This window comes from Phragmites australis, chromosome 2, assembly GCF_958298935.1.
Source record: "Phragmites australis chromosome 2, lpPhrAust1.1, whole genome shotgun sequence".
Classification (NCBI taxonomy): Eukaryota; Viridiplantae; Streptophyta; class Magnoliopsida; order Poales; family Poaceae; genus Phragmites; species Phragmites australis.
The window spans coordinates 44,424,771-44,484,370 of record NC_084922.1 but is presented as its reverse complement, the minus strand read 5'-3'; the positions used below and the strand labels follow the sequence as shown (position 1 = coordinate 44,484,370).

The following is a 59,600-nucleotide window of genomic DNA, read 5'->3' as shown; positions in this document are numbered from 1 at the left end:
CATGAATCAGTGTCGGATCCAAGATTTTTGGACTGGGTCCATATAAGATTAGAGGGAACAAACTAGTGAAAAGCAATTAAACTGATGAGTAACTAGGTATGTATGTATGGGTTATAAGATCAATGTGAGCATGTGGAAATGACGATATGCCGACAGTGAATATCTAATAGAATGCTAATGTCATAAGTTTTAAATTAAATTAACTGTATACTATATATATCTAATATATATTGCATAATCTATTTTTTCTTAAAAATTAGGTATGCAACTGCGCACCTATGCACCAAGGTCTGTCCGCCAATGTCATGAATCACGTCGAATCGATATCAGTCATGTGGAACCTTGAACTCTAAACACCAAGTTACCTGTGTTTAGTGGTGTATTACTGATAGGATTATTAGTTTATTCAATTTATTGTGCGTAACAAAGGGCATATTTGGATCGCTGCATCAGCTCGTGCATGCATCCGCCGGTCCTTGCATCCACGTATACGATGAAGCAGATGGACGTTTAGATCGCTGCATGCCTGGGTGATGTTTGCATCTGCTAGTGCAATTGCACAAGCGGAAGCAGGATCGAAGCAACGAGGGAATCGGCCGTATGTCTCGTCCTGGCTCGTCGGATGCAGTACTGTGGAGCTAGGCTCACTCGTCAGCGACAGCGAGTTTTCTTATACAGTCTCAGATTCAGTCTACTAAACACAAACTCAAATTCAACTTGCATCCACTCATCCAACCAACTAATGACTCTCTTTTTTCTTAAATACAGCTCCCCATCCTGTTTCCCCATCCTGAATATACGATACAGCTATACGAGATATCATATAGGCAACCAAACACATCCAAAGTTTACAATTGCAACTAAAGTGTTTCTCTTTCGTATTTGATCATGTTACTTCTCCAATAAGAAACCAAGTTGCTGAATTTTGCAGCTCTTTTGCTCACCATTGGTATCGTGGAAAGCTTCAATAAGGTAGTATTGAATTAAAAAAGTAAGATGGGATAAGATGATTTTATTTATATATTTAAAGATGAGGTAGTTCTATTTATATATAGATGTTGTTTGGTATATTAGATACAACGAGTATATTTTATTATCTCAAATCTATCGTTAATATTACGTTCAAAGTATGATTGTTATGTTTCACCATTTATAGAACGGCTTCGTTTCAAATTTTAAAAATATTCTCTAACTCTAAACCATTTCATCCTATTATTTTTTTATTCAGATAATTAAAAATAAAATAGATCTAAAAACCCGTCATTTCCTTTGCTTCCTTTTCCGGGTACATGCCTCTCGGAAGCAAGGCTTTGTTCCGTCCCCAGCTTTAGTGCTTTACTTTTCTCTGCATATATTTACCTCGGGAACCAGCATAGCATGGGCACAGGCAGCCACACAAGTGACACAACACAAGCCTTTGCCTGGTGCAATCCGCTGGCCGATTCTCGTTAAGCATATGCTGCTTCTACTCTAAGATATGGCTGATCTGATCCCCCTATGGATTCGGAACGCTTTTTAAAATGCTTGCTTGGTTTGGTTTGTCTGATACTCATACTTATCTCGGCCAATCCAGCAACCTATCGGAGCAGCGGCAGCTGCTCCCACCACTGTCTGGCACTGGCACATCACCTGCTTTTGTCTCGGAAATGACATGTTCATACTGTTTTGCATAGAATAATTGCTCTCCTCCTCGGAAATGACACGGAGAGCAGTGCGAGTAGGCATCGAACGGGATTGGTCATGGGACGCGGCACCATCGATCGCTTTCCCATCAGGCCATCGCGCACACCCTTCCATTACAGCGTAGCTGCTAGTGCTGGCCCAATGGGCGGCCCGCCCGGCCCGACACGGTAACGGAGCAGCACGGCCCGGTAACCAAGCAGACCGTGCTGTGTCAGCACACGTGCTGAGCATTCGGGCTAGATACAGCCCATGTAAGGCCGGGCCAGGCTGAGTAGGTCTGATAGGCCTTTTTCTATCAAGCCCATTAGCCCGTTAGCATCAGAAACAATTGGGAAAAAAATAAATGAGTGAAGGCTGCTTACCATATGCATGCATCTGCTCTGAGCTCCAATATCAGCGGAGCTGACTCATGATCCTGGGTCAGTGCGTCGGTGAATAAAAAGTGTGTGGTTTATCATATGTATGTGGGATTGTGCGTATTGTATCTTGCATGTGAGAGAGAGAAGTAGGCACGCGCACGGCTGCCCTACACTGATGCTGCTAGCCTGCAAAGTGCGACACGAGGCCTGTGGAAGAACGTTGTGTTGCGGTGTTACCGAATACCGAGGCTAGAGTGCCGAAGGCTTGAAGCCGTGATGACCGTTGTTGATGGGCCAACCCGTGCCGGCTTGGTCCATAACAGGCCGTGTTTGTGCCGGCCTAGAGTGCCACAGTTCCCACCCAAGCACGATACGGTATGTTGTGCTATGTTTGCCTGAGCCAATTATAAGCCTGTCGTGTTATGTTAGGACTGTACCTATAGTATCAGACTACGCGCCAACCTAATTAGTGCGGTCTATTGGCCAGTGCTAGCAAGGAGTAGCGGTACTAGTGCTCACTGCTGAGCTTCGTGGCCTGATACTCTTTTCAGACGATGAGCTAATCCGGCTGCGTTCAGTAGGGCGTCATCAGCACATCGTTGGTAGGCAGCATCTAGCATGCACTCAGCACAATCGGTTGAAGCAAATGCTGGATGAATACCCAAGCCGAAAATGGACGTGCAGGATGAGGTTTTGAAATGAGACCAAGAAGTTCTCATCAGTGGACAGCAAATAAATTAGAGTTCTCCATTGTTAACAGAACGTGGCACGAGGAAGCGACATTCAGAAGGCGTTTCACTTGATGGTCTCACACTCTCATCAATTCACTTCTGTCGAATATTAATGTCCGATAATATATCTGTAATTAAACAGAGGTATATTTGAAATAAGAGATCGAACAGGAAATAAAACACACGATGTGTACATGTTTGAACCACGAATTGGAGTAATACCCTATATCCTGTGTGTATATTAATGTATATTGATCATCTCGAGTATAAGCGATATGGCTAGAACTATTACAATAAAAAAGGTTGGATCTAGACTAATCTAGGGTTGAAATCGCCAAGTACCTCCAGTTGCTAGGGTCTTGGCGTCACTTACGTCAAGTTACGTGGGTGTAGATTGTTCCGTCCTCCTCCTCCCGAGGGTCAAGGACCACGCCTTATATGGGGCTCAAGGCACCATCTTAATTCTGGCCGTAGTTGATAGAGAGTCCTTTATCTTGTCGGCTAAGGCAAAGTAGATGAAGCTAACCTGGATACTAGTCGTACTCGAGTTGGAGAAATTGAGTGAGACATTCCAAATATATGCCTTCTAGATCTCTAGGTATATTGGATCCTACAGATTCGAATCCACAATATCCGGAGTTGTTAAGTATGTGTACGATATACTTCTTATCCACATATACCCTATAGTTAGATATTCGATATTAGCCCTCTAACTTTACTTAGTAGGGAGGGCTTCTCCAAGCGTCCACTCGAGTACTGTCAAGTTTAGGCTTAGTCGAGTAAGGTGGATCAAGCTTGTAGTCGAAAGAATCGAGCAGGAAATGTCATATTCCAAGTATTAAGTGGAAACACAATTGGGTCGAGTGCTCTGTCATTGTCCGCACTCGAGACTTAAAAAAGTCTAGAAAACTCGACTTATCGACACCCGACTCTAAGTAGAGTTAAAAGAGAAAAACCCTAAAATTTTAACCGTTGGGTATAGGTGCATTTAATGCGCGTGAATGGGCAAGCAAATAGTCGCACGACGCTATCACCCCGCTTTTCACCCCAAACGAGACGCCATGGTGAGGGGAGTGGTTACCAAAGAGACGGTAAGTTCATGGTTATTTATCCGTACAAACCTGGACTGTAGCTGTTCTTTCATCCTCTTGATGTCAATCTTCTCCCATAAGCTTTCATCTTTCTCTGCACAAGCATGCGCCGCCGCACAAAAAACCTCTACATGGCTTCCAGATATTCTACAGACGCCGCCGCTCCTTCCTCGCCTGAGAAGAATCCCGACGCGATGGCCGCCGACACCTCTCCCAAGCAACTTGATGAGATGAAGCTCATGACAAATGCCTAGTCGATCTCCATGATGCAATAATAAAAAATGTAGGAACTTGAAGTCGAAGGGATTGTTCCTTCTCACGAACTGGTCAACTGGAGGGTGGCGTCTAGTGAGGAATTCCCCTCCTACCAGTTTGATGAAATTGTGGTGTTTGAATCATTTTTCCGATGCGATTTCAATGTTTCTCCTTCCAAGTTTCTTCTCGCCGTACTCAAGTGCTACCAAATTGAGTTTCACCACTTGAATCCCAACTCGATCATTATGCTTAGCGTGTTTGTCCACTTATGTGAAGCCTTCATCGGAATTGTACCAAACTTGAACTTATTCGAGTTCTTTTATCATTTGAAAAGGAATATTGATAACAAATGTGACGGAATGGTTTCCAGCTGCTAGGTGGGAAGAAGAATTCCTACATCCCAGTTACGTTAACCTCCTCCTGGCAAAAAGATTGAAGAAACATTAGTTTTACGTCTCCAACCCTGAACCAGTCAATTCTCCTTTAGTCTATAAGGGCCTTCATCCCTGCCAGAATCCATCCTAGATGAAGAAACACTGCGAATCTAACCACACTACCAATTATGTCAAGAGGAACAGAAAACTTAAGTAGAGTGGTTTAACCATGCGGTATATGGACAAAGACTTCATTAGTCGGAGGTCTGTCCCTTAAAAGCACGAGATCATTTTGCCTGGGACTACGCTACAAACGATGATAGCTCCCAGGATACGGCCAGATGTAATATTTAACTAGCATTTTGCTACTTCTGGGCCATTATCGAGTTCTTTCGAGCGACTCTTTTCTCTCTCTTTTCATCCCTATCCTTGCAAGACACTGCTGCTCGAATGAGCAAACTATTTGCTGAAGACGTGCATCCATGCTCTATTCAGCCCTACTCCCTCATAAATCTTCGACCACCGGTGAGAATTTTCCTGATTGAAGAAGTGGTATTGATTATTACTTATTCGACTTGATTTATCTTTTTTATTCCAGGTCTCAGTCTTCCGCCAAGAAGACAAAATTCCCACGGCCGAGGTTCTTTTACTCGAAGACACCTCCTCCTCCAGCGCCAGCAACAAGCAAGGCTCTCACCCTGCAACCAGTGTTGTTGTAGAGGAAGCAAAGGCCAAGGAGAAAACACCAACGATCGAGAGGTCAAGGGGTTTCATCAATCCAAGAAACCGTCCTCGACATCTGACGTGCCACCCCTCAAGTGCACACAGAGAAAAAGACAACTGGTATGGAAATTGAATCCTCAGGTGACCATTCATCTAGCTGCTACTCCGGTTATCGAGCACATACCAAATGACATTCGGTCTGTGTGGGTGGCTACAGGAGACAGCTGGAGCTCCTTGTCAATCGCCTCCTCGAGTGATTGTCATGCCTGATGACTCGGTAATAGAGGTAACTCGCATCAAGCTTCCCCCCTTATGTCGGTCATTCTTCTGAGCACTCGCTCGATAAGTCCAGAACGATGATGAATCATTATGGGAAGAATTCTTGCAGACAATGGCTATTCTGGCTCCATCTGACCCCTAGATCATCTCTTTGACACGATCGGTCCCAGCTAACAGTACGATTAGGAAGAAGATATCGATCAAAAGGAAGAAGTCGGACATCCTTTCAAGCATTCTGGTCACTAAAAGGTTTGACCTGAGTATTTGTCTTGACTCACAGCCTTCCTTTCCATTCCTTATCCTGCCGATCACATGTTGCCACATCCGAAAAAATCAGAAGAACAGACGGCAAGAGGTTCGACCATCCAACAGGTTCCAGCCTCTCCCATTGCACCGCCGTCACCTTCTCAAACAAAGCCACCTTCCATCAATGCACCTGAACTAGACTTGAAGCTCAAAGCAACCGAGGTCCTTGTGACTCCGCTGTCTATTGATCCATGGGCAGTAATAGAAGCTTGAGTTAAGGTGATTGGCCTTTGTGCATTCATTATAGAATCCATACTTCACCTCTTAACTATGTTAACTCATTTTTCCCTTGAAAAAGGCCATAAAGTTGCAAACTAAGGTGTGGTCTAGCATGCATACAACTTTAAGCGCCCAAGTAGCGGTCACCAAAGAATATTGGCGATTGAACACTTTGGCAATCAGAAGACCCTCGAGGAGAAGGATGTCCTGCTAGCCGCTCGCCAAGAAAAGATCAACATTCAGCTTACTTGCAGATCACTAGTATATGATTCGAACGTTAGGCAACCGATAATGAATTGTTTTTGTTTGATTTCCCAGCTCTCATAGCCAACTTGGAGATCAAACTTGATGCTTTCAATGAGGCGATAAAAGTCATCAAGAAGAAAGATGAAGAACTAGAAAAACTCAAGGGCGCTTTGAAGAAGGCAGAGACTGATTATGATGTCGTGGCTGCCAGTCGAGACACTGTGGTTACACCTCTTTAGAAACTGAGGGAACAAACCCTCGATCGTATGAACTAGTCAGCTTCCATCAGCGTCAAGATGATTCTTGGTCTCCTCAAGAGCTACAACCTGAACCTCGATATATTAGTAGTGACGGAGGGGTTTGATTGCTACTGATTATGATGTCGTGGCTACCAGTCGGGACACTGTGGTTACACCTCTTTAGAAACTGAGGGAACAAACCCTTGATCGTATGAACTAGTCAGCTTCCATCAGCGTCAAGATGATTCTTGGTCTCCTCAAGAGCTACAACCTGAACCTCGACATATTAGTAGTGACGGAGGGGTTCGATTGCTATGTAGAGGAGGCATCACACATTATTCAAGGCATCGGGCTTGTGATCCCTGCTTTCGTCGAGTCTTTATCACTTAGGTTTCCTGACGGCAAAAGCGAGGTGAGTCCTTCTAGCTAACATCCAATAGTTTTCAACTCGAAACACTTGAAACTTGATCTGCGATTTTGGGATATCTATAACACTACTTTTATTTTGCTTGTCTATTACGCTATTATCTACTATGTCCTTAACGATGAAATAGAGTTAGCATAAATAGATGCAATACTATTTAACACATGTTATGACCATCCTCGCTATCGAGTTATTGCGTTTTCATTGACACATGAAAGCTCAACTAGACACATTGTTAAATGCATTGGCCCTCAAGTAATCACTCGAGGTAATCACAGGAATAAACAAAAGACTAGTGCAATACTAGAAAAACAGAGACAACATGGTGATTTTTACAAATTTTTACTAACTTGCGTACTTATCCAGCATACGAACATGGACTCGATATAAAACACATGTGGGACCGATTAGAACTTCAAAAATTTGTGAGCAGTTAGGCGTGAGATGTTTGACAATCTCTAATGTTGTTATGCCTTATGAGGTGTAGTTGCCTGTCATCGACCCAACACATGTATCTGTTGGTTCTATCCAGTGTAGCCGATAAATTTTTGCAAAAAACATGTATTTGCAAAAAAAACATGTGTTTATGAAATAAGATATTATTATGTAGCTCATCGACTCTCTAGTCAAGGAGAAAATGTCCCAATTGGAGAGTAAGAAAGAACATAATTGTACCATAAAAAATACATGATGTAGCCCCTGACTCTCTGCTCGATGACTAGATCGAGTGGAGAATAAAGTCGTAGCATCGAAAGTATGTGATGTAGCCCTTGACTCTCTGTTTGATGTGATAATAAAAAATAGAGAGTAGAGTTGTAGCATCAGAAAGAATACCCGATGTGGGCCCTAACTCTTCGCTCAATAACTGGATCGAGTAGAAAGTAGAGCATAAGCGCTGACATTATGCGATGTAGCCCCCGGCTCTATAGTTGATATGGTGACCAAGACATAGATTAAGGCATAAGCATCGAAAATACATGATGTAGCCCATGACTATCTACTTGATGACTGGATCGAGTGGAGAGTAGAGCATAAGCATCGACTCATTACCGTTGACCACATGCTCGAAGGCATCAGCTCCCGTGATACGGCTGTAGTTTTGTTACGGTCATCGAGTAAATTCAAATAGTCAGGTAAGTGAATACTAAAAAACCACTCCCGTTCGTGCTCGTTTTCACCACAACTCCTGATTTGATGTTCCATAATGACATAGCATCCTGCCACACAGGGATTGGACGTGCCATAATGTTTCATCGACATCTCGGCTTATTCATGACACACCACAAAAATGAGGCGACCTCGAAACCACAACGATGCTATCGGATCTTGACGGTTTTGTTTCCATAATTTGACCCATTCCCATGACTATAAATAGGGGGACCCAAGGCCATCTATTTTTCACCCTAATCTCCTCTCATCCTTCCTTGCACATTGCTCAGTAGGATCCGTAGACCTTGAGACAATGCCAAGAAATCGAAGTAGTACCTCCCTCTTCGAGCCTCTCATCATGGTTCCACCAGGAATCATCATCATCTCCTCCGACGAGGAGGAGTCGAGCGCTAAGCCTAGGAGAAGAGGATGCATAATGTCCGTTGAAGGTCCTTGACCCTTCACCTGGAACCTTCGTGTCCTGTGGAGCATCCTTCTATATTGTCAGTGTCAGTTAGCAGCTCTAGCACGGACAGGGTCTTCGCCTCGACCACTTTCTCTGGCTCTTTCCCTATCCGGTGACTGGTCCTTGGGGCGATCAGCTGTTGCCTCGAGGAAGAGCAGAAGATGTTCCTTGACTCCTTTGAGGGCAAGTAGGGTTCCAACTCGTGCTCTCTTCCAACACATACTTTTGAACTCTTAGAGACGGTGGATCTTCAATGTTAGCAAGAGCTAGGCAAGAAAGTATGTAATAGAATAGTTTGTCTAATTAAATGTAATTGACTTACCTTCCATTTACCTTATTTTATGAATAAAACTGTCGGAGTTGATCGATGTTCCATGAGTTTTCGAGTGCTTCACCGTTTATAATAGATAATCGCATTGATCCAGGTTGAGTGACTCAACTACTATGTAGGGTCCTTCCCACTTATGTGATAACTTGTGGAACCTAGCCTATTTCTACACCTTTTGTAGAACAAGGTCCCCAACAATGAGTTTTCTGGGCTAGATCTTTTGACTATGATATCTACGCAACACTTGCTGATACTTAGCCGCTCATATGGATACTCAATCACGATACTTCTCTAGGAGGTTGATATCATCTACCAACAATTGCTCTTGCTCTTCTTCCAATTAACTTTTCACTCGTGGCAATCCAAACTACAACTCAGTCGGAAGCACTGTTTCTGCTCCGTAGACCAAGAAAAAAGGAGTTTCACTGATGGCTCTATTAATCGAGGTGCGAAGGACCTATAGTACTAAGGGAAATTCCTTCACCCAACATTTCGAGTAGGCTTTCAACCTATTGAAGACTCAAGTTTTGATACCCTACAAGATTATACCATTGGTGCGCTCGACCTGACCGTTACTCTTAGGGTGAGCTACTGAAGTGATACAAGTTTTGATGCCAAATTCTTCACAGAACGCAATAAAGGCCCCACTTCTGAACTGGCTACCGTTGTCTATAATTATTCGATGTGAGATGCTGTATTAAGTAATTATGCTCCTCATAAACTTCTTACCCGCTTCTTCGGTTGTCTTTCCTATGGGTTCGGCCTCGATCCAGTTAGTGAACGTGCCGATAGCCATGAATAGGAACTTATAACTACCTTGGGCTCTTGGGAACGGTCCTAGGATATACAAACTATAAACGGAGAAAGGCCAAGAAAGAGTAATTATTTGTAGAGCTTGGGCTGATCGAGTGGTCTGCCTTTTAGAAAATTGCAGCTCTTGTACTTTTTGACCAGCTCGTAAGCATCCTGAATGACAGTCGGACAATAGAACCCTTGGTGGGAAACCTTTCCGACCAAGGTGCGGTAAGACGCATGATTACCATGCATGCCTCTATGGATATCAATTAATATTTTATTACCATCTTCGTGAGTGATGCACTTCATTAAGATTATGTTACTCCCCTCTCGGTAGAGCTTACCGTCTACCAAAGCGTATAGCTTGAACTTATGAATAACTTTCTCTACAGATGCATTATCGTTAGGGGTCTCTCAACCTACGAGATAGGCTCGAAATGACATCATCCAAGTTGGCTCACAATCGAGTAGTGTAGCTTTCGTGTCTGTGGGTTCTGCCACGCTGACATGACCAGATCGCTGGTCAAGTTGGGTAGCATTTGTGCTCGAGGTTGTCAAGATAGACTGTTTGAAGAGTTTCTCGATGAAGACTCCCACGGGTGTTGGTGAACGAGAGGAAGCGAGACTGGCGAGTTCATCGGCAGTGGAGTTGTCGCTTCTCTAGATGTGTGTGACTTTCAACCCTTCATCTTTTGCTCGAGTTTTCGCACCTCGTTCAGAGAAGCCATCATGTTGTTGTCCAGGCATTAGTACTCCTTTTTCACTTGGTTTATGACTAGCTATGAGTCCCTTTTCATGAGTAGTCGCCTTATTCCAAGTGATATAGCTATACATGGCTAGTTTACCAGTATTGCGTCTCTGCAATATTGTTGAAAGCTTTAAAATCTAATTGAATGATGCACCTGAGTTCATCGCCCATTGGAGACTTGAGTATAATGCCAACTCCCGAGCCTTGGAGCGTGAGCGATCCATCGAAAAAAAGCGTCCAGTGGACCTCAACCATGTTTGGTTTTATCTCTTCAATGTTTGTCCACTCGACGATGAATTCTGTTAGTACTCATGAATGAACACTCGCACGTGGAGCATAGCACATGTCGAACTCGTTGAGTTCGACCGACTATTGCGCAATTCGTCTAGTTGATTCCCTACTGCGTATAACATCCTTCAGCGGGTACGTTGTCACGATGGTGGCCTTGTACGATTGGAAATAATGTCGTAGCTTTTAGGAAGTCATCATGACTGCATACAACAACTTCTGCACTTGTGGGTATCGTAGCTTGGTATCGTGTAGGACTTCGCTCACGTAGTAAATAGGTTTCTGTATCTTGGCCTTTTTATCGGGACATTCCCGTTCTACCACCAGCATTATGGTTACAACTTGCGGGGTAGTTGCAACATAAAAAAGAGCTCCTCTTTGTTGTTAGACGGGGTTAGAATCAATAGGGATGATAAATATCTTTTTAAGTCTTAGAAAGCCTTCTCTGCTTCCTCCGTCCACTCGAACCGATCGTGTTTCTATAGCAGCTTGAAGAAAGACATCCCTCGCTCACCCATCTTGGAGATGAATCGACTAAGGGCGGCTATGCATCCTGTCAATTTTTTAATTTCCTTCAGTGTTCGAGGTGACCGCATCTGGTTGAGAGCCTCGATTTTGCGTGGATTGGCCTCATGCCTCGACTTGACACTGGAAAACCGAAAAGCTTACCAGACGGAACGTCGAACATGCATTTCTCGGAATTAAGCATCTTACGGTACTTCCTGAGGTTGTCAAATATTTCCTTGAGGTTGTTAATCAATGCATCTTTGGTTCTAGATTTAACTACGATATCATCGACATAAGCTTCGACATTGCGCCCAATCTAGGGCTGTAAACAATTTTTAGTCACCGTTGGTAAGTAGCACTAGCACTCTTCAATCCAAAGGGCATCTTTACATAGCAAAACACACTAAAGGGAGTAATAAAAGTGGTTTTCCCCTCATACTCTATTCTAATGCTAATTTAGTGATACCCTAAATAGGCATCTAGAAAGCACAGAACGCACAATTTGCCATAGAGTCGATAATCTGGTCGATACGAGTAAGAGGAAAATGATCCTTTATACAATTTTTGTTGAGGTCGGTAAAGTCAACACACATTTTTCACTTGTCGTTGGATTTATTCACGAGGACAGGATTCGTGAGCCATTTAGGATGAAGAACCTCTCGAATGAAGCTCTGTGAATCTTCGTTGCTTTTTGTCCTCCGTGAATCTTTGCTACTTATGCACCACAGGTTTGGCGTTAGGTTCCACAACTAGCCGATGCTCAATCACCTCCCTAGGGACTCAGGACATATCGGACGGTTACCACACAAATACATCTTGGTTCGCTCAGAGGAAAGTGATAAGCTCGAGTTTCAATTTGGGGTCAAGGTTCGCCCCTATCCTGACCATCTTGGCTGGCTCAAACGGGTTGAGGGGCACTGCCTTGATACCACCACTAGCCTTCTTGTCCTTGGCACCCTCGTCAATCTCATCCTTGGCGGCGGCATTGAACTTGAAAGTATCAGTAAGACTCAAGAACATGGAGTCCTTGACACTATCCTTGCTCTTGCCAGCGGCTTAACGCCTCTGACATTTAAACTCTATGTCTTTTGCGGTAATCGCCGTTCGGCAGAAATGCTCAACCATCTCTAGGCTCTACTTGTCACACTTAACCATTACGCACTGATCTCCCTTGACATTTATGACCCCTTTGGGACCTAAGATTTTGAGTGTTTGGTACGCATAATGTACCACGACCATGACCTTACTTAGCATTGGACGGCCTAGGATCATATTGTACACCGTCTCGAAGTCCGTGACATCAAAGATCAACTTCTCTGTGCGAAAGTTTCCAAATACGCCGAATGTGACTAGTAACTCGATCTAAACAAGGGGCATGGTCGATGAGTTTGGAGTTATACCATGAAAGGCTCAACCTCTGCCTCTAGCTCCAACCTCGGGATTACCATCTTGTCTAACATCTTAGGGAAGATGAGGTTGAGCGAGCTACCCCCGTCAACCAGGGTTTGAAAAACCTTGATGTTGAGGATAGTAGGCTGGACCACGACCGAGTACTGACCTGGGTGTGGAACCATGGCTGGGTGATTAGCTTGATCGAAGGTAATCGAAACCTCCGACCACTTGAGGTATCGGGGAGGCCCAGTCAAAGCCAGGTTAACCTCCCTTTTGACCGCCTTGTACCGTCTCTTGGATTCATACATGATGGATCATCCGAAGAGGTGCACCAAGTTCTAATTAGCACCACGGAATTCGGGATCATCGTCATCAGCGCATGGCTTGGACTGTTTGCTTTGGTAGTCAGCAATAGTAGCCTTAAGCTTCTCTTCAAGCTTCTTGTTGATAACTTGACACTGTCAAAGTCATGCTGGTTGGACCAATGAACATGACACCACTTCACATCACCACAGCTCTGAACCTTGTTTTCCTCGGTGTATCATGACTTGCTCTGTTCGACCGTAACTACGGTCGTGTCGGACCCTTATGCTTGTTGCTGGATTTTCTCTTCTTCCCCTCATTCTTTGAAGACTTGGACCTGTCTTTGTTAAACTAAGGGTTTTTGGCATGTGCTTCGGCTTTAGCATGCTTCGCGAACTTGTCAGCCAACTCAATGAGTTCTTTTAACAATCTAGATTTTACGGGTAGCCAGCTTCCCGACCAGATATTTGTCCTTGATGCCTCTCTTGAAGACGATGATGACTGACCCATCGGAAATATCCAGGATCGTATTACACCTGTCGCTAAACCTCCGGATGAAGTCCCGAAGAGATTCATCCTTGCCTTGGTTCAGCTGATGGAGATCGTCTTCCGTTCCCAGGAGTTCGAACATACCTTGGAAGTTGGAGATGAACTGAGCCTTCAACTCGACTCACGATTAGATCGAGTTGGAGGCCAGATTCAGCAACCATGACCTTGCCAGCCCATCAAAAGCGATTAGTAGGTAATTGACCATTACCTTGTTGTCGCTACCAGCTACTCAAATAATAGTAGTACAAATCTTTAACCACTCGTTAGGGTTAATCTTCCCGTCGAATTTTAGGATTGAACCCGCTTTGAACTTCTCGGGCCATCGTATCGACTGGAGCTCGGGTGCAAAGGCTTCGTAATCTCCGTGGAACTATTTAGGAGGTGATGGAGGAGGACTATCATGCCTGTTCCTTCGGACAGGGGAGCCACGTCGACCATCCCTTCTAGGAGATATGTAGTCATTATAACGACGATCGTCTTCACGGCACTCCTCACGACGGTTATCGATCAGCTCTGGTAAGTCACACCTGTCATGAGGGATGCCGCTCCTCATGTCCTCCTAGTTCCTGCGCCTATGGATGGGACATCTACAGTTCGACCTATAGGGTTGTACTCTAGCTTGACCACCCAAGCTTCCTGCTTGAGATCCCTCGGCTCGAGGGTGTCCATGTTCGTGGCTCCTTGAGCCAGTGCCTTGCCGGCTGGGGTGCCTAGAGTCGCTAGGGTTGTTCACGCAATCTGGGTCTGAGCCACATTGAGCAGAGTCTTCAGCTGGTTGACCATTGGGGTTGAGGGATTCGTCGCATCCAACTCACGGAAGGATCTTAAAATCAGATGAGCACCATAGATGTTGGATTCCGGAGTGCTGAAGACACCACTGCCAATGCTCGGCTACGGTCTAGCCGATGTCGCCCTGTGCTTGTTGTTCCGAGGGGGTATCACCTGACCGAGAGTCGTCCCCGCAACAAGTTGACATCGAATATCAGGGTTTACTTGACTCTTCGCAGTCCATCAATGATGGGTGGTATCAGGGATCTGCAAAGCTCTAGCTACAGATATCGCTAGTGCTAACTCTCCGACAACGTTGGTATCAACATTGGTATCTTGGGCGATAGCTGCTGCTGCTAGATCCTCAGGAATTCCCACACCATTGTTTACCATAGCGTTCGGATCTCCCGTGTTCTGGTCACTGGGCGTGCTGCTAACTCCTCCGGCCATGAATACGAATCGATTTGTTTGGTTGCTCTAGTTGTTGATGGAGTTGTCATCGCTGCTCTCATGACTTTCACCGTCATTGTCGGTGTCCATGAATTAAAGAACGTCAGGCTCATTAGGATCCCAATCGAGGTGTTACACCTCGCGATATGCGTCCAATGGACTGGACTCGATGATACTAGTGTGGATCAGTCCACCTTGATTGTCCCAGTGGTACGCCATAGTTTCGAAGGTGATCTCGGATCTGGTAGGAGGTGATGCGAAGATGACTACTGCTAACTCAAAGTGGTTGTAGAAGCCGGTGTTGGAAAATCCAACGCGGACGTGCACTTGAGACATGATTGATCCTAGAAAACAGATAAAGACCCTGCCTGACATACCAGCTGTCGAAGATTAGTGCCCAACAATATATCTATAATTAAACAGGGGTACCTTTGAGATCAGGGATCGAGCAGAAAATAAGACACACGATGTATATAGATTTGAGCCCCCGATTGGAATAATACCATGCAGCTTGTATGGATGTTGATGTATATTAATCGTCTCGAGTATAAGCAATGTGGCTAGACCTATTACAATAGAGATGTTCAGATCTAAACTAATCTAGGGTTCAAATCGCCGAGTACCTCCAGTGCTAGGGTCTTGGCATCGTTTACGTCGAGTTGCGTTGGTGCAGATTATTTCGTCCTCCTCCCAAGGGTCAGGGACTCCACCTTATATGAGGCTCAAGACACCGTCTTAATCCCGTCTGTAGTCGATAGGGAGTCATTCATCTTGTCGACTAAGACAAAGCATATAAAGTTAACCTAGATACTAGTCGTACTCGAGTTAGATAACCCGATCGAGACCTTCCTAGTATATGTCTTGAAGATCTTCGGGTGTATTAGACCTCGTAAATTCGGATCTACAATATCCAAAGTTGTTAAGTATGTGTACGGTATACCATATCCGTATATAGTGTACTTCTTATGCACATATACCATATAGTTATATATTCGACAACTTCCATCCTTTACTCGGGATACAGCAGTTCCTTTGCTATAGGTCTGTTTGTTAAAGCTATGGCTGATTATCTCTAGCTTCAAAAAAATTTAGTTGGAGCTGTAGGCAGTTTTAGAGTCTTTGGTTCAGATATTTTATTCTTATTTTAAACTAAAAATAGATATTTGAACTAATTTTTTTATCATACAAACTTAGTATCTTACATGGATCTCGGGGTCTGTATGCCATGCCAGTTTCAGTCTGAAGCAAAGCCAATGTCAACAAGGTACATGTACAGCTCCAGAATGGACACCTATCTGGGGTCGCTCTTCACCAACAGAATTTCGAGCCCACAAGCCCAAACGGAAGAAGAAAACCGCAGCGGCATCGAAACACAATCCCGGGCTCCCGGCTCATGTGCAGCCCAAACACACCGCACCGCGCAAGAAAACGAGCCCATTCCTCTCTCTCTCGCAAAAAAAGAAGAAGAAGAGAAACGAGCCCATCGGCCTTGCCAAAACCACAAAAATTCCCGCAATAATCCGCACGCGTCCCCACCTCCGCGCGGCGCTGCCCACTTCCGTTCCGCCTCCACTCCACCCGCTGTCCGAGCTCCGGCAAACCCAACCCAACCCGAAATATCTCCCGCGCCGCCGCACCGTGACGTCCCTCCTCGCCTCCCGCCGCCTCCGCCCCCTCCCCATGTCCGCCCCCGCCCCTGCCCCCGCCTTCCCGCACACCTCCCTCCTCCACCTCCCCTGCCGCCCGTTCGGGCCCAGACGGCCGAGGCTGACGCGCCTCAGGTGCCTGGTGTCGCTCGTGCCGCCCTCGTCGTCGGGCCCGGGCACATCTCCGGCCAACGTGAACCACCTCATACAGACTCTCTGCGCCAACGGCCGCGTCGCGCGGGCCGCGGCGCTGCTCCAGGGCCTCCCCGCGCCCACGCAGCGCACATACGAGTCGCTCCTCCTCGCCGCCGCGCGTGCGGGAGACGCCGCGCTCGCCGCTGCCGTGCACCGCCGGCTCGAGGCCGATCCGGTGTTCCGGCCGGACCCCTTCCTGTCGACCCGCCTCATCGACGCCTACGCCGTGCTCAGCGAGCTCCCGGCCGCCCGCCAGGTGTTCGACGAGGCGCCCGTGAAGAACATCTTCGTGTGGAACGCGATGCTCAAGGCGCTTGCGCTCGCCGATCATGGCGAGGAGGCTCTCGCGCGCTTGGCCGACATGGGGCGGCTCGGCGTTCCCGTCGACAGTTACAGCTACGCGCACGGCCTTAAGGCCTGCATTGCCGCGTCAGCGTCGCACGCACCGGCCTCTGCCCGTGTTCGCGAGATGCACGCTCATGCCATCCGCCGCGGCTATGGATTGCACACGCATGTTGCCACCACTCTTATTGACTGCTATGCGAAGATTGGGATTGTCACCTACGCAGAGCGTGTGTTTGCTTCAATGCCTGAGAGGAATGTTGTGTCATGGAGTGCCATGATTGGGTGCTACGCCAAGAACGAGCGCCCTGGTGATGCAATTAAACTCTTCCAGGAGATGATGGCTTCTGATGCAGATCTGGTACCAAACTCAATCACAATTGTCAGCGTCTTGCATGCTTGTGCTGGGGTGAATGCGCTCGGGCAGGGCAAAGTGCTGCATGCATATATCCTTCGGAGGGGTTTTGACTCACTTGTTTCAGTGCTGAACGCATTGATGGCAATGTACATGAAATGTGGGTGCCTTGAAGTTGGGCGGTACATCTTCAATTGGATGGGACGCAGAAGGAATGTTGTGTCATGGAATTCACTGATATCTGGGTATGGAATGCATGGCTTTGGCCGTGAGTCAGTCCAGGTATTTGAGGACATGGTCAAGGAGGGCATTTCACCAAGTATTATCACATTTGTTAGTGCCCTTGGGGCTTGTAGCCATGCTGGACTTGTGGAGGAGGGAAAGAGGCTGTTTGAATCAATGGTGGAGTACAATGTCGCTCCTCGTGCGGAGCATTATGCTTGCATGGTCGACCTTCTTGGTCGTGCTGGGCGTTTGGATGAAGCTGTGGAGCTGATACAGGGCATGCATATTGAACCAAGCCCTCAAGTTTGGGGCTCACTTCTTGGAGCCTGCCGAATTCATGGCCATGTTGAGTATGCTGAGATGGCTTGCTCTCATCTGTTTGATCTTGAACCCCGAAATGCCGGAAACTATGTCCTCCTGGCTGATATTTATGCTCGAGCCAAGTTGCAGAATCAAGTTGATGTGCTAAAGGAGCTACTTGAAGAGCATGCACTGGAGAAGGTACCAGGTTGTAGCTGGATAGAGGTGAAGAAAAAGCTCTACTCATTTGTTTCTGTTGACAACAAGAACCCACAGGTGGAGGAGCTGCAAGCTCTGATAGGTGAGTTCGTAACACAGATGAAGAATGAGGGCTATGTCCCTGACACAGGATCTGTTCTGTATGATATTGAGGAAGAGGAGAAGAAGAGGATTTTGCTCAGTCACAGTGAGAAGCTGGCCGTTGCTTTTGGGCTTATCAACACTGGCAGGGGAGAGGTTATCAGGATCACCAAGAACCTGAGGCTTTGCGAGGACTGTCATTCAGTCACCAAGTTCATCTCCAAATTCACAGAGCGGGAGATTGTTGTGAGGGATGTGAATCGGTTTCACCACTTCAGAGATGGAGTTTGCTCATGCGGGGATTATTGGTGAAGATGCTGCAAACTCCTTTTTTTTCTTTACTGATTATACTGGATGATCACTGAAGAAGTAGGAGCCACTGTACAGCCTAACATATTTAATTAGACTAGGCATGGTGATATCATTTCAGGAAGGGCCTCAGACTTATTGCTGAGTCTCTGGAGAAAATTGGAACTTCTACCAGACAATTTTGATGCAATTGTAACGATACCCCTTCCAACACATCTTTGTAGTCACGGTCCTATGACATATTTGCACTACTAAATCTGCAACCATGCATGGACACCGGCGATGGATGTAACATCTTCTAGTAAATGACAAGTAATCTGCTATGTGCCTGGGATATAAAGGTGCAGATCATTTAGATAGGTTTTTCAAGTGTCCGTGTGATCTGATATGTGTTGCGGCTGCATAATAGATGATCGTTGAATCCTGAGAATAGTGGAGCCTGTTGGGGGACATGTTCGTTTGTAAGATTGGTTGTCTTACCTGTGGATTATTCTAAGTAATTGAAGCTTTCTGCGCACTATTTTTGACTCGAAGATCACCCAGAACTAGAATGGCAGAAGTCTCCATCTCAGGGTGCAGGGCACCCTAGGAGCATGTTTGGTTACTCACTAACTTTGTCACAGCTTAAGTTAGAAGTATGGCTTACCGTAAAAGATGTGATTAACAAATTCTTAGCTAAGTATGTTAAAGTTAGTTAAAAACTAAGTATACAGTAAATACCAAGAGGCTAATAAAGTGTCTTGTTACAGTTGCAGTCAACCAAACAATTATCTCAAAACTCGTGGGACGACTAGAACCTGTTTGTTCTAACTCTAGACTGCGACAATCTAGTCTAGGCTGTAGAATTTGTAAAAGCTCATTCCCACTGGATTTTAAATCGTAGATTTTTATAGTATAACTTAATTTGTGGATTAATTATTAGATTTTATATTATAATTATTTATTTTTACTTTTTAAGATTAGAATTTATAATCAAAGTAAAAAATAAACAAGATCTAAGCTTAGGTGTTGCGAATTTAGGCCCAAAAATGCCTAAGACTCAAAACAGACTAACACCGCCGGCCTTCCCCCGTTCCACGCTCCGCCTCCTACCAACCGGTAGGCGGCACGTCCTCCCGTAGCCCGGCCGGTCGCCACAGCCAGTAGGATTTCTCCCAGTAGCAGTCCAACACATGCGCTCCAAAAAGAAAGAAAGTTGCAGTCCAACACAGATTTCAGGTGCCCATCATATATGCATTATCATATGCATAAAACAGGCTCGATACTTCATCCAAAACCATCGTACATCATCTAGCTGCTACACCTCTAGTACAGATGCATCGAAGGAGGTTCCATGGTTACAACCACAACCTACAGGCCTCGTACCCAAAATGGTCTGAATAAATCATTGTGTAATTAATAGGAAGCATCGCTGAACTACATACATTAGTCTCTTCCATCCCTTTTGATGACACTTAAGTGCTGCCTTCGTTGATGGCATGAAGAACAGGATACTTGAAACGGGGAGTTCAGCGACTGGTTCCAAAATATTGCTCTACAGAAGAGGTTCTTTGCCTGCAATGGCAGAAGTTGACGGTTAATAAATTGCTGCGGTAAGGCGTTGTTTCGAAGCAGTGTAAACCTTTACTCGCCTCATTGCAGAGGAAGATCCCTGTGGGTGTATACCACTCCCTTGTCACCGTTCACTACTTGTCCACTGCCTCGTAGAATGCTACATGTGATGAAAGAAAAGGATCATAAGTATCACGTGAACATACTAATAGTGTAGGTAAAAATAGGTTCTTCCCCTCTGGTGATAAAGCATTGGAGATGAGGGGAAAATCTCCCATAAGTCGAAGAGACAAGAAACGGAAAATGTGAACATGTGATAAAAACATACCAGCGTGTAGTTAGAAGCCCATCAACACCAACAGGTCCGCGAGCATGTATGCGCCCTGTACTTATGCCAACCTATGAAAGCAATTTGAAAAAGTTAAGAAATAAAGGAAATAATTTGAAGACAGGTGCACCAGGAACATTTCAAACCTGAAACAATTTAGTGTTTGACAACTTTATGTTTTTGTTTACACCAAGTGTGACATCTAAAATTTCTAACACGCGTAGTTGTGAAGGCAATGTTGCCTGTAGAGCAATGCATCAAAGTAGTTCACATTCTATGGTCTTCTGAAAAGCCCATATTGCAACACCGACCCATGTTTCAATTTGACCTCGTCAAAATTCTACAAGATGGTTTTAGACCTCACTATAATTAAACTGGAGGGTTCGCTTATACCTCATTATCCTTCTACCAAAAAATAATTTTGAACATTCGATCCTAATCCACTTAATAGATAAACAGACACTGTTCACAAATTACAGCACTTCATTGGTTTGACGAGGCTTGAAGCACAAACCATTGGTTGGCAGTAAAAGGAATACAAAATTAGAAACAAACGACCTTGGCATCTAAAAGACTAAAACCAAACTGTTCATGCTACAAAGTGACAAAGAATACTAAGGGACAATTAGTGTGCACAAAACACGGAGTCAGAAGAAAGTACCTCTAAGCCTAGACCAAAGCGAGTCCCATCACAGAACCTTGTGCTTGCATTATGAAACACAGCAGCACTGTTGCAGTTCAACAGAAATGTCATGGCACTCATTACATCCAAATTCATCATAGAACAGAAATGCAACCACAAGAACCACTGAAAGAAACTTTAAAGTACCTATCAACTTGCTGCAAAAAAGTTTCTGCAGCCTTTTCATCAGTTGTGATAATGCAATCTGTGTGCGCACTGAAAAGAAATCAAATTTAGTTAAAAGTAGGCAATTAGTGAGGTGATATGCTCAAAAGCAAAACCTGCACACCTTCCATAGCGATTTATATGATCAATCGCTGACTGTACATCATCAACAAATTCGAGGGTGCAGGCCATTGAGCTATACTCGTGACGAAATGACTCTACCTTCGGTACTTTCAATTTGTCATGCGCAACAGGCCCACCATAAATAACTACTCCTGCAATATGAAATCAATTAAAGAATTGAAACTAATGATATAGTGATTATAACGACTCTGTGTGAGTTCAAACCTTCATTTTCAAGTTCCACCAATAGATCATCAAGGCCCTCACTCTTGTTTAGATCTTTATGAACAAGTAGTGTTTCCTGTACAAAGTATTGTACAAAATGTGCATTAAATTAAAATAAACTAATAGCTTCAGTAAAAGTAACGTGTTCCTAAAATGATACTAAATACTTTTAATAAGTATGTACTGAGGCAGATACTTCAAATTCAAGATATAGATAGTTTAAAAATAGTGCTGCAAGACAATAATAATAAAATTTTAGTGCTGCAAGAAAATAGTAATAAAATTTTAGTGCTGCAAGAAAATAGTAACACAATTTTCTTTAGTAAATATGTTATGAGGAAAATCCATAAAAATTCAAATCAAAATAAATATTTCTCTCAAGGAACAAACTTGTCTTTTAGGCAGAAGTTGAATACATATGCTTAGCGGCAATGATGTAGAACACAAATAAAAATATGTGAAAAAGAAAAGGGCAAAAAGTAAACAAATAAGTAGTAGCAAAGCCATGGTATCAACTCAGCAAGGAAAGCCATCTTATCTTTCTTTGAGGCTATGAAGTTCTTTTTCAGGAAAGTGTCTATTCGACAATTATAAATTACTAAATTAGATATGTACCATGGCATTACTAAACAACTAAATTAGAGATGTACCATTGCATTACACGCTGCTGGATAATCAACTTTTGCATCCAATACAATACGTTTTGCCATATCCATGTCAGCTGATTTATCAATATAAACATGGCAGATACCATCTGAAGAAAATGGGGGAAAAAACTTTCTTCCGTGAAACCAAAACCACGATGAAATATAAATTTCTAAATTAGGCTTAAATAGAACCATGCTGTACTGATATAATTAAAAAATAGCTTACCAGCATGACCTAAAACTGGAATATTGGTTGTTGCTTTGATTTGAGAAACGAGATTTTTACTGCCTCTTGGAATGACAAGATCAATCACATCATCAAGCTGCAAAGGTCTGAGTTTAGACATATTTATGCACATAATTATCATCAAAAGAATCACATTACATGCTCACCACTAGCAAATCAGCAATTTCATCTTTGCTAGTCACAAGGCCAATAAGCTTTTTACCGACAACATCTGGAATCGCGCCAGTTATGACCTAACGAAAAGAAGAAATTAATATATTGGAATCCCATCTAAGCTAAGAAACATATTTCCACGTTACTATTAGCTCAAGAAGCTAGCTAAATGTAGTACCTTATGTAATATTGCATTTGATCTCATAGCTTCTTTTCCTCCTTTCAAAAGAAGACCATTCCCACTTCGGATTGCTAAAGATGCAATCTGTACAATAATATATCAATCAGAAATAATTATTGCCTTTGCAGCTAATTGATTAAATAGTTCGTTTCTGAATCAAAGATTACCTGGACCAATGCATCAGGACGAGACTCAAAAATAATTAGGAGAACACCCAATGGGCAATACGCTTTCTCAAAAACCAGATCTTTAGCAACCTACAAAAGGAGTGCTTGATTGGTTAAAAATCAGAATTTCAGGAGCTTATAATCTAATATTAGTAAATCATATATCACATCATGTCTCTTTTTCCCCTTTGAGAAAACAAAATGTGATCCACAGCTTTCACCTCTGTTCTTTTCAATGTATGGGCAATAGGGTCCTCCATGTCAGCAATTGCACGAATGGATCTCGCAAGGTTTGTTATCTACACATATATTCTCAATCAAATGATAGTAAATTCAAGATGAAATCATTTCATATGAGCAAAAAAAAACTAATGGGTAGAAAAATTCAAAAAAGAACTACCTTTCCTGGCTTTAGGGTCATCCTAGCAACCAGCGATTTCTCATAACCCGCATCTTGTGCGATCTCGACATCAGCTTCATTTTCAGACCTAATTGAATCCTCATTTGCTTCTAGAGCATCAGCAATATCTAGCAAAATCTTCTTACGCTCCTCTGATGACAACTTCTGTTTAGGTAACACAATAAATTAGCAAGGACAGTCAGAAACCTGAAATATTATTATGATTTGAAACTTTAAATAGTTTGTTTCAAGAAAAAATATACCTGTAGGCGTCTTGAACAGTCTCTTGCCACAACTGCCATCTCTCGGGCTGAAGCTTCCTTGGAACATCCCCACAAATTTGCTTCATTGTGGAAAAGTGTACCAATTTTTTCTCCTTTGAGAACTTTAATAATGCTATCTGTTGCGAATCCACTTCATAGATAGAAACAAAGTTACAGGTGGTTCCGAAGTGTTTTAAAAGTAAACATAACTAGATTTTGTTGTATCACAGTAGTAAATCACAAGGCTGCTGTTGGGAGTTGAGACATCTATAGGAATAAGAATGCACAGCATACTTTCCTACTTATGAATAATGAATTGGGATTTGGTAGATCATAATTCTTCAACAAAGCAATCAAACAGTAAATTTAGTAAGCAGAATTTTCAATATTCTTGATTCTATGCTTAGAAAATCATTCAATCGAATATGCAGTACAGGCTTGAACCCCAATGGATTATCTAACGCAAATTTGCAGGCGTTAACTCCCCATGATTATTGCCAACTTTTGCACTAAAGTACGTTTGAAATACCCTATAATACAATGATTAGTCAGGTTACTCAGAGTGTAAGTACTTCGCAAAAAAAACGCAGTATAAGCAGGTGGCAAACCATCATTACCAAAGTAGTCGAAAATAGGATTCTTACAATGGATACACAGGAGGTGGTGTGGCATATTTAGTAGCAATGCATATTTCTCCACTTTATGCTATAATAACATCAAAGAAGTTTGACTCACCTTGCAATCACAACAGGTACGCCTTTTGATGCAGCGTTAGCAGAAGCAGCCACTTTAGCTTGCATTCCACCTCTTCCTACATGAGATTTCTCTCCAAAACTAATTAGCTTCTCATGTTTTTCATTAATGTATGTGTGGATAATCTTTGATTGAGGATCACTTGGTGGACCACTATAGAGTCCCTCCACATCACTAAGCAAGATAAGAAGATCAGCATTAAGTTCTGCTGCCAATAGAGCTGCCAAACTGTCGTTATCCCAGAATGTACCAGATCGATCCTGTGAGTTAAGTTCATTGGTATAATCAGTAAAGAGGAAATAGAATGGTTTAGATCCAATAGTCAGTGAGAGTCATGTATGGTTGAGAGCAAAAATCTCATCAGGAAAACACAAAAAAAGCTGAAGTTTGAGAGCTCAGAGGTAAAATTTTAAGAGAAAACACACCTCGTATGGTTGTCTACTAGTACTGATGGCGTCGTTCTCATTAAAAAGTGGTATTACTTTGAGATCTAATAAAGAGAAAACAGTCTCGCGAAGCTGGTCCCCAAAATTTGGATCCTTAAAATCACGGTCGGTCACAAGAAGTTGAGATGATGTTATGTCAAGCTGCAATCATTAAGGTTCCTATTAGCAACATAATAACATCACGCTTTTCGACTTCTAGTGTACAAACTCATAAGTTCAAGCAAGCTCACTTGGCTAAATAACGTGTCATAGATTGCCATTAAGCCACTTTGACCAACGGCAGCACACGCTTTTCCATCGAAGTCCTTCTGCGGGTTCTGCAGATCAGCGAAGCTGCAAGCAAGGAGAATGATCAACAAACGAACCATTATAGTTAAGAGGACACTGTCAAACTTTTCCAAGCCAAACTCTTTGCAACCTGCTATGGATAAGTTTCCTGTATTGGAGCCTCTGCCTCCCGACACCAACAGCACCTGAGGTGACCAGAATCACTTCATACCCTTGAAAATTCAGCTGCTTCACCTGAAAATGAAGGAGTTAACAATTAGTGATACTGAAACTACAAACTCCAAACTTTTGCGTTCGAGAAAAAAAAAACTACAAACACCATAGGTCAAAACACGTTAACTTTTACCTGTTCACATAGAGACCCCAGCCGGCCCATAGCCAATCGGCCATCCTGCCCAGTGACAACAGCGGTGCCCACCTGTCACAAGAGACAGTAAATAGATGAAGCCAGCGAACAAAACGACAAGTACTTTGCAAATCATCTTTAATCTCTATCATCGTTATTCAATGGGAATTCTAAAACTCTAGTACGTGAATCTTAGCAATAATTTTTTTCTAGAATACACAGTAGACATGCGTATCTTTGCATTAAGAAAGACCCAAAAGAAAGATCTGGTAGTAAAATTTAGAGGTTAAATACAATAGACCCTAAGATCCACAGAAGAAGAAAGAACGAAGGAAGAAAGAGGAAAGAAATACTGGGAGATAAGCACTGCACAGCTTATAAGATTGACCGAGAGTTACGCAAGTGAGCCATAATTAATACTTACTAAAACGTGAGGGGCGCTACAGTACCGCAGAGTCCAATGTTGTAGCACAGGCACGGTTTGCGGAACTACTATACTGATTTTGCTGTTTACTGTAACACTAAATCTCATCCGCACATTCGCAATCCAACGGATCACAGCTGACTTCACTCCGCTGTGACGCCGGACGATCCTCGTCCCTCAAAAACACCCGACTCAAGCTACAGAAGTCGAGAAACAGTAAAACGTTTGCGGTTCCCAACGAACATACTTATACAAGTCGCAGTTCCCAAAGCCAACAAATCTTTGAGTTGGGGGATGAGAAAAATATTTAGTAGATCTGTTAGCGATTTTTTGAAAAAAATCGAATATGTATTTTAAAAAAATATTGACCTCTTATTGAAATCAGATTGAAATCGAGTTCTCCAGTCACGCATGCCACAGATCAAAAAATCGCACAAACTAGGATCACGCGACAAGAGCAACCAAACCAAAACAACGGCGGCATTCGCACAAGACGACGATTAACAAACCGAGAGTAGCAAGAGCAGATGGGGTCATCACCTTGATGACGATCCGCTTCACGTCCTTGACGAACGCCCGGGCGGAGTCGGCGGTCTCCAAGTCCACCGCCCCTCCGATCCCATTCCCTCCCCTCCCCATTCTCTCTCTCCCTCCCTCCTCGCCGCGGCGGCTCCCTTGCGAGTGGCTGGGTGCCGGTGCGGAGGGCCGACGCCGAACAGAACGCTACGGGGACGGGGTGAATAGAAATAGGAGTACTACGGGGGTTCGTCGTTATATAAATCCGCGCCCCACTCAAAAAAAATCCGCGTCGCGTCGCCCCTTCCGCCCCCACCCCCCCCCCCACCCCCCACACGGGGCCATACAAGTATACACCTATACAAGTGGCGAGATCCTTCCGCCGCCTGGATTGTCTGCGGCGAACAGTGCCCGTGACCCTCTGCTAGCCCGCCCCGGCCGCTTCGGAGCCACCACGTGTGCCACCGCCTGTGGAATTAGGCAGGCCGTTGCCAAAAATATCGCGCTCGAGCGGAGGAGACATAGGGTAGGTGGTTACGTTACGGCCTAGCAGGCCTGTGCGGTGACCTGTTGCTCCCCCATTCGATGGAAGGTCGGGTATCCGGTGTCCAGCACAAATATAAAACGGTGTACGAGTGCTCCTACGTGCCATGCTAGGCCACGCCACCACAAGTTTATTTAAGTTCGAGTCTAAACTTACGTACACCACACTCACATTCACAAACAGGTTAAAATAGAATGAGATAATGATAGAAGCTATTACGAGTTTAAGCTTTTAGAAACTTGCCTATTGGTTTGGAGTTAATATCATATAACGGTTTCACATTTTCACTCAAGTGACGTGTTACGTTAGATATGGCTAATGGCTTGCGGTTATTCAAGCTTAGGGTTGTGAGGTGATAGAAATCGAACATATGATAAATCTTATATTTATCTCAAATCGATGGGTTATATTTGACGTAGACTCCCTATAAATAAATAACATATGGTTATTTAAGCTTAGTGTTGCATAGTTATTGGAATTGTTTGGTAAGATGCTAGTGGTTAAAATAAAAAGACTTAGTTAGATCTTATGTTTTCTCTCAATATTATATAAGATTTAGTCGCAAATATGTGTGGTGTAAGAGAGAAAACGCCACGTTAGTTCAACCCTACCGCACATGCATGGTCCCCTGCTCCTGTGTATAATGGCCTCGTAGTTGGTCCAGAATTTTGGAGTGAAGTCAGGGCAAGCATGACTCCTCATGTGAGGCCATTGTGTGCTCAATTCCATATGAATATATCTGTTGGCGTTAAACTATTGCATGCTGGTTTTAAAGGGCCATGAAATTATTAAATCCATAGCGTACCCATCCGATAGAAAAATACAAGTTGTTTTAGACTTCTCCACTCTTTATTAGAAGGAAGTCGTTCTACATTTTTTAGTGCTCCTATATTTCTAGGCACATGTGTTAAAATGGAATGTAGTAAGATGTCATTGCTACTTATAGTAAATTACTTCTTTTCTTGTTCTTCCTCTTTACTTGTTTTGGGCTTGAACGTACTTTTGGAAACTTGCATGTTGATTTAGTGTTCACACCAATGCGGTTTCCTGTTTACACCAAAATGATTAGTCAAACGAGACATGAACACTATTGATCCGAAACATATATATTGCTATTTATGCTCAGGGTTGCATTGGAAGCTAGAATTTGCGTGGCAAGATATAAGTCGGTAGCAGAAAACCTTGGTTGATTCGTGTTTTTGTCTATACTAGGTGTATAAGAGCAACTCAAATGCACAACAACCTCTTTGCACCTCGAGAAAAAGAACAAAACGTCAGTTCAAAGCTTCATGCTACCACACACTTAGTTTAAAGCTCCGGTGCAGACTGACCTCATAATGTGTCCACGTCTCTGAAGTGAAGGTTCTAGCACAAAACAGTCCGGTATATCTTAATCGTGTCTAAGAAGAGGTGCTCAACCAACCACGGGCATATTTACAACAACTCTAATGTATATGGTACTGCTTTCAGTTATAAATATATGTTGTTTTAGAAAAGATTCGATCAAACTTTGATTAATAATAACTTTTAAATTTTTTAATTTGAAAATCTTAAAATCATATGTGTATATTTATTTTGAAAAAAATCTTTCATAATATCACAATTCAATGGATTTTATAAAATACGGAGAAAATGACAAATTGACACATCTGCAAGCACCCTCGCCAAAACACGTTGCAATCCACTAATCATGGAGATAACATCAATCAAGATAAAATTAGGAGCCCTAACATGGAGCGATCAACCTGTTGTAAAAAATAAAACCTTACTTTGGAAGGAAGTTTGGGAGAACCGATCGGGTCAACTATATATCGTTGAGTGAACCTGAAAAGCAGGCCATGACCATCTCCTTGCGCTAGCGTTTTTTGTGTTGCCCCCTCCTATGCCTTCCGTGATTGTAATATGGTGTGGTTTTGATAGATCTATCTAGGTTAATTGTAGCAAGAAGCACTTAAAGGGGTGTGTTGTATCATAAAACCATTTTTCAATCTTTTTTATTTCTTCTCTAATAAAATCAAGAGATCTCCTACTGTTTTCTAAAAAAGAGCCTGAAAAGAGGGCAGACACCCGTGTTGTTTTTGACGCGCCTGCTACGTACGTTTCGTCACTGCAGAGTCTGGACGATACACTTTCTCATGATTTGGTTCACTCTGAACTCTTCAGTTGCTGTTTGTAGGTGTAGCATTACTCATCTTGGTCCCAGGAACCCATCCCGGAGGTTGCCTGTGCCTGCTGAGCTGCTGGCCGCCGGCATCGTGTGGTCAACGAGGCGTCGTGGTGGCCTCACTCCAGGGTGAGAAATGCATTCCGCGTATATATACTAGGCTCAAAGCTTCGTGATCATCAGCTATTTGCTGAAACAATGTAATAAACGCTTGGTTATGTGTATCTCTTGAATACAGAGGCCAGGCCAAACATATGACTACGTTATCTAAAAACTATGCTCAAAGCTTGTCAGCTCAACCTTTTCTGCAGCAAAAATGAGAATATTGCTGTAAATTTGTTCTATGCTTTATTCCTGGCCTCGTTGCTAGGATCTTCATGCACACCATGCAACAATGCTCACGTCACCTAGTCCTGCCGAAAATTGCAACAAAATGCACACCATGCTCGTTGCTAGCACTACTACTTCATAACGACAACATGGTGCCTATTTATTTTCTTCAGAAACAAAGGTGTGCCCATTTTGTGGCATAATTTTCAAATCTGGTGATGGATCCAATTTTGTATCGGCGATGTTTTCTTTTAGATCTCACCGCCCCAGAGCTCCTTGATTGTTTTGTAAACACTCTTAGTGTGCACAAATGAATCTTTTCTGATTTGCTTAACCTGTTCACCATGAACAAACCCATATTTCAGTGCCAGTTAATTCAGTCAGTCCTCGTACAAAATCTGTAAGCAAAACAGTTATATGTGTAATAGCATTATACCAGAGGACTAAGGATACTTAAAGTACTTCTATGTTATGAAATTTATATACGTTGACTTGCATGCATCTAGATTGTACAAACAAACAAAAAACCAACAAAAGAAGACATTTTCTGCGCCTCAGACAAATAACTGAAAAAAGGGATTTGTACCTGTTCAATTTCAGAAAACCTGGCACACAGTTCTTCAGGAATATACCAACCAAACAGATTAATATTCTCCTTCAACCTTGACTCATTGATACTTTTAGGAAGCACGCTCTGACCCTGTTGAATCCCCCAACGAAGAGCAAGCTGCGCCGGAGTTTTTCCCGAGCTCTCGGCTATTGATGTCACCACCGGGTTATTCGCGACAACTTTCATCCTGCCCAGTGGTGCATACGCCTACAGAATGAACATCAGCGCAATGTTCCACAATGTTACATGCCAAGTAAGCTTGAAACCACGTCGCCTTACAGAGAGATCCTTCTTTTTTAAAAAGAGACACTTGCAGAGAGATGAACTCCATTGGAGTGGCAAAACGCCCTGAGTTTCGCCTGTTGCCAACCAGGGTGGCACTCCACCTAATCAACAGCTGGAGGAACACGGGCTACAGCAAGCAAATCGGCCAACTTCTTGGTCGAAAAATTGCTCATACCGATCGCGCGAGCTTAGCCAGAATCATACAGCCGCTCCATTCTTGCCAGGTCTTGGGCATATCAAGCTGAACAAAGTTGTCAAGAATTAGATCCTACTAATCCACTAACTCCTATAATCAATCAAGCGAAGATTTTACTCGATGCAACTCAGATTCAAGTTGCTCGAGCAAATAATCCCCGCAACTCCAGACCCCCCAGTTGGTATTGTCCCCGCTCGAGGAGCCACGAGCGGCAACGCTCTCGAGTAGAGAAATCTCAAACGAGAAGCTTAGGTGGTCGAGCACGAACACGACACTGTGGGATAAACTGTAGCTGCCATATCCATAAGCGCAAAATCAGAAAGACCTGAGGAACCGTATAAATCACAACCGGCATGATCTACGTATAGCGATCGAAAACCATCGTGAGAAACGCCATGAAGACGATCGCCGCTACTATGACCGCAGATCTACAGGACGAGATGCTCGACATGACTCCCCTGCTCAAAGAGACAGGCGTGACAGTCCCCCACCACCTCCTCCTGAAGAGTTCGACGGGGGCTGCGAGGTTTTCGTACGCGAACTTCGGTCAATTCAGTGGCCCGAGAAGTTCAAAGCGGGTCGGATCCAGAAGTACAACGGGAAGATCAATCCTAATGAGTGGTTGCAGATCTACACCACTATCATTCGAGCAGTCGGTGGTGATAACCGAGTAATGGCCAACTACCTGTTAACCGCCCTTGATGGAACCGCAAGGTTCTGGTTGCTAAACTTACCGCCCAACTCGATTCATTCATGGGCAGAACTTAAGGCTCAGTTCATAGCCAATTTCTAAGGCACATTCGAGCGTCTAGGAATGGAGAACGACCTCCACCAGCTGCACCAAGGCGATGATGAATCCCTTTGAGATTTCATCTGCCGGTTCATCGACAAGCGTAACACGATCCCGAACATCTCCGATGAGTCGGTAATCATCACCTTCAAACGAGGTGTTCAGGATACGAAACTGCGTGGAAAGATGGCTACTCAAAAGATCCAAACGGTCAAAGAGCTTTTTGAGTTGGCCGACAAGTGCGCAAAATAAGCAGAAGCTCAGGTGCGTGCTAAAAATCTTCAATCTGGCAAGGACAAACCCGAGTCCTCGAAGAGCGGAGGAAAGAAGAACAAACCTGGTGACAAATGCAAGGGTCCCGATACGACTATAGCCGCGGTCGACAGGAGCAAATCGCACTACATTTACGACAACAAAGGCCTCAGTCAAGGTGGCGGAGAGTGGTGTCCCATTCATCGGAGCAACCAGCATGATTTCGACGAGTGCTATGTGTTCAAGAAGAAACTTTATGAAAAGATCAAGGCAAATACTGAGCGTGGCAATAAGCAGGCTAACCCAAACGTTGAGGGTGACGAGCCCTAGTTCCACGAGGCTGACCACAGCTTGGTGCACATCTTCGAATGATCCGCCACGTATGAGTCCAAAAGGTAATACAAGGCGGTCGAACAAGAAGTCAACCTGGCCCTAACTAGGTCCACTCGGTATCTCAAGTGGTCGAAACAGTCGATCACCTTTGATCAAACCAACTATCCGACCGTGGTACCACATCCTGGTTGATACCCGATTTTGGTTCAGCCGACCATACTCAATATCAAAGTTTCCAGAACTCTGATCGATGATGGTAGTTCACTCAACCTCATCTTCTCTAAAACCTTGGACAAGATAGGAATTCAGATATCAGAGCTTAGGACAGGAGTCGAGCCTTTCCATGGCATAACTCCCAACTCATCGACCATGTCTCTCGGCCAGATCGAGTTGCCGGTCACATTAGGTACGCTCGACAATTTCCGTACAGAAAAGCTGACATTCGATGTCATGGACTTTGAGACGGCGTACAATGTGATCCTAGGTCATCCAATATTGAGCAAGTTCATGACGGTGGTTCACTATGCCTACCAAACACTCAAGATCATGTGACCCAATGGGGCCATTATAGTTAAAGGAGATCAGCGCAGTAGTCAAATACGACAAGCAAAGTCTGTATATGGTTGAACACTTCAGTCGAACGGCCACCACTCCTAAGTACGTAAATTCTAAGCGTCAAAGGCACCAAGGTGTCGTTGAGGCCAAAGATTCCAAGCTCGTGAGTCTTACTGGTACTTCTAAATCTAACGACGCCGCCAAGGGCAAGACCAATGACGGCGCCAACAACAAAAAGATTGATGGTTGCATCAAGGCAGTGCCCCTCAACCCATCTGAACCATCCAAGACGGTTGAGGTTGGGGCCAATCTTGATCCCAAATAGGAACTTGAGCTCATCACTTTCCTCTAGGCAAATCAAGACGTGTTCGCATGGCAAATGTCTGATATGACTGGGGTCCCCAGGGAGGTGATCGAGCATCGATCAGCTGTTAAACCCGACGCCAAACCTGTGGTGCAGAAGCAGCGAAGATTTACGAAAGATAGGAAGCAAGCCATCCAGAGGAGGTCGATAAGCTCCTAAAGGATGGCTTCATTCGAGAAGTGCGTCATCCTACATGGCTCGCAAATCCCATCCTCATCAAGAAATCTAATGGTAGATGGAGAATGTGCGTCGACTTCACCAACCTCAACAAGTCTTGTCCCAAGGATCCATTTCCTCTCCCGCGCATCGACTAGATCGTCGACTCTACGGCAAGCTGTATATTTCTATGTTTTCTATATGCCTATTCAGAGTATCACCAAATTAGTATAGGATTAGAGGATGAGGAGAAAACGGCTTTTACTACTCCATTTGGTGTATTTTACTATGTAAAGATACCTTTCGGTTTAAAAAACGCTGGTGCTACGAATTAAAGGTGTATTCAAAACCGTCTACAACCCCAAATCAGATGCAATGTAGAAGCATACGTCGATGATGTTGTAGTCAAATCAAAAACCGAAAATGCATTGGTTAACGATCTCAAGGATATATTCAACAACCTCATGAAGTATTGCGTGATGCTCAACCCTAAAAATGCACGTTTAGTGTGCCGTCCGGCAAGCTTCTCGGCTTCCTGGTGTCAAGTCGCGGCATTGAGGCCAACCTCAGGAAGTACATACTAGGAAGATCTAGACTAGTTACCCAACTCAGAATGATCAGCATCCAAAACAGATCTATCTACTTGAACATCAATGAAGATAACTCCTTATTGACTATAACTGGATATGAGTCGGTACCTCATCCCTGTATAAGGTGAAAAGACTAGGGGGACGAGGACGAGAGAAGCAAGCATCAAGACCCTAGCAGAGGAGATACTCAGCAACTTTAGCCCTAGGTTAGATTAGATCCGATCTACTCTTTGTAATAGTCTTAGCCACATCGCTTGTACTCGAGATCATCAATATACAACAGCAACACCCCCACGAGATGTAGGGTATTACTTCAATCGGAGGCTTGAACTTGTATTAATCCATACACTCGAAGGTACCCAGTCAATTTACGGACATATTGTCAGGATCTAATCTTTGACAAAGCTCCATCACCATCTCATCCTTATGCTTGTGACACTCCATCTGGTTTGCTATTGTTGTTTTCTTCGCTAGCGGATGGTTGTGTAATAGCATTATATTTTCCACTATTACCTTGCCATCATACTCCCCACCCTTATTCTCTACATCCTTCAGTCTCATGTATGCTTTGCACCCTGCCTTTTTAGAGAACTTGTTCTGCTTCCTTGTTTCCCCTAGCTTCAAGTATGCCCACTTCCTGAGCATGATATTTTTCTAATTGTTTTCTTGGTCCTATCCCACCTTATTCCAAACCTAGACTCCTTAGCATACTGTTTGTAGAACTCATATGCCTCCTCTTCCGCCGGAAAGAACATGCCCACCTTTGGTATGATGGACTCATCCACATTGTCTCCCTTCATTATCAAACAGGAAAAAAAGGTACTTATATCAATATATTCCATCTAGTTTAACCGTACATCGATATTTATCAACTAGTAATTAATGGAATCTTTAATTTTGTGGTTATGTATACAAAAGTACAACGATATATCGCAACAGTAATATACATAAAAAACTAATATGGTTTTTTAACGTTTTTAGTGTTGTTTTACTGTCGTGGGTACGTGACCGTCAAAGTAAGAAGATTATATGGTTGCGGGGATAAGATTTTTCGATCAAAATATGATAGACATAGGAAAAATCTTAGTTAACAGAGAACTAAAAAAATACTATCTATAATTATGTGATGGTACATAACAAATGCTAAAACTAGGTATTACAAACACAAAACACTTCTCAACCGTACATCCTAAAATTCACTATACTAACATGTAGATCTCCATGCTTGCAGTCACATATCCTTACAACGTTTCACCCTCATATTGTAGTCATAAAATACACTACAGTAATTCCAATGAACTTACATGTGCAAAAGTCAGTCCCTCCTCATGCGTTGCCATCTCCTCTGCCATCAGTATTGATGGAGGTGCTCTTGTATCCGATCCATGCGCAGATAATGAGAGTGGAGTCAATACACCACCCTCGCATGCAGCTGTCTGGTGGAACCTCCTCTCCGGAGATGGTTGTGATGCAGACGTGGTACGAGCGGAATGCTCTGCTCGTACAAACTGTAGCAACATAGCGTGAGCTGGAGATGGGCATGTCGGTATAGTACTTTGCATAGAAATCGCCTCTCTCCCTCGCTGCTTTCACAACATGTTGTTTTCATGGTGACGGCCCATGTCCACAACTTGGAATTCGCTCCAACCCTAATTCTATTACCATCTTCTCTATGTATTCCCTTTGATTTTGTTGGTTTTTTCTGAGGCCTTCCTCTTTCTGTAACCCCTTTCCGTACCAAAGACTCGTTACTCCGTGAATGGCGCCCTTTCTTTATCCACCCTGCAATGCACTACGTTATGACGGATCTGCAACCGTATTATTCTTACAATTTTACAATTGCAGACAACAATTTTACAGTTACGGTGTACTCGCTAGAACTCAATACAGTTATGAATCTGGACCAACACTGTGTTTTATAGTTGCGGACGACAATTTTACGGTTGCGGGGTGATCGTCGGAGCCCTGCTACGATCAGGACGCGGGAAGGCCAAGGCGCTAAATAACTATTCTTAGGGCAATGTGTGTGTGTGTGTGTTATGTGCCTAAGCGCACTACAGTTTACTGTTGCACCACCTCATAGTTACGATCAAAAAATAATATAGTTGCGACTCACAAGATAAGTCAGTTATTACAAACATATATGGTCGTAACTGGGTACCTTATCTAGTTGTAATTATGCATTTTTTTGTCATGTGATCGCAACTGGGTCACCTCTGCTCACACCCCCAGTTACGATCCAAAAAGCAGTATAGTTGCTATCATAATTGACTTTTTTTTGTCATGTGATCCCAACTGACTATTTTCTTAGTCGTAACTGTGGTGGAACTGGGTCACCTCTGTACATATCCCAGTTACAATCCAAAAAGCAGTATAGTTGCTATTGTAACTGACTTTTTTGTCATGTGATCGTAATTCAATTATATGTGCTATCGTAACTGACTATTTTCCTAGTCGTAACTAGGGGTGACGCAGCAGTAAACTACGATGCTTCTCGTAATTATACACTTTTTATCATGTGATCGTAACTCACCTATATGTGCCGTCGTAACTGACTAGTTTCTTAGTCGTAACTAGGGTGGTGCGAAGATGACTACAGCAACTGAGAGGGACGCAACGTAGTTCACTATTACGCCTAGACGCAGAATAGACCCACCGTATATATATATATATATATATATATATAATAGGACACCTATTCTATACTCCTACGAGTATATACTCCCACACGCAATATACCACCTAAACAAACACTTTATACTCTTTTATCATTTTTAGTATACTCTAATACTAATTCTAAGATACTCTAATATGAGTTGTATGAAAAAAAAATTCAATGTTAGCCTTTCATTTTTGCTATATACTCTTTTTTATACATAAAAGAAGTATATACGCAAATTATGATAAAAAATTATGAAATTTCATAAAAACTTTTGTGGGATTTGTATTGTAGTATCTTATAATTACTAATGAAGTATATTTAAAGTGATAAAGAAGTATAACAAACGTGTAAAAATGGTATATGAGAGGTGAGAGTACATACACCCACGCTTGACAAGAGGTGAAGACTCCAAGACATGTGGGTTGAAAACTGAACGAAGCAATCTACGGAGAACACGTAACCGAAACGACCAGAGTCCGACGTATCCTGGTCTGCCGAGCGCGAGACCCAAGGAGAACGAGCGAGATGCTGACCTGCGGGAGCCGCATGTCAGTTTTCGCCAACGTGCACACACCACTCTGGGTTTTATCAGTGCTTCGCTAGATAAAAGCGATCGGAATCGTTTGCTCCGCTGAACTTGTACACGATAGTTCCGTTCTGCAAATCTTGCCAAAGGAAAGAACACCGATCGCATGATCGTTCGTTCAATTTTGTTGGCGAGTTTAGCAGTTGCACGGACAAGAACAAGCAAGTAGTGCAAGATAAATGATGCCGGGAGGGGCAGAAACAAACAAGTATCACAGGATAAATGATGCCACAGGCTTTATTTAATTCACAGTTCGCAGAAAAACAAGAACCAAATTGACCACCGGCACTAGTGTACGTTTCTCCCAAATTGACTTCACTCCGTAAAGTCAGAGGAGCCGGTGGCCCCTGACCCAAAAGGAATTATATCTTCCTGGTATCTCTTGGACCCTGAATCTGGACGCCGTGGTTGCATGGCCAGCATTGAGATGCGCTCGGTACACGTGGTGGCTCGCACAAGCGCGCTCTCTCCTCTCACCGAATCCACCGGTGACGCCGGTACAGGGCGGCCCTCGCCGGCAGCGTGGAGGTGGGTACCGCGGCGGCTCGGCCAGCGCTCGTCTTCCCGGAGACGAACGACGCCAAGGTCGCCGGCGGCCCGATCCGCCTCCCTCGAGGCAGATCCGTGTGGTCCCCGGCGTCGGCATGCCATTGTAACCTACGAACTCAGATGTGGACCTCGCCAACCTGTGGTGTGGGCTTATACTGTAAAGTTGCAAGACGTTCTCAAGTCAGCCTAGCTAATCCTCAAGAATAAAAAAAAGAAAAAGAAAAGTCAGCTGTCAGCCTATCTCGCCCATCCGCCTAAGCGTCAGTATCAGAGCAGAGTCATCTGCTCATCGCACCGCTGCCGGGGCAGGATTACACACCAGCATGGTTGAACACTACAGGCTGCGCACAATATTGTTAGAATGTTAACAAATTCACAGAGAACCATAAATGGACAATAAGAAAATAGCGCAAGATAAACGATGCCAATTCCCCGGGGTGGATACAAACTACAGTAGCACAGGATAAATGATGCCAGAAGGTAACTGCTCAGGTCACAGTAAGCAGCAAACCATGATCCAAAGTGACACTAGCAGCCTACACAGCATTGACATGAACCGATGAAGTAGTTCGTGATACAGGATAAAACGAAAGAGTTTTCGAGCACTGACCCATGCATTTCTTAAGAGCAAGGTTGGTGATATAAAAAAGAAGTGACGGGCCCTAATGTATGCTGGCTTCCTGCTCAGGGCGAACCGAGGCATCGTCCCTAAATTTCACCGTCCCAGAGCTCCTCATGGGTCTTGTAAACGCTCTGTGGATTAACGGCGAAGTTGCCTCTGAGCAGCCTAACCTGCAGGTCACAAAATAAATGAGCAGCGTGCTCTAAAAAGTTGATCGCAAAAAAATTAAGGCAAAGGGGGCACGTAAAAATGACGAACTAGATAGATTCGAAACAAATCTAGAAATTCTGCTATGCAACAACCATCACGTTAAATGAAACATTCGAGGAGTGACGGTATATGAATAGCAACGCCGTTACTAATACTCTTCACAAAAAGAGTTGTTAATAAGGGGTCAAGAGAATGTGACACTGCATATAGCGAATAATATCACTAAGAGGCACACAACACTGCCCTGACAAGGTCATGCAGCACGCAAAAATGATCGTTGAACAGTGACGGTGTTGCTCTCAAAAAAAGTGACGGAAGGTGCTGACATGGTTCTACCCAAGGTCCCTAGTACTGCCACTGACAGTGAATAAAACAGCAGTTATCTAGACTATGGGGACATGTGGTTAGGTGTCACAAGGATTATTTTGCCTTCCTCACAAAAAAAAGATACTTTTGCCTACCTCGATTCAAGTTCCGACAAAGACAGGGACGGAGCTAGTTCTTCCAAGGATGGATATGCACAACACACCGACTTGTGAGACCAACATTCTATTCAATCAACTATTATGTTTCATAGTTCAATTCAATCCGATCATTCCTATCTACTTAATCCAATCAATCCTATAATAGTATTTGGTTTATCTTCATTTTTCAATATAGTATTTCGGTTATGTCAGGTAGCACACCTACCGATAAGCAGAAACTGGTCATTATACCTAAACCCATGGAAAGTAACCATTTTCTTTTATGAGGACTCTGTTTCCGGTATAGGACCAAACATTTCATTAAATGGATAATCATTTTGAAAGGCAGACAGCACTACTGGAGTAAGATCCTTCGTTTCCACGAAAACTACCTTACAATCGGTCACATTTGCCCTCTCATTGAGAAAGACGTCATAAGGTGTCACAGGATCTAATAACACAAAGTTGAAAATCAACAACTATTTTTTATGTCAGGTAAGCATCACAATACTAAAAAAACTGAATAAACATGGACTGTTCAAATCTTACAACGATTAATCTTGAACCTGCACATCTTCATTTAAAAAATCTCAAGGGGGAGGGGGTCCCCAACTTATAATTAATCATGAACCAGAAGTATGTCATGCTGCAGCGTTTACAGAAAGAATTGGCAGCAAGCTGCAGAACGGTGAGAATTAATAGAGTTACAAGCTGTGACGCAATGTTTATCCTCAGGGGGGCTTGTACTTTACGGCATCATATATGATATATCAAATGTCAGGGCGGCCATGGTCCTAGGGTCGAACATCTTTTTTAGCAAATGTCATTTGACTAGAATGTATAGTAACATCCTTTTAAGAAAATATTGTTGCTGTTTGCTGTCGCACATGAATTTCTCTGCACAGGCATGGTCAAGGGATCAAAGAACAGGCACGCCTAACAGAATTGTGACTCGGTGGCAGTGGTGCACCAAGCCCTAAGAAGTGAAGATATGCAAAGAAAGAAACAAAAAATCCTCATACAAATGCTACTTAATTCTAGCAAATAAGCACACTCCAAGCAAGCACAGACTAAGTCTCTGCAGGAGATTTACACATGGATTTGTTTGTCAGGGTAAAGTCAAATCATATGAAATTTGACAAAAGCATCACATGGTGAAATTTTGACATATCATTTTATCCTATGAAGATGTCTAATTATAATCAGCAAACATCAATGCAACTTTATCCCCATTAAAGTATTCTAAGGAGTAATAAATGCATATTTACCTGCTTAATCACAGAGAACTTAGCGAGCAAGTCATCTGGAATAGACCAATCATAAACATCAAGGTTTTGCTTTATCCTTTCTTCATTAACACTCTTTGGTAGCACACTGTGACCCATCTGAATGTTCCAGCGCAGGGCCACTTGTGCAGTGGTTTTCCCAAGTTTCTCTGCTATTGAGATGATGACCGGTTCGTTAAGGGTATTACTGTTCATCCAAGTTGTGCCAGGTGAGCCTAATGGCGAGTAAGCCTGCAAAACACATATATAGAATTGTAACAGCAAGAACAAAGTTAGCAGAACCATACCAGGCCTTTTAGTGATAACAAAATAAAAGTCCGATGCAGACTTACAGTGAGATGAACACCAGATGACTGACAAAAGTTATGAAGCTTAGTTTGCTGCCAACCAGGATGACATTCCACCTGATCAACAGCTGGAGGTACACGAGCTACAGCAATCAAGTCACCCAGTTTTTTTGATGAGAAGTTACTCACACCAATCGCGCGAGCTTTGCCAGCATCATATAACTTTTCCATTGCTCCCCAGGTAGCTGGGATGTCAGGTGGAACAAAATTTTCAGGGCTGGTGTTCGTTCCCTTCTTGACTCTAAATGGCCAATGGATCTATAAAATGCGCATATGATTAGAGATTTTATTTGAAAGTATTCGTAGACACCATGCTAAACAGTTTCAACAGGTAATCATCTATCTCTAATCCAAAGATACCAGAGAAAAAGGTCGTTGGACAACATAAAAGTATAGAATCATTGAACATATATATAATCTCTTCTGCAATGTATTCAAGATGCCAAAAATGAACACTGTAAGTGACCTTGGAACAATAAACAAATTCACACCAGAAGTCAAGAACACCACGTCAATCCATAGCAAAAGAAAATGGAGAAACATCCATGGATGTAATATAGCTAATTGAATAAAATTCTACACTGTTGACTACGGATGTATGACAGAATTCGTGGAATAGGAGCCCACAAATTCAATGGATGGTAGAGGAAACCATGTTTCCAGTTTCCACATTATAAACAATAGAATTCCCCGAAACAGACTGACATGGATAACAAAAATTTCCTAGTAATTATGAGGAACTTTGAAGTATAATGTAGTCCAGACCAATGCTCCTTGCTTGCTGAGGAGACTTCTCTTAATTAAAAGATAAAGCGGATATATAAAAGTAGCAGCCTCAGTACTACAAGGAAGACATTAATATAGAGACCAGAATAGAGCTAGTCAGGTAATGAAATATATTCTTAAATAGGAAGATGCGCACAAGATAAAGATCCAAGTACTCAAGCTGCAAGTCATTCAGACTTTGATTTAGTGCCTCAGGCACATCTTCTAGAGCATGATGATCATTCCTGAAAACAAGCCGTCCACAAATCAGTTAGACGTGAATTAAAAACTTCAAACAGGCATCTATATACTCAACTTGAACTACAAAGACATAACTACAGGAATATCACTAGAGAATTGAGCTTACCATAGCTTAGAGGTGATAAACAGATCTTCACGCTTCACTACACCCTCTTCAAATAGCTTCTTCAGCGCCAAACCGATCTGGATAATCCAAAAATGGATGTCAGGCTTTCCGGCCTTCCCTACTCCAATTGATATGCAAAATGAATCGAGACAACATTGCACACAACATGTGTATTAGCGGAGTGGTAAATGCAGTTTGTGAGTTGAATGGCATGAGCATTTGGTCCCTGTGCCTCAAATTAGTCCAAAGTTGGCCCTTTGCTTCTTAAATAGGTGGAATAAAGTCCTTATTGCATAAATGTTGAAATGGATGGACAACCAAGATCTTCGTATAACGATATAGTGCACAGATGATGAGATAAAATGGAGATGGATTGCAAATCGCAGTACTTAGGTGATATGTGCCCGTCTTCTCTAATTATTTTTTGCACGAAAATAATAGCAATTTGCACACAAACGGTAGGAAGAATCACGCGAAATATAGCCGCAGTGATGCTTAGAAAACAGGAGTGATTCAAAGCTATAGAGAAACCTAGTTACCTCCTTTTCGTTGCCGTAAACCCTGGCACAATCGATGTGTCGGTAGCCCGCCTGCGCGATTCGAAAACAATTACAATTTCTAGATTCTCTCAGGGAAAAACAGATCACTCGAAAAACAGCAACCAAGATTACACAAAGGGCTTGCTTCAAAAAAAAATCAGACAAAGGGAGAAAGGTAAGAAATAATAATCTGAAGAATGAAACACGTGCGATGAAGGGGGGGGGGGAGTGGAGTGGATGCTGGGCGGACCTTAACGGCGGCGTAGACGGCGTTGCCGACGCCGCCGGGTTCGGACTGCCAGGTGCCGAGCCCCACCGAGGGGATCTTGGCGCCGGTGTTGAGCACGAAGTGCCGAGCCATCTCTGCCTCTTCCACGAATCAAGATCCCACGCGCTCACTGGGACGCAGAAACGGAGAGGGGAAGCAGCACGGAAAACCAGCGGTGGTGGCGGGGAGAAGAGGGAGCGGTGCTATATTCGCCGGCGACGCTTTCGTTCGTTCAGGGGTGTTCGTGGTGGTGGCCGTTGCTACAGGCTGGTGCGGCCTGCGCCAAGTGGCTTGCGGGGGTGGGTTCTGGTTCCCGGCCGTGACAAAGACCCGCCGCCATAGCGAGCAATGGATCGGACGGATCTTCGACAACCCAAAAAAGCCTTCTGCTTTTCTCGTTGAAGCTTCTTTTCTTAGTTTCAGTTTATATCTTTTTTAAAAAAAGGTCTTTTTATCCAGCCTTTTTAGAGGTTTTTGCAGGAGCGGGGTCCGGCTCCTCCCTTGGAGCTTAGCCAACTATACTACGTGCAGTTCCTGTCAGTTTATATTTTTGGTGTCACCCAACTGATCAGTGCTAATTTGAGTCTGAACTAAAACAGATGACAGCAAGTAATTTGTGTGAACAATAGGATCAAAGTCATGTTGATATTGGACACAGTAACATGCTATACCTCTGACATTTTAACTTCTGAAATGTTGCTTCAGAAGTTCTGAACGATTGCTCTACATGATGCAGCTAACAGCAATTCTTTCATTTGCTGCGGCTTGCTCAGCTGGAGGTGTAGTTGTACTTTTCGAAAGGGACGTTTACTTCTGCAGAAGGGATCCCCAACTCCCTTGCGGTAGATTTGAAGTCGCCACAGCATTTGCATTTTTTTCTTGTGCGTTAGTGCTACATCCGCTCTTGTAATGTTTTGGCTTCTTGCTTCGTTGTGAATAACTTTGTGTTAGCTCTGTCTGTAGACTGTAGCGCTCTCTTTGTACGAGCTCATTTTTAAGCAGACGACACAATAGAAAGGCTGTAGATTCTGGGAGTCGAGCTCCATCGGCTCTTCTGTGCAGGAATATTTGTTCCATTTGCTCAAATATTTGTCCAATTGCTTGGCTAAGCAAGTTTTATTCTTGTATATGACATTTTTTTTTTTTTGCTATTTTAGACAAAAAAGAAACAACTTGGTTCCTAAAAAGATAGATATTGCTGCTGGTTAGCCTCTTAATCCCAAATTACCTATGCTGATTTCTAGCTCATATTGCCCTGGAGAATGACACATCGAGTGACCTCATAATTTTCACAATTTGCTTCTAGCAGGCTTTGCAAAAGTCCTTGAATGATTGAATATGATGGGGACACAGATCAGAAACTCTTATCTAAAGCAAAAATCCAAGGACAAGGATTTGCAACCGAAATGGACGTTATCAATTTTCTACCGCAGATACCATGACATGATTACACCATGATAGCATGGCATGATCCCAACAAGAAAAAGCAAAAGGGATTCAAATTTATGCTGCTGCTTTTGGTCACAATATACTTGATCCACTGTATTCATTTCTCTAGGCCACATTATATGTTTATAAACAATGCCGAAACCTATCTGGGAAATAATATGGTACACAATTCCCCTCGAATTACAAGAGGCTCATGGAAGGACAGGTATCACGATCTTAACTCTTAAGCATGGTGTCTCATTTTGTTGGCTAAAATTGCACCAGTACTATTTGCTTCAATGATTGAGACGCCTGCAGGGAAAGTTCAGAACCACTCTTTCGGCATGAAGCCAAGATCGAAGACAGCTAGAGAAATAATTGCCAGTACAGAGAAAGGCCAGCACAAATCACAACTGCAGAGCTCCCATCTGCAGGTCCAGCACAGTAGAGTTCCCTACCAATAGTTGTCCAAAGGACCAAAACATCACCTGACTCTCTACCGGCCACTACCACTAGTCTGATCCTGCAGAGCTGTATCCAAAAGCTCCAAGGAAAAAGAGATAAACAAGACTTAGGAATCACAGGACATGGTAGCAACGTAACAGTTTCTTTGATATGGACTAAATTCAGTTACATCACAAATCTGGGGCTTCTGCATCCATTTCTATTGAAGAATATTTAAGCACACCAGTCACCAGCAGACTTCCCATCTATCCAGGTTCTTCATCACTCCGTCAATCTCTTCGGTTCCCCTTGGTGCAAGGCAGAAGCATATTGCATTTTAACAGAATTAGCAATCAAAGTATTCATATTAAGTGCAGTCAAAGTCATCTAGGAACACAATCTTTTAACTTATTCTTTATTAAACTTCTGCAGACCAAGAACAGCAAACAGGTCAATATCCCCACAGAGCATCCAAAACTCATTGAAGAACAGGAGTGGAAGTGAACGGTACACACACATTGTCAATAATCTAAAAGAAGAACAGGTATAAAGTTGTTTGCAGTAGGACGAAGACACCAAAATAACATCATTCGTAAAAGCACTTAATGTACCATAGCTGGAACTCGTGAGCTCACATGACGATCTCAGGCTTCAGGATGCTTGACTTGATCTCTTTATGTGGCAGAACAACACCACCATTGCTGTATACCTCATCACATACATGAACATCCTCCCCTAGGATAGTCATATTCTCTATTCGCGCCCATTGTCCAACAGTTGAGTGCCACCCGATAATGCTGTTTGAGACGCAAGCGTGCTTCTTAATACGCACACCACGCATTACAGTGCATCGGGAAAGCCTCACGCCATCCTCCACGACACATCCAGGTCCAATAGCTACATCAGGACCAATCAGGCAACCCTCTCCAATCTTAGCACTCTCATGTATCAGCACGTTGCCTATGACATGTGCTCCAGTAGCTAGCTTTGCAGCTGATTTCTTCCTAAGTGAATCAAGATAAAGACGCAAGCCAGTAATGTAGTCCCTTGGCTGACCAACATCCATCCAAAAACCTGGAAGGACCATCGCATAGAGCTGTTGATCAGCTGCGATTTGAGGGAAGACCTCTTTCTCAATTGATGTTGGCCTCAGTTCAATGCGGTCAAGGACAGATGGGTTCAGCAAGTAAATCCCAGCATTGATTTTGTTGCCCACAAATATTTTTGGCTTCTCTACAAATCTTTCCACCCTTTCAGTTGCCTCCTCCATAACCACAACACCATATTTTGATGGTTCATCCACCTGTATTAAAAGAACAGTAAGTTCACATATACGGGCTGATTCCTCAAGAAAGTGGCAAGCAAGGATTTACCTTAGTGACCATAATTGTAGCCTCACCACCATGGCTCTTGTGAAATTCTATGAGCTCAGCGAATGGGTATTCGCTGATGACATCACTGTTGAGAACAAAGAATGGCTCACCAGATCCATCTGCAAGCTTGTCCCTTGCTAGAGCAAGAGGGCCAGCAGTTCCTAAGGGCTCGGTCTCTTGGGAGCATGTGATTGTGATGCCAAGCTTATCCTCAAAGTCCTTCAAGAAGTTAAGCATCACCTGGAAGATATAGAACACACCAATTAGATTGCCGAAGTTAAATACAGATGACTAAGTGAGATGGTGGAAATGATGAATGGTTTGTTCTTATTACCTCTGGGCGGTAGTTGATGGCTAAAACAACTTCTGTCACCCCGACTTCTTTCAAAGCTTCGATCTGCACAGAGTTAGTAAGTTTTAATTCTTCCAAAGCACGTTTCTTTCCTCACATAAAAATTTCACTTGGTTGGTGCTAACATATTTACTTGGATGTAAAGCAAACTTCCAAGAGACGAAACAGCCATTATTTCCCATTTTTTAAGGGAAATAAAGAAGAGAGGAAATTATGAAGTGGTACATAACGATTTTTCCAAGCGGACACATAAATCTTGTAAAACGAACATGTGGCTACTAAGGAAAGTAATAGCTGCAGGGCTAAAAGCTTCAGTCACAGCCCAATCAAATGCTATTGATAATGGATAATTCAAATGATGTGCACTTGGGTTCAAAAATACCAAAGCAACTATAACCACTTCTACTCTTAAAAAGCCCAGTATTGCTCTCAAGGCTACTGATAACAGATCACCAAATAATGAGAAGCTTATGCCAATAACCTATATGGAATACCGGTCACAAATTACCATGCTCACATGCTCTCAAAGAAAGAAATTACAGTGCTTATATTATATCAGCTTAACGAGCATTTACCTGATGCAGAATCATGGGCTTGTTTGCAAAATCCACAAGGGGCTTCGGGAAGCTGAGAGTCAACGGACGAAGGCGGGTTCCGAAGCCCCCAACAAGAATGAGCGCCTTCATTGTGAAGCACTACCTTTTATTCCTCCCCTAATCCCTGTTGGTCACACATCACAATTCAAATCAAGAAAGACAACCTCAGCCTATCTACTATGCAGCGCAACGAAAGGAGAGAAAAAAGAACAGAATAGGAACATGGTTAGTTGGGTACAATCGATCTGCAAAGAGCTTAACTGAACCCCAAAATTCTTTTTGGCAAATAAACTGCACCCCCGCACCCAGGGTACCAAGCTCTATGGCGTCAACCGAGATCAATCGATCCTGCGCGCTGAGAAGAAGAACCTAATCGACCTTGCAGCAAACAGATTCGCGGCTAACTGGACGGAGAGAACCCATCCGAGCAACTTGCGAACAAGAGAACGAAAATTACCAGGAAAAGGAGACGACAGGCTGAGATTCGGAGAGCTCGCGCGCCCGCCCTCCCTGCGTCGGTTGGTTGCCTCCTCCTCCCTCTTCCCCGCGGAGAGGTGTCGAGGTGACCCAGCCGCGCCGTCGAGCGAGGCCGCAGAGCTTCTCCCGAGACCTGGCTGAAACGGCTCGGCTCGACGGCCCAGCCCCAGCGCCACGGCCTATTTTATAATAAGGCCCACAGCCACGGGTACGTCAGCGCGTGCGGTGCTGGCGTTACCCTCTCCGCTCGTCACACGTCGGATTGGACGCTACCGCCGTCTGCAACGTGTTAGTTTTGTTGTAAATAAAATGCTCGATGCTCATGTAATTAAAGTAATAACTGCATTAGCCAATTAACTCCTGAAAAGACTCTCGTTGCGCCAACCGAATTCCCCAACCAGTGGCGAAGCTTGGATGAGACTTAAGAGGGGTAATCTAAAAGCACATGCTTAAATAAAAGGAGATACACCAGTATTTACTTAAGTTTAATTAGCAACATTAAGTATTTATTTGACAAAAAATAAAGAATAGGGGGGCTATGGCCCTCCCTGGCCTCAATGAAGCTCCACCAGTGTCCCCAATGGATGCATTCTCATCTATTTATTTACTATAAATATGTAAACACTATTTATCAATGAATATAATCAATTATTTACTATTCTTCTCTTTGTCTTTCTAATTCTACTTGCAATACATTATCAGTTATGTTAATCTACACTGAGCACAAGCACACAGAGGCGAGAAGTCCTCTCCCAGAAAGTGAGCATGACGAATCCATTTGGCCCTATAAATGGTATACCTACATCTTCTTCGTACTTGGTCGTCGTTTTTCTGTCATAACATCCACATCCTCATAGCTCATATCGTCGTTCACATTGTGATACTACTCATCACTGTTTTGGCCGTCACAATGGCCTTGCACATGCTGCAACCCCTATGGCAGCTGCTATTGTCGTCTGGCCACCGCCTTCACCGTCTGTAGCCTCACCGCCCCTATCGCTTTTCTCCTTTGGAGTTAGAACACATATAGCACCACCCACCAATGTGGGTTGCTTCATGGCGACAGCTACCACCACAACAACGGTTGGCTCCGGCTTGTCGCCCGCTATGGCAACCTGCACCAGTGTTGCCCCCTTCTTCAATAGTACACCACCAGCGGCAACAATAGACTACTCATCGGAGGAGGACCCAGAGGAGTACGTCCCTATAACGCCTTCCCTCACCTCTCCTACACCGAACCTCCCAGACAACAGCAGCAACGACACTAACGTCGTCGACCCTTTCTTCCTTAGCTGCAACATCATATTGTCGCCTCTGTCACACCGCGACAGTGGCAACCAATCGCCATCCAGGCCTTCACCTGGGGTCATTGGCTCCTGCAGTCCTTAGCTTTCCCTCCAATGACGCCTAAGTGTGCCCGGGCACGCGTGCGTGCTTGGGGAAGAGGGCCTTTGGGCCTTCTCGTGCGCGTGTGTAAGAGGGAGGGGGTCAGCGCACCTCCTCGCTAGCATCCCCACTGGCGAAATCTCGACATTCCCGTGGTCTGTATCTCGTCTCTCGGCTTCTCAACGCCGGTGACACAGGCTTCTCGGCAACGACTCAACTCCTTCACGCAGCGGCGATCGGGAGGCACCCACGGCAAAGCGGCCATCACGGCCGATGCGACCCTCCGGCATGGCCCCAACACGATAGCCTTTATGTGGCGGCTACCCTGCTCGACAACATGGTCGACGGCCGACCCATCTATAGCGCACAGCGTGGCCCCAACGGCTGGCGATGCTTCGGTAGCCGACTTCGCTCTGACCCATCCACAGGTAGCGGTGGCTATCCTTATATATGGCATGGGGTGGGGGCGCCCCGACTGGGCCTAGGCCAAAGGGGTCGGCTAGCTTTCTTCAGCTTGCGGGGAAAGAAAAGGAAAAAAAAACAACTCGCTATTGCCTTGGGCCGATATGGTATAAGGACTTAGGCAAATTTGTCTTCGACCTGAGAGAAAAAAAATCCAGTGGCTAGCTATTTCCATTTAGACCCCTTAGGTCCTAATAAATAGCCCATATAAATAGTATTATGTGTAATATTTCTGTTATAGCCTCTACAATTGTTTATAATTGTATCAGTTTATGTATTTTTATGAATTAGTATTTCTAGACCCATTGAGTGCTAGATTTGTAATATATTTAATGTGTTTGCGTCCACGTATTCTCAAAAATATGTCTTTATCTTTTCATACTTGTAAACTCTTGCAATTTACTTTTATATTGCAATTTAATACTTTCCGCGCTCAGATTTTTATTTAAGCCCAAAATTGCTTCATATAAGCACAAAGCACTTAATTCAAAGCAAAGTTTAATGCAAATTTTTAAATGATTACCTCAAATTAATATTTTGAGAAACACAAGCTAATATAACTATGGAATCTACTGTACATTTACATATTATCCACTATTACTGTGAGGCTTACATTTTATCATATTGACTTAATGATTACTTTTAACATGTTCTTCCAAATATTATATTTAGCATAACATAAAGTAATAGGAACATAGACAACTACTGACAAATATCAAACTATGCATTATATTACTGTGAGATATGACTATCTTCAACACGTTAACTACACAATATGAGATCTACACTATGTAATTCAAGTCTCAACTTGACTTTAAAATTTTTGCATCATTATTATAACATTAACATGATTCTTCAATTTACCCAAAGTGTAAATTCATTCAATCATTGATCATTTGTTTAAGATAAAATATCCAACGTCGAGTTTGACAGACTCGAGTTAGATGGCCGAAACTATCTAACTTATGCAATGGATATGAAGATAAGTCTATTGTCTTGCACACTAATAACGGTGATTGATCCTTTTAAAGAAAGATATCTATCACTTCTAGATCAAATCAAGTATGTGGCTCTATACTTCATAAGGCATCATCTTCATCTAGATTTAAAATCTGAATATTTGAGGGATGTAGTAACCGCATATCTATATGGGTCACTTGATTCGTACATATACATGAAGGTTCCTGATAGAATCAAAATTTCAAATCCAAACGTAAACCGCAATATGTATTGTGTGAAGCTTAAAAAGTCACTATATGGCTTAAAGTAGTCAGGAAGAATATGGTACAACCGGCTGAAATAGTTTCTTCTAAAAAAAGATACTCCAATAATGATGATTGCTCATGTGTTGTTATAAAAAAAATTCTCAATAAGATTTTGCATCATCTCTTTATATGTCGATGATCTAAATATCATTGAAAATACAATAAATTTAGATGAAGCACGTAATCATCTAAAAACAAAATTTGAAATGAAGGATTTAGATAAAACCAAATTTTGCTTAGGTATACAACTCGAGTATCTTCCTTCGGATATTCTATACACTAAGCCGTATATAGCCAGAAAATATTGAAAATAATTCAATATAGATAAATCATATCCATCCAAGACTCTCAGTTGTTCGGTCTCTTGATATGGAGAATGGTCCATTTAGACCACAGGAGGAAGAAGAAGAGATATTGGGACCCGAGGTTCATTATCCTAATATCATTGAAGCGCTTATGTATCTTGTAAATTGCACTAGGTCTGATATCATATTTGCAGTAAACTTACTAGTAGACATAGTGTTGCTTCAACTATACGCTATTGGGCGGGAGTCAAAAACATCTTTCGATATCTCCAAGGTACCACAGATCTTGGTCTTTTCTTTTAAAGAAAACAAGATATGAATATGATTGGATACATTGACGCTAGCTATCTATTGGATCCTCATAATACCATATCACAAACATGCTTTATGTTCTTACACGGTGGAATAGCTATTTTATGAAAGTCTTCAAAATAGACTTTAGTGGCAACATCCATAAATCATTCTGAAATAATTGCATTATATGAAGCATCATGTGAATGTGTGTGACTTCACAGAATGATAAACCACATACAATAATTATGTGGTATTGATTCTATTGAATCACCAACCATTATGTATAAAAATAATTCTACATGTATTGCTCAAATACAAACATGTTATATAAAGAGCAATATAACCAAACATGTTGCTCCTAAAATGTTCTAATACTCATGAATTACAAAATAATGAGGAGATAGAAATCTTGCAAACTAAATAATGTAATAATCTTACTGATTTATTCATAAGTCCTTACCAACTTCTGTATTTCAAAAATGTATTCACGAAATTGGTATGTGACGACTCCGAGATTTACAAGGTTTAGGGGGTTGATCCTAAATAATAACATGTTTATATTATATTACATTCCTTTCCTTTATAAGTTTTTCCTATATAGTTTTTCATATAAAATTTTTAATAAGTCAATATCTTCTTTATTCCTCCTAGTTTTTTTCAAGATATTTTTTTGAAGGTTTTAATATGATCCATAGATTATAATTATTAATTTTTAAGCTCACCAATAATTTTTTTTAGCTAGTTTCTCATATGAGTTTACAATGAGGAAATAATCGATATATATCATATTATTTTCTCCTTATATTTTTATTAAATTTTAAAGGAGCTTTAATGTCGTATCAATATATCAATATATCGATTTCGGTCTCGAGTCACTAGCGCCAAATAAAAGGCCGTGCCGGCCACCCACGATAGTTTTGAACGATCATGAGGTGACTCACTAAAGTCCAGAAATCCTAAACCGATCCTAAGTGACGCTTTGTGACCCGAAAGGCCGACACCAACACTAGCATGTCACCGGCGGCTACACCGGCGACCTCTCCATTGAGCACTGACAACATCTAGCACGGCTTCATCAAAATACAAATCCATGTCGCTGCTCTTTCCCAAGCAACAGAGATCAAACAGATGGCATCATCATCTAATCAAAGTTAGACCCACCCAATTCCATATTAAGGTCCATTGTTCATGTAATTATGCTATGTGTTTGAAGTTAATTAAGATGTTTATAATCACACAACGCTGTCATTTTCGTCGTTAAATCTATCTTCCGTGGCTGCCATTTCTTTTTCGAGCCTCCGTGGCTATCGTTTGTTGCCGAGCTTTGGATTTTTTTTCCCCTCAGCCCTTCCTCGATCAGGTCTGCAACTGATTTGGGTCGAGAGGACATTGCATACCTTCGTGCCCAAGAAGCCATGCGTTTCTGGTGGACGACGACGGCTTTTTGCCGCCAGAAACATGCTTCCTCCATGGAAAGCAATTTTTTCTTCCGATCGGGTTTAACTTGGCCACTTTCCCGTGCCCAAGGCACCGACCAAATGGCTGGTGATGTGCTAGAGTGAAGCCGAGTTCAAGTGCTGACCAAATGCACGAACCCTTTTCTAACAGCATACGACGTTGAGATGCTACTCAATGAACATGATGAAGAAAATAAAATAAAAATATCCGGCATGTGCTACTGGCTGATTCCGTAGCGACACGCACCATGCTGGTGCGTCGCGAAACGCGGCAGATTTCGGGCCTTTCGAGGTCAAATCTGCATGCTCAAGGAACCCAGGAACCGGCCGTGTTGCTTGCATATAAGAAATCGGGATCTGCGTCTTGCTTGTTGAGTTTGAGACCGACGGGCTATGAACGCCAGTGAAACACACGCATGGCATAAAACGCCATGCCAGCAACGCTGACCTAACTTCATGAATCCTGACGGCTTGATGTGCAGCTTTTGCTTCTCCTTTTCCGCGTTACATTTGTGAAGTGTACGGATTCCCAAGCGGCTCTCTTATGGGCCTTTGGGCCATTAGGCTTCATGTTGCTGTGGGATAGGCCTAATAGACACACTATCAATTGGGTCACCATCCTCTCAAAAAAAAAAAGATCACATGGGCCACCAAAATTCAAGTTCGGAAAGAGAGAACTATTATTATATTACTAATTGGCCAAGAAAATAAGCCAGCTCCATCGCTCTCAAGACATATAAATTAAATTTTAATCAAAGAAAAGAAGAAAACAAAGTGTCTATATACATGTTTATAAATTAATCATCACTGTCATTAAAAAAATAAACTCAAAATACCCCTATACCTACATATATAGTACACACTCTGTCATTAGAAAAAAATAAATAAACTCAAAATACCCCTATACCTGCTTCTATATTACCCATCACTACCGTTATTAAAAAATTAAGTCAAATGTTGGGAAAAAAAGACAATATAGTTTGATTAATACATACGTTCATTGCACCCCCATGCATTTAAGAGTTCAAAGTTGTAATCCACAAAATCTTTTAATGTAAACATAATAAAAAATAAAAAATAGAAACATAGCTCAACAGAAGAGGTGTAAAAAAATAAAAAAGACAATATACAAAGAAAAAAATAAAATAACATATTGTCTCTCACTCTAGGGCAACATAGACGAGCTAGCTGTTTGATTGGCCAGTGTTGTTGCCCACTTTGCATCAACAGAAGAGGATGAACGAGGTGTCAGACGGGAAGACAGTGATCCTAATACTGTCACAAAAGCATAATGGTATTGAAGTGTGAGACGAGCTCGGACCGTGTATACAATAAAAAAAATATAAGCCTGGTGTCGCGACAATGTTTCTATTAGGTCATGTTTGTGATTTTAGTCATTAATGATAACATAATCAATAAAACTAACATGTTTATCAAGAATATATCTTAGTATGTCTCATAGATACAATACATTAAAAAATCACTGTAGCAGGACAAAGTTTGATTGAATTGAAGAAGTCATAGGAAAAATGACTACACCGGACGGTCCGACGATCGGCAGTATGCACGCCGGAGCAATTGTTGCAAAGATGATTGCAACAGTGGAAAGACCAAAGGACTACACACTGAAAGGTCCAGTGATTGAAATGTGCACGTTGGGTATACGCCGTAATTGTTGCAGAGAAGATGTCAAAGTCTAGTTTGGTGTAGTTTAATACGCCGGATGGTCTGTCGATGAAGCAAAGCAACGCTGGAGTATTTTGCACTGAGGAAGACGCGAGATGGCTCAGTTGAACACGCCGGAAGGTCCGGCGATAGAGCTGGTGAACACGCCGGAGCATCCGGTGTTCATATTGATTTTGAGCGAAGTTCCAACGGTTAGTTTTTGGAAAGTGTATATGCTGGAAGTTCCGGTGAGTACAATCTATCTACACCAGAACATCCAGTGTATATAGAGAATTTGAGCCATTGGGGTAACGGTTGGTTCATGGGTTTAAGGTTACAAATACCCTTTCACTTAGGCATCAAAGTGCTAAAAGTGATCATCCAATGTTATTAAGCATGATTAGAAAGTTATTAGTATTTATAGGCCTAGAGCTAGGTGCTACAATATAAAGAGTGGATCAATAAGTGATCCAAATCTGTAACAAGAGGTGCACAGTGCCTTGGAGTCTTGGTGACTCGTCAGCAGCTTGAGTCTTGGTGGCTCAAGCTTGTTGACCCTCTAACTTGGTGTTGAGCGGTGGCAAGAAGAGTGTATGGGGACGCGAAAGCCCTTGCTTTGGTGACTAAAACTCTGAAGTGAAGACGGCGTATACGTGACCAAAGGAGAGGTTAGTGCTGAGACCTCGCCTCAGTGGCTTGGTTGCTCATCGCGCTCGAGGTCTTGGCTTGGTGGCTTGGTACCTCAAAAGCTGTGACCGAAAGAGTCTTGGTGACCGAGAGCATGCTATTTGTGGAGCTCTAACGTGGATTAAGAGTGGCTTGTGTGTCACTGTCGGTGTATCAGGAACCGGGGGTCCCTGAGTCCCGAGGCCAGGCCGGCCATCCGCCACGTGTCGCCATCCCGCGAGCTGAGTCCCGAGGCCAGGCCGGCCATCCGCCACGTGTCGCCATCCCGCGAGGTCCCTCCTGCGGGATGAGGAAAGTTCAAGTCCCGGGAGAAGGTGCTCGGGGCCACAGTCACTGGTTCCCGAGCATCCCAGTTCCCAGATGATTCGTAAAGTCTAAGTTCCAGGAAGAAAGTGCTCGGGGAGGTGCCCGGTCACCCCCGAGCACCCTAGTCCCCCGACGATCAGAAGAGCTAAGTTCCGGGAGAGAGTGCTCGGGGACTGCGTGCGGCAGCCCCCGAGCGCTCAGTTCCCCGAGGGTCAGTGTGAAAGTGCTCGAGAGGGAGTGCTCAGGGCTGCACGTGGCAGCCCCCGAGCTCTCGGTTCCCCGAAAGATCTATGCAAAAGTGCTCGGGAGAGAGTGCTCGGGGTTGCACGTGGCAGGCCCCGAGCACTCGGTTCCTCGAAGGTTCGTGCAAGAGTGCTCGGGGAGGTGAACAGTACCCCCCGAGCACTCGGTGCCCCGATGACTCAGAAAAACCCCCGAGGCACCCGCCGAAGGGGTGTCAATCAGTCAGAGGTCCGAGGCCGCATTCAATGAGCGTGCGTAGTCTGACATCCCCTACTGCTTCCGTCACAGTGTTAGTTCGTGCCATGTCTTGGCAGAGAGACGTGGGGCCATTAATTGCACGGGTCCCGTCCCGTATCATCCGGTGTGTCTCGGGATAACATCGTCAGGATCAAGGCGTTCCGTCTACCGCCCTGTTGTGGCAGAGGAACAAGACAGGGCGGGCACACCGGGTTGCTCTGCGGCTGCCCGGTGGGCCCTCTCTACGGCGCCCGTTGCCAGGGCGTTTATGGTGACAAGTGACCGGGCGTGCGCCGCGTTTTCCACCCCTCGGTCACTTCACCCAGAAGAAATGTTGACGCTTTTCCCGGTCCCTCTTTCCCGTTCGGGGCGTGTCGCAGCCGGTGAGTGCTTAAAAGAACCGGCAGCACAGAAGAGAAAGATACATCCGAAATACATCCCACAAACCACCCGAGAACGACCAAACAAGCAATCGAGCAAGAGACCACAAGCATCGAATACAGAAGCACCAAGAATCGAACCATAGACCAACTCAAGGCATAGTCCCTGCCCAAGAACAAGGAGCCTTAAGCTCTTAGTTAGACACAATATTCTTGTAACCAGCAACATCCTTGAGGGACTTCCTCAGGACAGTTATTACATCCATACAGGAGTAGGGTATTACGCCCCCGTGCGGCCCGAACCTGTCTAATTTCTGGTGTATTTACTTCTCTTTGCACTAGATCATCACTCCCACCACCGCCCGTTGCATTTACTCTCATTCATTTCTCCTACGAACTTATTCAGGATCATCCCCCCAGCCGAATCTCTAAAAAGGGGTATCTTGGGATCCCTGTGACAGGAGTTAATCCTCCGACAGCTGGCGCGCCAGGTAGGGGGGAACATCCCTGAATCTGTTTGTTTGTTTTCTTCCACAGAAAAAATGGCCGGTGGACACCGCCTCCAGCGTTCCGGCTCTAGTTCCAGTGAGGAAATGCAGCCCCTCGCACAGGAGGTCCTAGCCGCTGCTACGTCCCAGCAGCAGCCACAATCTGCACGTGCGGCTTTCCCCTCCCAAGGGGACCAAGGCGCTGGGCCCAGCAGGGCTGCCGCCGCTGCCGCTGGTGTGCCTTCCGACCCCCAGCAGGTGGTCGAGACTCCGGCCGCCAGGTCCGCCTCTGGGCAGCGTCGGGTGCCTTTTCGGCGTAGGCTCGCTTTCAGCGAGGCTGGCCCCGGGAGCGCGCTGCTTGCGGCGCACGCTCTCCTCAGGCATCCGCCTGTTCAGGCGACTCTGGAAACCCCGGAAGGCCGCTGGATCCAAGAAGTCGCTGCCCTGGTCGGCACTGCTCGCCGCCAGGTGCTGGCCTAGAATTCTCGCGCCACCACCCAGCGTGTCTCTGACTTCATGGCGGAGTGGACACTCGTCCCCGAGGTCGTCCCAGAAGAGACTTCTGCATATCCCGGGCACAATGCGCCCGGGTACTGGATCATGCACTTCGACGGTTCCCTCTTGCTGAAAGGCGCGGGGGCCGGAGTGGTTCTCACCTCCCCAACGGGTGAAGAACTCTGGTACGTCGTGCAGCTGCAGCTCCGCGCATCCAACAATATGGCGGAATATGAAGGTCTCGTCGCTGGCCTCCGAGCCGCGGTGGGCCTCGGGATTCGTCGCCTCCTGGTCAAGGGAGACTCCCAGCTGGTGATCAACCAGGTATCCAAAGAGTACCAGTTCACGGATCCTTAAATGGTGGCGTACGTGGCAAAGCTGGAGAGGCGCTTCGATGGCCTGAAGCTGTGGTACATCCCTCGCCGCGACAACACTCTGGCCGACGAGCTCTCCCGCCTGGCTTCTTCCCGTGCGCGCGTCCCTGCCGGAGTCTTTGAAGAAAGACTCACACGGCCTTCCATCCTGCCTGCCGAACAGGACGAAGGTGAAACCTCGAACTCAATTCAGGGGACCCCGGCGGTGCCCTCAGTGGGAAGCCCCGTCAGGGTGCCACCGTCCAACGAGTGCGCTGCACTTGCTGAATGTTCTCAAGATGCCTCGTGGATGGACGACATCCGAGGGTACTTGAAGGAAAAGTTCCTTCCCGGGGATGAGGCGTCTACCGAAAGAGTTGCTCGGCAGTCCAAACGCTATGCCATAGTAGATGGGGATCTCTACCGGCGTAGCGCAGGCGGTATGCTCCTGAAATGCATCTCCCGGGTAGAAGGCGGCGAGCTCCTCGCTGAGATCCACGAGGGCGAGTGCGGTGGCCATTCATCGTTCCGCACGCTGGTCGGGAAGGCCTTCCGGCAAGGTTTCTACTGGCCTACAGCCCTCCAGGATGCTTCCGAGCTGGTTCGGCGATGCAGGGCGTACCAGTTCCACGCAAAGCAGATTCACCAGCCAGCTCAGGCTCTTCACACCATCCCCTGTCATGGCCTTTCGCGGTCTGGGGGTTGGACATTCTAGGTCCATTCCCCCGAGCAATCGGGGGCTATGAGTACCTCTACGTCGCCATCGACAAGTTCACCAAGTGGCCGGAGGCGGTCCCCGTCATCAAGGTGACCAAGAACACGACGCTCCAGTTTATCCGCGGCATCACCAGTCGCTTTGGTATCCCGAACCGGATCATCACCGACAACGACACCCAGTTCACGAGTGCCCTGTTCAGGGACTACTGCGAAGACCTCGGCATCAAGCTCTGCTTCGCCTCCGTCGCTCATCCTCGGAGTAACGGGCAAGTTGAGTGCGCCAATGCGGAGATACTGAAGGGCCTCAAAACCCGGACCTATGACGTGCTCGCAAAGCACGGGAAGGGATGGGTGGGCGAGCTGCCCGCCGTGCTATGGGCTAATCGGACCACGCCCAGCCGTGCCACCGGGGAGACTCCATTCTTCCTCATGTACGGCGCTGAGGCGGTCCTCCCCTCCGAGCTCACCCTAGGCTCCCCTCGGGTGCATGCCTATTCTGAAGGCGAGCAGGAGCAGCAGAGGCGCGACGACGTCGACTACTTGGAGGAGCGCCGGCGGTGTGCCACAGTCCGGGCGGCCCGTTACCAGCAAAGTCTGCGGCGCTACCATCAGCGCCACGTCCGGGCACGGTCTTTCGAGGTGGGGGATCTAGTTCTCCGACGCGTCCAGTCACGCGAAGGAAGGAATAAGCTATCCCCTATGTGGGAGGGTCCCTTCACCGTGATCGGGGTCCCGCGAGAAGGTTCTTTCAGGTTGGCGGCAGAAGACGGGCAACCGCTCCCCAACCCATGGAATATCGAGCACCTACGCAAGTTCTACCCGTAGATGGCCATGCTCGCGGCTCAGGTCAACCAGGCCGGGGGCTTCCCCCCGCCCAAGTTGACCGGGGGCTACCACTAGCTGGGTAAGTCACCCAACCTTGTAAAAATTATCAATTCAGTATGAATGTTGAAATACAATTGTGTGTCAATTTCATTTTTCTGGATTCCATATGTTTGATCTATCTGGTGAGATGCTCGATTGTGCGAGAAAAGTTCGCTCTCTCATTTTCCCCGCTGATAAAAGAATCCCGATCGGTATGCGCGCGGGCAGCTACCGCTGACTTACGTCCGATGTGGTAGGCTGTGGCGTTCAGTGTCGTGGCAAATCTCCGGGCACTACCGAGTCCCTGGGTGCTCTGGGTAATCCTATCGCTCGAGCCGCTCGAGTAGTCCGGAGCCCAGGCCCCAGGGGCGAGCTGTCGGTGCTCGATCTGGCCTGTCATACCCGGGCGCCACCGAACCGTAGGACCTCTGGGTTATGCCTCTACCTGCTCTTGTCCGCCGGTCCGGGTATTCGAGAGGTCTCGGGTTGGAAACGAGTGCAGTCTATAACAAGTACCGCACTAACAGAGCGCACCAAACAAGGATTTTTCTCCTTTCTCTCTTAAGTCACAGATCGACAATCAAAGCAAAGGCAGCTCGAACGCGAGGGCCTCGATGCCTAGGTCGCTGCTCGGCCCCATGGGTCCTCGGGTGGTCCTACCGCTTAAGCATGAGTGGTCGAGATCACCCGACCCCGGGCTCCTCGCACGCCCCCTGATGCTCGGGTGCCCCGGCTGAGGGAACCAAGTCCCCGGGCACCCCGAGCTCGGAGCGCACGCCCCTCCTGGATCGGTTGGCCGAAAGGCAGACAGCTGTCCGGTGAGTGGTTAAATTCAGGCGAATTTACGTTCAATAATATTTTGTTTCCGAGTCATCCTCGGGGGCCCTCGCATTCTAATCTGCCCGGTGAGATGGTCTCCTCGCGCACAAAACCCTACCGTGCGTCTACTTTTTCCTAGAACGACAGAACGGTCCGTAGAAAGGAGTACCGTACGTGCGGTAGTGTCTGATCAAAGTCTTTCATGGTGGTCGTGGTGCTCGGTCCGCTTTTAAGGGCCCCGAGCACTACCGAGTCCCTGGGCGCCCTTGGTAATCCTATCGCTCGAGCCGCTCGAGTAGTCTGGAGCCTAGGCCTCAGGGGCGGGCTGTCGGTGCTCGATCCGGTCCGTCTTAAGCCCAGGCACCACCGAACCATGAGGATTCTTGGTCGCATTCCGCCCGCACGTGTCTCCGGTCTGCTGACT

The 59,600-nt window shown here is 44.5% G+C and overlaps 4 protein-coding genes and 1 pseudogene across 4 annotated transcripts; 1 reads left to right on the top strand and 4 right to left on the bottom strand.

Annotated features, from left to right (window-relative positions):
• The first annotated feature begins 16,139 nt into the window (after positions 1 to 16,139).
• LOC133909149 (pentatricopeptide repeat-containing protein CRR2, chloroplastic) lies at positions 16,140 to 18,843 on the top strand. Its single transcript, XM_062351451.1, has one exon. It carries the CDS (start codon positions 16,353 to 16,355, stop codon positions 18,345 to 18,347), a length of 1,995 nt encoding a protein of 664 aa, XP_062207435.1. The 5' UTR covers positions 16,140 to 16,352; the 3' UTR covers positions 18,348 to 18,843.
• A 713-nt stretch (positions 18,844 to 19,556) lies between these two features.
• Positions 19,557 to 26,498, bottom strand: LOC133909148 (delta-1-pyrroline-5-carboxylate synthase 2). The gene is made up of 21 exons (XM_062351450.1): positions 26,274 to 26,498; positions 25,310 to 25,381; positions 25,094 to 25,197; positions 24,906 to 25,008; positions 24,655 to 24,816; positions 24,212 to 24,489; positions 23,477 to 23,627; positions 23,214 to 23,378; positions 23,035 to 23,112; positions 22,814 to 22,903; positions 22,644 to 22,730; positions 22,459 to 22,545; positions 22,292 to 22,388; positions 22,069 to 22,172; positions 21,419 to 21,494; positions 21,195 to 21,345; positions 21,053 to 21,121; positions 20,885 to 20,951; positions 20,224 to 20,294; positions 19,976 to 20,055; positions 19,557 to 19,898 (listed from the first exon to the last, which is right to left on the bottom strand). The coding sequence occupies exons 1-20, from the start codon at positions 26,370 to 26,372 to the stop codon at positions 19,977 to 19,979; spliced, it is 2,190 nt and encodes a 729-aa protein (XP_062207434.1). The 5' UTR covers positions 26,373 to 26,498; the 3' UTR covers positions 19,557 to 19,898; position 19,976.
• Positions 26,499 to 29,538: 3,040 nt separating this feature from the next.
• Positions 29,539 to 30,829, bottom strand: LOC133907994 (aldo-keto reductase family 4 member C10-like; annotated as a pseudogene).
• Positions 30,830 to 37,557: 6,728 nt separating this feature from the next.
• On the bottom strand, positions 37,558 to 42,496 carry LOC133909146 (aldo-keto reductase family 4 member C10-like). The gene is made up of 7 exons (XM_062351449.1): positions 42,066 to 42,496; positions 41,816 to 41,866; positions 41,277 to 41,353; positions 41,067 to 41,154; positions 40,130 to 40,402; positions 39,780 to 40,028; positions 37,558 to 38,007 (listed from the first exon to the last, which is right to left on the bottom strand). Exons 1-7 carry the CDS (start codon positions 42,174 to 42,176, stop codon positions 37,924 to 37,926), a joined length of 933 nt encoding a protein of 310 aa, XP_062207433.1. The 5' UTR covers positions 42,177 to 42,496; the 3' UTR covers positions 37,558 to 37,923.
• A 1,847-nt stretch (positions 42,497 to 44,343) lies between these two features.
• On the bottom strand, positions 44,344 to 46,901 carry LOC133909145 (probable mannose-1-phosphate guanylyltransferase 3). The gene is made up of 5 exons (XM_062351448.1): positions 46,734 to 46,901; positions 46,256 to 46,400; positions 45,663 to 45,725; positions 45,329 to 45,568; positions 44,344 to 45,258 (listed from the first exon to the last, which is right to left on the bottom strand). The coding sequence occupies exons 2-5, from the start codon at positions 46,364 to 46,366 to the stop codon at positions 44,587 to 44,589; spliced, it is 1,086 nt and encodes a 361-aa protein (XP_062207432.1). The 5' UTR covers positions 46,367 to 46,400; positions 46,734 to 46,901; the 3' UTR covers positions 44,344 to 44,586.
• Positions 46,902 to 59,600: the final 12,699 nt, after the last annotated feature.

Coding starts and splice junctions, on each gene's coding strand:
- LOC133909149 (XM_062351451.1), top strand. CDS start 16,353: ATGTCCGCCCCCGCCCCTGCCCCCGCCTTCCCGCACACCTCCCTCCTC.
- LOC133909148 (XM_062351450.1), bottom strand. CDS start 26,372: ATGGGGAGGGGAGGGAATGGGATCGGAGGGGCGGTGGACTTGGAGACC. Junction 25,382..26,273: donor TGAAGCGGATCGTCATCAAG/GTGATGACCCCA, acceptor CTCTTGTGACAG/GTGGGCACCGCTGTTGTCAC. Junction 21,346..21,418: donor GGTGGAACTTGAAAATGAAG/GTTTGAACTCAC, acceptor TTCATATTGCAG/GAGTAGTTATTTATGGTGGG.
- LOC133909146 (XM_062351449.1), bottom strand. CDS start 42,176: ATGGCTCGGCACTTCGTGCTCAACACCGGCGCCAAGATCCCCTCGGTG. Junction 41,155..41,276: donor TTTATCACCTCTAAGCTATG/GTAAGCTCAATT, acceptor GCTTGTTTTCAG/GAATGATCATCATGCTCTAG. Junction 38,008..39,779: donor AGTTCTCTGTGATTAAGCAG/GTAAATATGCAT, acceptor TGTGACCTGCAG/GTTAGGCTGCTCAGAGGCAA.
- LOC133909145 (XM_062351448.1), bottom strand. CDS start 46,366: ATGAAGGCGCTCATTCTTGTTGGGGGCTTCGGAACCCGCCTTCGTCCG. Junction 45,569..45,662: donor CCATCAACTACCGCCCAGAG/GTAATAAGAACA, acceptor TATATCTTCCAG/GTGATGCTTAACTTCTTGAA. Junction 45,259..45,328: donor CTACAATTATGGTCACTAAG/GTAAATCCTTGC, acceptor CTTTTAATACAG/GTGGATGAACCATCAAAATA.